Below are 60,948 nucleotides of genomic sequence, written 5' to 3'. Positions count from 1 at the left end.
ATTGATACCAAAATAAAAACGAAATAGGCCATAACAAAGGAAAATTTCCCTTCATGAATTGTTTGTTAGATTGATATTGACCGACAATGGGATTGGTATTGTGACTCGTCGAATAGCTACTGCCACTGCATTGTATTGAAACCACTGCTGTGCACTCAGTGCCAGTGACAAGTGACAAGGATTTTCCAGCACGTAGAGAATTTTTCTGCGCGCGGACGATGATTTTCGCGAGTTTCGCATGCGTCTAAAATTACCTGCTGGACGTGTGCTACGTTCTACTCACATTCTAGTTACGGGTTAGTTGCGTGGGTGTTGCCTGCGAAGTACTTCCGCTACGGCCCTTCTACTGGTGTTCTGCGTGAACACCTGCGGACAATCCCCGCGACTCACCCGGAACAAGTTTGAGCATGCTCAACTTGTGACTTGCGGGGCTACCTAGCACGTAGCCGCCCGTAGTTGCTCACGCAAGTCCGATTTACCAAGTTTTGAGCATGCTCAAGACTTTTTCTGGGTGACTCGCGGGGATTGCCAGCAGATGTCCACGCACGACACCAGCAGGAGACCCGTGGCTGCCGCAAGTCACAGGAAGTTAACCAGCGTGCATGTTGACGGGCAGTTACTACCTTTCTGCTGGTTAGTTAGTGAGTCAGCTGCGGCCAGGATGATGACTTTCTCGGTGACCTCTTCCAAATAAATATTTCTTCAGAGGAATTCCTTCACTGAGTTGTCAGCGCCCAAACGCCTGACACGCAGGTCACACAGAATACCCGCAAGTGGAACTTAAGTAGCACGCGTCCAGCAAATAAGACACATGCAAAACTCGCCCAAACCCTTGCTCATCCTCAGAAATTGTCCGATATGTTGGAAAATCCCCACACGCAACAAGCCCGCGTAGCTTGCACGGAGAGGTAAGACAGGGTCTAAACATAATGGCTGCGAGGAAAAAGGATTTGCGTGCGCGTTTCCGGTCGACTACGGGCGAGATACGTGCTGTACTGTCATTTACGGGCCATCTGCGGGGATCTCCGGGTAGCAATAATTGCTCTCCGCAAATCATACGCAAGGCCTTTGCCCGGAAAAGTGAGACAGGGCCTTCACGAACTGACCTCAAAGTTACAGTCCGCTGCGAAGATTAGAATAATGTCCCCTCATGTATACGCATGATAATGGTTAAACGTGTGTTTGTTTTGAGTCAAATTTGGATTTGAAAAAAACAAACAAACATGAAAACACTAAAAAACAAAATGTCAGTCAGTTGACGTCGGTATAACGGAGAATCCGAATAATCGATGGCCGGATAATCGAGGTCCCACTGTATTACTTAAAAAGAGGCAGGCCCCATATTAGAGGGAGGACCTCGTCAGTCGCAAGCGCCATCATGGACGTCATGTGGAAAACACGGAGGCAGAATATACCTTCTCAGACGCCATTCGTGAGGTAAGTATAAGAACCTATACAGACCAAAACTATACTAACTATAATATCTCTTTAAGATAAAGTTCCTCACCGACACGATATTAGACATACATCAGTTTGAAACGAAGATGAGCTTCCATCTCATGTAAAAGTGAATAATAATGATAGTAGTTGTAGTAATAATAATGATAATGATAACAATAATAATGATAATAATATTGTGCGCATTACATCTTGTTGGATTAGCATATCGTTTCCGGACTCAAACAAAACAAAACAAATTTTAGAAATGGAGGCTTCACACCGCATCTCTATGGTGCAGCCGAAAGGAACATTTGGGTATTTACCTAATTTTTCAATAATGACCGACCGATACGCAGTCAAGGCCTCTACGCAGGAGCATAGGCCCTGATTGCCGTTGACTCTATAATTACATGTATTCCAACTGGATGACAAGGTTTGGAGAACAATATTAGCCTACTTATCACGTGAAAGCAAAACGGACCTGGTAAAGCTCAAACAGATGTTCAAGTATACAAACATTAATTTCCGTGAACAACTTTAATCCCATTAGAATAACAATGTTCTCTCTCTTTCTCTCAAAGACGAGTTCAACCTCAACAAACAAGGAATTATCGCCAGTTGGAAAACCATAAGCGGATCCAGAGGGGGGGCCCGGGTGCGCTCCCCCCCCCCATTTTTTTAAACAAAAGAAATAAAAAGAGCTTGTCAGTCGACGAAACCCGGAATATTGCGGAATATAACGGAATATATAACGGAATATTTCGCGCTGTTCCGTTTTTTGGTTATCAGGCTATGAAACTCGGAATTGGCACCAGAAATATTTTTGGAGCCCCCACCCCCCTCCCTTTTCATAATTCCTGGATCCGCCCCTGAAAACTGAAAATATTCATCTGTTTACGAGGTTCGATATTTATCAAAATAAAACGTCACCCCATTTCAAGCGACTTTAAATTTTTAGACTTTAATGTAAAGTGAAGAGAACACCAGCGTGGAAGTTTCATTACAGTCGGGCATTCATTGTATAATATGAGAAAGTTGTAGAATTGAATACATTCCGACATGTTTCCACAAAGTATAGTAATATTGGTCACAGGAACGCAAAGTGAATGAGATAAGAATGTCAGCACGTCACCACTTTCTTCAAGATTTATTTGAAAAAAAAATGATATCCAAAATCATCATTTTGTTTGTGGACTACATAAGCCATTAAAATCTTCGTTAGCTTAAAACGATATCTTGAGTTGAGGTTGTCAGGTGATGACGCATTTATTACGTCATCTAATTTGAATATGTGGTTTCGATTATTACTATGGTTTCTTGACTAATTAAATTAAACAAAAAATTGATATAAATCAAATTAAAATGTTCACATTCTGCATCAAATCTTTACGAAACTTCTATCATTCTGTTTGCATGATTTCCTTTCATTATTTAAATGAAAATGAAACCCAAATATTGCATGCAGATTGAGTCGAGTGCAGTATTATTAGTAGAACACATCAGCAAAGTTTGAGGAAAACCGGACAATCAACTGAAAAGTTACGAAGTGTTGTTGTTGTTGCTGTTGTTCATTTTCCATCTGTGAAGATGGCTGGATAGCCCATATTCAGCTACACTACGCTGGTCTTCCATGGGGTCCAGTTGGTTGTGGGGTGGGACCACTTCACCGGGTTAGACACCCTGCTCTTTGCGATGAATGAATGAAGCGGGATCTTTTACGTGCATGAGCTGTGACTCTCTCATACACGGGACCTCCATTTTATGTCCTATCCAAGGGACAAGTGTTAAAGTTTCTGTGCAGCCATTGTTGGATGAGAAAACTGCTACAGCCCATGCCGATGACGTCACTTATGTACAACGAAAATATAACGAGAATGTCACAAAAATTCATTTTCTATGAAAAGCGCACATTCTCTCGACTTTTTACTGACATTATGTTCAGGGTAATATTATTCCTCCTGCTTTCTGGATGAGATAAGTCAAGTGCTCTTTTAATATGTGCCAGAAAAGGGAGAATGTGGTGAATTTCTATTGTCTTTACATCGTTTTGCTACGTGAGGTCATGATTTTATGAACTTTGGTAGTCTTCTCATCCAGCGATGGCAGCACGAAGACTTTAAAAAATTACAACTTTTCGACAAGTTTTCGGATTTTCCTCAAACTTTCACTAATACATGCTAGCAATATTGCTGATACATTTTTTCAGTTCACATACTGTATCTGGGTTTCCTTCTCCTTTATGATTAGCTCTTTATGGATGGGGCAGCATTGTAGTCTTGGTCGCCCTGATTTGTTTGCGTAGTTGTCAGTTTCCGGAACATTTGGAGATATCGTTACTCTTTATTATCAGACTCCACAGACAACGTGAATTCCAACTATTTACACCGTACATTTAACAGTCAATGACAACAACAGACCACAGCACAGCAGTATTTGCCTAGGTCAAGGATTTGATTGGATTTGTTGGTTACCGTGACTAATTTATCATTTATCCATTTGCTCTTTAATCTTTGCTGTTGGTCGGTTGCTGGGGAAGTTTCCCCCAGAACGATTATTATAGTACATGTATATTCAATTAATGCACCAAGATAATGGACATTCAGTTAATGTTTGAGGAAGAATTATTTCAAAAGTTGTTGTTGTTATTGTAATAAACCTTGTTGGAAGAAAACCAAAGCCCAGATGTATGAATGTGGATTGGGCGAAAGCAGCAATATCAGGAGAGCACATCGAGTCGTTGAAAGTATGAGGAAAATTGAACAATCGATTCAAAAGTTCTGAATTGTTAAAGTTTCGGCGCTGTCACCACCGAATGAGGCTAAAATTACACTTCATGACGTCCTTGTAAACAACGTAAAGAAAATATAAAGAAAATCAACATATTTTCATTTTTTCTAGCATAATGAAAGAGCACTTGATTATCTCTTTCGCAAAGCAGGTTGGAATAATATTGCCCTTGACATAATTATTATGAAACAAGTCGATGAGAGGTGTCCTTTTTATGAAAAATGAAATTTTATGGTATTCTCACTTTTTCCTTATATTATTGTCCAAAATGACGTCATGAAGTGTAAGTAGTCTCCTTATCCAGCGATGACGGCTCCGAAATTATAAAAATTCCTAACTTTTAAATCGATTGTCCGATTTCCTAAAACTTTCACTGATGTGTTTTACTGATATTGCTGCTTTCATTCCATCCACATGTATATTTGGGCTTCGTTTTCCTTTAATTTCATATGCTGTCGTCTCAAGATGATGGAAATTCGTCATGATTCCGTCACAGCGGCAAAAATAAATAATAAACAATTAAAAAAACAACAAATAGAAAGAAAAGACAGTTCGAAAGTCTTCAATTTTATTTTTTAAGAATACATGCACCCACCTCTTAGAGAGATATGCTAAAGCAAATATTACACCCCATGCTTTCTGAAGAAGCTAGTGCACGTGCTCATTAATGCCACAGAAAATGACGGTGTGTGAATGTCGATTGATATTCTCTTTACACGGTTCTAATACCGTGGCATCGCGAGTGACACTGACATCAAAATTCTACGAAAATTCATAATTTTTTGACAAATTGTCCAGTTTTTCCTAAAAACTTTCTCTGAATGTTTCCCTTTTCTTTCTCCACTACCTGATTCTACTTAATGTTTTAGGAAACACTTCCTTTAACGTTGACCTGCACATCCTTTTTGGCAGAATGTGTTGTCTGGGTCATGTCCAAAATCTGCGGTGCCTTGGCACGGTATGCTGTATGCCTGCATGAGACAAAATCAATACCATGTACTCGTGTATCAGGGAAAGTTTTTGAAAGGACACCGCTGTTTTTTTTGTTGTTGGTTTTTGTTGTTGTTTTTTTTTTGCTTTGTTGTTGTTGTTGTTGTTGTTTTTCTCTTTTCTCTCTCGGCTTCTTTGTTGTTTTCGCTGTCTGTATGTTGCAGTTCCTTCCTGGTACGAGTCGTCTTGGTTTTCTCTTTTTTTTTTCAAGCCAACATAACGTTATTAAGGAAATTGTGTGCATCATTCACCCTGTTACAAGTTAACTGCAGAACTGATTGCTTGGAAACAATGAATATTTTGTTAAACTAACAAGAAATAACAAATAAGTTTGGAAATGTTACCAAAAATGTACGCCTTTTATAGGAAGTTTGGTACATGCTTTCTGATACACTGTGTCATACATTCTTAACATTTTGTGCACATGCGTCTATATAAGGGGGTTTACAGAACAGTAATCCCAGAGACGATACAATCTGGATATGAATGGTATGCACTTTAAAAAAAAATATTCCTTTGATTTATGTTTCCATTTTCATAAAGCTATGAATATCTCATACACCAATCACAACACACCAACAGAATAAGAACATAAGACAAAAATGAGTACTAACAAGACATTCCAAGAACTTTGCTTTTGTATTTCATCAAACTTGGAGTGCTGGTTAGAATGAACAGGAAGATTTTAGAGGCAAAACGAACTATAACCAGCACAAAGCAAAACCAAGAGAACATAATATAATGCACAGTTACTGTGCATGTCTGAAATAAGCTCATCAGAGTACATTTTCAATCTTGCAGCTTGGAAACTGCAGCAAAAAACTTGTAACATCCAAAGCACAATGTTAGAACAACCAGTCTTAGACAGTACATGATACAATGACATGAAAAGACATAAAACCAAAGTCATACACTTTTTTCAACTCCAGAAACACTGCCACGAAGCAATGTCAGAACAAGCTTTTGAAGCACATTGAGGTAGCACATATAATATATTGAAAAATAAAATAAAATTAGTCCTTCCACTTCAAGTCTTTTTTGAATAACAAAAAAAAAAACAGATCATGATAACGTAGATGTTCAAACACCAAACACAGCAGTCTTGGACTCAAGCTATTACAGTTGCAGCCACACTGTGGCAAAAAAAAAAAAAAAAAAAAAAACTAGAAATGTCGCTACGGCGACTGATGCCTCCGCCATAATGCATGATTCTCCCAATAGGTGTATAGTACAATGTCTTCACAATGTGTGATGACAGTTTCACATAACTGGCAAAATATCGAAATAACAGGTTTATCAGAAATATCTTGAATGTTCACTTTCCACGAACTGGGTTTGCTATAATTGTCTATTAAAGAGTGCAGGTACACATATTTGGGGAATTGAAAATTTTTACTTGACTTCTGACCGACCTTATTATAAGTTTATGCATTGAGTATAATTTTCAAGGTATGAAGAAAGAGTGTAATTACAGCACAAAATATATCTTTTTTTTTCATTTAAACCTAACCTTTGACCCTTAACCTTTGACCTTTGACCTTCTGGCTGGAAATTTCCAAGAGAATCTCCATTAAGTAATACATGTACATATATTAAATTTTAAAACTAATAATGCAATCATTGCATATACTAGTATATGAGGGAAATAGTAACATTTTGAGGAGTTGACCTTGACCTTTGACCCCTGACTATTGACCCATGACCCCTAAATTCCCTAGATAATCCCTGCCAGTCAGTACATGCATATGTACCAAGTTCCATGAAGATACATTGAACCATTTGTGAGAAAAGTGATATTGCAACCTTTTTTACCTAACCTTTGACCTTTTGACCTTTGACCTTATGACATGAAACTCTCTCTGGAGAATCTTTATCCAGTAGTACATGTCTACACTAAGTTTCAAGAAAATAACTGCGGGCATTGCATAGATATGGGGGAAATAGCAACATTTTTAGCATTTGACCTTGACCTTTTGACCTTTGACCTCTTGTCAATGTCACTAAAATCTACTCAACTAATTGTCCCATCATACATCATCCTTGGACCAAGTTTGGTGAAAGCTGCTTCATCCAGTTTTGAGTTATCACGTAAACAGATAAATTTTAGGATTTGACCTTGATCTTTGACCTTTGACCTCTGTCCGATTTCACTGAAAAACTAATCAAGTAATTGTCCCATCATACATCATCCTCCAACAAAGTTTGGTGAAATTTGCTCCATACAGTCTTGAGTTATCGCGTAAACGGATAAATTTCATGATTTGACCTTGACCTTTGACCTTTGACCTTTTGCCGATTTCACCTAAAATCTAATCAAATCATTGCCCCATCATACTTCATACTTGGACCAAGTTTGGTAAAATTCCAGTAAATATTACTCAAGTTATCGCGTAAACGAAAGCGGACGGACATACGTACGGACGTACGGACGGACGGACGGACAACCCGAAAACATAATGCCTCCGGCACCACTACGTGGCGGAGGCATAAAAAAAAACCAGACCACGCATATGACACCACTCATTTCTACCAACTGAGGGCGGTCTTCACAAGTTTCTGTTCTTCTTGTTTAATGTTATATCTTTTTCAAACACTGCACGTGGTGTAGCAGCAGGGCTAAAGGCATCTGCAGTGGAGTGAAACAAGCTGACCACAGCTGACACTTCCATGGCAACACACTCTCTTGGTCATGTTGAGTTTATAAAAACATGCAAAATACAGCTGGTATGACCAAGAACCAAGCAAACTGCAGAAATGACAGTTTCTACCACCAGTGATGACAGCATTCCTGATTTAAAAGGAAGATGGGTTTTTCATTACACTTCATTACACAGTGGACTCCTGTTATAATGAAGTCCTCGGGACCGGACGTTTTCTTTTGTTATATCAGAAGTCATAACCGAACAAATGAAAAAAAAAATGCATAGAGTGAATAATGTTCCGGCCCTAATTTTTACTTCGCTGTAACCAGAACTTCATTATAACAGTGTTCGTTATAACGGGAGTGCACTGTATTTGGCAACATCTAACTACACTTCACATCTTTCAGTATACCGGAAAGAATATTTTCACTTGAGCATTTTTTTTTGCGCTCTGCTGAGTAAGATGTATTTTGTGTTTTTAATTCTGCTGAATTAGGATATTCCATAGCAGTAAATATAATAAGCAAATTAATTTGCATGCTTCTATTTTTGCACTAGTTTCTGGTCGCGCAAAATGCGCAAAAATTTCCACACTGCAGAAAATTTCCACTTTTACAGTACATAGATTCTGCTGCACATGTCTCAAAAGAGTTACTTAAAGGTACATGGACCCATGACTCAAGAGGGCGCTGTTGCATGGGAGTGAATAAAATTAAATCACACAATGGACTTAAAAAGGTTGAAATAGTCAATCTCTGTTTGTCTCTTTATTCTGCCTTTGTTCCAGGTTGGTTCAGCCTAATACGTACGGATTCTTCAAAGACGTAATTTGCGTGCTAGATAACCAAGGAAGATGGTGTAAATATATGCTCTACTTTAAACTGGTGTTAAATGGATTTACATCATTGATCTTCTTAACCTGTTGGGTACGAGTCCCGGGTATACTCGGGTGGGTGTCTATGGGAAATGTGTGTTGTAGCAAAATCAGTCCGTCCTCAACGGGTTCAAAGGTTGCGTCGATCATCATGCCATCCAACAATGCCCTCTTGAATCCTGGGTCTGTGTACCATTAAATGATTTATAAACCTGTACAAGTTGTTTAAGTACTGGTACTTGATAAAGAGAGTGATCACAGGGGGTTGGGGGCTGGCCGTAGGTGTACACCAGACAGCACTTCAGAAGCAAAATAACTATAACCATACAGTAGAGATCTGAAACCTATTTCCCCAATGGAAATATTTCGTTTTTGTGACTATCAGTACGGTCGAATGCAATTCCAAATTTGAGCTCTTGAATTTGAAAACCTTTGTTACATTTACTCTGTTATCCACTTTTCACTGGACTGTAATATCACACTTTGTTATAAATCCGGTAAAAATTGTAATTGCTGACAATGCTTTTAATATTACCTAAAAAATCAAAAGGATCTAGCTTTGAACGTCAGCTGTGCATAACATTCAAGTCACATTATTGTGTGAAGGAACCTTCAAACATAAATGCTTTTCATTTTAAAGTAGCTGTAGAAAAGGCCATAACTTTGAAAAACAAGTAGAGTAGAAGGTAGTACTTTCCCTCTAATCCTCTATGCAAAGTTTTGGTCTTCACACTAGATACACAGGTAAAATCTCGTTAGTTGTTACCAGCAACACGAATAAGAATGCCGGCCACTTCCTTGCCTATTAAACACTTAGCATATATACCTTAAAAAAAAAGAAAGAAAAGAAGCATGTTGGGCTATGTCAAGATTTCATCACTCTTCCACGCACATGAGAATTTGAACTGGGTTTTGTTTTGACAGGAGCGAGGTCGTGCTGTAGTCAAGCTCCCTTTGTTGCCATGGTAACACCTCACCATAATTGTTGCATGGTAAGGTATAGGTGTGCTCTGTCATGCATGCGCTCTGCGATCAACATTGCGAGGTCATGCCGAGGTCACAGGCATTTGCCCATCCTGTTGTCTGAAGTTTCAGTTTTAGACACAGACAACAGCAAAACAGAGCAAGGCTTGGAGACACTCCATTTGCACAATCTACACACTGTTGTTAATCATGTATCTGTCTTCTTCTACAACAAATTGCCAGTTTTCAGCAGTGTGTTAAACTTTTCTTTCTGTATTTTAAGGCAATATGGAAAGTTGAAAACTTTGGGTTTCTTTTCTATTTTTATTTCAAAGATTCTCCCATAGTACAATGAATATTATAAGCCAGCTGACATCACTGAGGTTTTTCCACTGCATTTCCCAACATACTGTTAAGAGGAAAAACAAGACTAAATGATAACTGCATTACACCGAATCTGCAGCTGGTAAAAAAATGAAGGAAGGGAGGATGTTTCTGGTGCAGCAGTTAATGGTCACCCTGCTTTGTGAATACCACAGGTATGTCGAAATATCACCTCTTCCCTATAGGCCCTACATTATTATGGGCAGGAAGTAAGCTGAAATGCAGTCAGCCAATCACAGTCACCCTTGACCTCTGCGCAGAGACTCTAGGAATGTCTCAGAGAATCTCCACTCGCTGGTTGATTGCTGTGAAACAATCTTGTGTCCACAGGCACAACTTGATTGCCTTTTAGTTTCTGTGTTTGTTTTTATGTTTTTTATTGATTTCTTTCCTTTCTTACATCACTATACAATACATACGCCACTGCAGCACAGGTTTCATATGGTAGCTGCTCTTGTGACGTGCGTGACCAAATTTTCAAATAGCATTTTACTGCACGAAGCATGACTGCTATAACATAAATATTGTTTTCAATTTCATGCAACAATAAACCAAGTCTGGAAAAAACAAACAAACAAAACATGACAGTAGCTTTGTGTCATTGGTGAAGAACAGAAAGGGCAAATCGAACGACATCACCACATAACAAATAAATACTTTCAAGCTGATTTATCAACGAAGCCTTCTGTACACATATATAATTTTTCATAACACTGCCATATTTTTCTCTGTATTTGCCAAATGACAATGTACAACGTGTACACTGACAATACACATATACACCAATCCATGATGAACTCTGACATGGTAAAGACAAAAATGAAACAAACAAAACAATATAATCATATCTATGTCCTCAATTTGAATACACTAGTATTGCCTTGCTCAACTTTTAAGTTGAATATCTCAATGAAAAGTAATGAAACCATTTAGTTACATTCACGACTTGGTCTTTGCACACCACACAAGCTGAAAAAGGCCAAAGTGGTTCCCATGGTTACGCAATTACTCAGCTCACCCTCCCACAACGAAGGTGTGAATTCTGGAACAAACAAACTCTCTGACATTACAATTTGTATGTGGACTTATACAATGTGTTAGGCATCATTTGAAAAGTGTTGTAGCAAGTCAACATAAGATTTTGTTGCTTGATAGTTCAGAGAGAGGGTGTGTGTGTGTGTGTGTATATGTCTGTGTGGGCAGCCCTACAACTGCAATGTGCAATGACTTTGACTGTAGTCCCATGTATGCTTATCTGTGGAGTGCTTCTCAGCTTGAGGAGTAAGTGGTCATGTAGAGAAGTTTACAAGGACAGACAATAATATAGCTATCTTGTGTCTTGATCTAAGCTCTTGATATATGTTCATTTTCATTCTTTGTGACTTAAAACTATATGAGCCATACATGTAGGCGTAATAAGATAGACCACTATGTCGGGTGGCACCTGCTGGGTGATTTGTCCAATTGGTGCCCAAGTGTTGGCATAAATACAACTTGTGAATCCATTACATTCAATAAGGAAGTAATCAAACAAACAGAAAGATATATATCTACACTATATATCATACAATAAGTACTGATTTCATCAATTGACTGAAATAATCGCAAGAGACTGACCCATAAAAACTACATGTGAGTGGTGTTCTCGTCGTTACCTAGTGATGTCTTTCTTTGTTTTTATAGTCTATCACAAAAAAATTTAAGGTATACATGTGGATGAGCATGATATGAGTAATGAACTTTCAAACTAAACTCACTCTTCAACCCAGATCGGGCCAGATAAAGGATACTCCATAGTTGCCACAAGCCCCTGCAGAGGCTAACATCCTCAAAATTCCATAGCTGGAAAAACAGCAACGCAGCCGTTATGTTTAAAACTTTGATGAATGCTACAATTGCTGAATAAATTGAATGCCAGTGACTCATACACATGGAAACAGAGACAATTTTCTCGTCTTCAAAATGACACATAACTTGCTGATGTTCCTCATTTTTGTCTGCCTATCAAAGGCAGTTGTTTTGAGAGCTGTCCGTCTGAGTGCACTTACAGGTATGTGGGTGTTGGCTGGCCTCCTTGGGTATTTGTGAGGGCACATGTGCTGGCCTGATTTGGGTTGAAGAATCTGTAAGTCTCTGTTATGGTAATACATGCATGAATAGAAAGACAAAAAGACTGACCAACATCATATTCTGCTGACCACTTACAGTGGACATGACACTTGTTTCTACAAATGACTGGACAGAGAGAACTCTTCCATTGGCCATGAATAGCCATGAACTTCAAAATCATGCAGATGAAGGCATAAAAGGCATTTGCATCACATAAATCATGAAAAGGTGATTTGCTTCTGTTTGGCATCCATATTTCCACAAAAATTGTGACCGTGTGCATTTTACATCTCAAACTCTGTTACTGTCCTACGTGCCTTAAAATTTCTTTGCTGGCTACAATGCATCACTGTCAAATGGATGACCGATGATTGAACTGAGCTCTTTCGTGACAGTGGATTCCTCTTACAACATTTGTCGTATAGTGCTCAGTTTCATCAGTTGGATACAGATACTTATAGTTATGAGCACTTTCAGCGTGAAGATATATCAGGTCCCAACTGCTCCACATTTAATTGTGCTTTCAATCACGCGAGAAAGTAACCAAACCTGAAGAAGTCAATTTCAGCTTCAAAAGTCCGATCCCCTCAGAAGAAGATGAAAGAGTTGAGGCTCTCATTTCGATAAAGATGCTATGACCAGCAATAAAAATTGTTGCTAGATTTGCAATGTCATGTAGCAACATCCAATCAGGAAGCAGAATTCTTGCCATTGCCATGACACCTGCCACTGCAGCAAGAGTTTGCTATCATCGCAACTTTTCATGAAATGGAGCTGAGGGGCATGTTTTACTAAGCTCTAAAATCAATCCAAAGTTCAAGTCAACTGACCCTATGGACAATTTTGGGATCAATCAATCCCCAAAGAGGTTAGGACATGTTTCACAAAGCAATTTGGGAACATTATATATCTTGTGCCCACCTTGCCACATGCTAGATTACATCTTGAATGCCTATGTATCTTTCCCAGCTAGATCAGGGCCTCATTTAATAAAACTTGTTATCAGTGACAAGTTGCCATAGTTGTTACAAGCTACTGAAATCCTTGCATCTGATTGGCTGAGAGCAAACTTGTCACAGAAATGGGGCAGTTGTCACTGATAACAAATTTTATGAAACGGGACCCTGATCTGAATCTGTCCCAAATTCGGGTTCCTTGTTTGGCTCGATAATAGTTTCCATGTTAGTGTAAGGGTCCCCTGGCTGCAGGGGTTGAGCCCCTGGGAAAGGCACTTCTCACCCTCATTGCCTATTCCTGTGGAGGGCAATCAAAGCTATTTGTCCCACAATTGTTTGCTTTATAAAAGCATCCAATGCTTCCTATATGCGGTCACATAAAACAAAAGCAATTCCAATCACATCAAATCTGACCTGCAGCAATATTGTCGATGCGCTTGTGTAACTATAATCAGTCAGTAAGTACTTCAACCTCCCAACCCATGCATGAAAAATCTTAAGGGCTCGATAAGTATAAATCTCATCCAGGTGAGGAATGACATTGTAAATCTGTGACTTGTATCCATGAAGTACATACGGGCCAATGTTTTTGGACCATGTGACAACACATCACCTCCTGTGAATTTTTTTACTTGTCAAGATCATAATGGTCAAGTCCTAATGCTTGTGTGCAAGGACTTTGTTGCATACAGCAGTTTTGACTACGGCATGCATTATACATGTAGCATCATGTACACTGCACCAAACATGCTCCCTACAAAGTGAAACATTGCCACGCACCAACTTTTTGCCACTGATCAGACATATATGTATGACACTGCAGGTTACAAGATTTTGTTGACACATCACACTTCCTAATGGCCCTCTTTGTTTAAACTCACTTATTTGTTCTTTTTTCTTCACAGCTGAGTAATGAAATGCAGTATGCATAACCATTATATTACTGAAAATGACTTCAAACAATTCATTTTGCCTACACATTCTCAAAAAGAACTATGTTCTAGAACGAATCCCCCCTCCCCTGAATCATTTGGAATTAACAGCCACCATAATTTCAGGGTTTACTCTACCTCATGATTTAGCACATTTGCTTTGGACAGACATCAATTCGTGAACTCCTACTATCCACAAAGGTCTGTGGAAGCAGTGCCACTCACAACTAGTCCACGTTGAACCTTGTCAGGCCTGGCAGCCGTCAACATCTTAAAACGAGGAAAACAACTCACGCATCACGAGCACATGTTAATCTTTTACTGTGCTTTTTGTGCCGAATAGCACGTATCATGTCAGGACTCGATATGCCACTGAAATGGAGATTCACCTCATCCCCTTTCATCCTTTTTCCGTCATCATTGCCATGCTATTGGATTGAGGCACATTGTTCTGCCCAAGTGGGCTGGCTGACATCATACAACTAGGTTAAGGTTTTGGGGGGATGTCCCGCAGAGGGTTAAATTCAAGCCAGGCTCAAGCTCTTGAAGGTCTACTTGCCCTCATTTCTGCCTCTGACTGACTTTTGACATTTTTCATGTACAACACCACAACACATCTTACTTTAAGATACATTTCCTTGTCACCTTAACTCCACGATCAATATTTCCTTTTATTTCATTTAAAGATTAGCTGTCGTGCACACCACTGACAGCATTCGAAAGTTTGAGGAATATATCCCTCCATTTAGTTTTCCACGAATAGTCCCAGGGGAGAATTCCAGGAAAAGGTAATAGTTTTATTGATACAAACCTTTACTACCCCAGAGGATAAATATATCCCTTCATTAGTTTTCCACTAATAGTCCATGGGGTGAATTTCAGGAAAGGTGATAGTTCCAATGATATAAACCTTTACTACCCCAGTAGAGGATAAAACACACAAATTGGAAAGACATCCAGATCCACACAACATCCGGACAGAACCAGTTCTATCCGGATTTGACAGCTCCTTGATGCATCCCTCCAGTTACCACCACAACGTCGGTCCACCAGGATCCCACCTCTACCCGATTAAAGTCTTCAAGGCAGATTAGATAACAAAGTCTGCCTCCACACAGCACGGAAAGCATAGGTCAGAGGTCAAAGGATCCAACCTGGGATGCCTTAAAAGAGTCACGCTGTCCATGCCATGTCTTTGTTTCTTTAAACGGGGGCGATAGACGGTTACAGTTCTCACTCTAGCTGCATGCGGATCTCGCGATGATCGATGATGGGGCCAACATTGGCCACGGGGTCCTCCATCATGATGGCCATGTTGCCCAGGTTGCCGTGGTCGCCCGTGGGCGTCACGGCGGGCGTGTCCTCGTTGGACTGGTAGAGCACCTCCCGGTCGCTCTTGTGGTGGTGGTGGTGGTGGTGGTGATAAAATAGATCTATACACAATATACCTTTGGTGAATTACAGTCATCATCGTACTGAATATACAAGCTGCCTATTAGTGCAGTGTAGTCATGTACAAAACTAGATATTCTAGTAAGGTAGTAGTAGCATGCCAATTATATCGGCATCGCCATGCGCAGTGCAGGCATCCTTAATCTACATTACAAGGTTTTCATGTAACTGGTGGGTGGTGGTAGGTTTTGAGGTTACAATGCTGTTCACCTGCAGATTGGTTGTAGGGTCTGCTGCATCGAAACTTAAAGCAGAAATTAATAGAGAATCTAGAAATATGAAAGTTTGATATCTACGGAAAGCTAAGAAGCTAGTTAACAAAACTGGATATCTTTTAGACGATGTAACTTTACCCCCAAACTGTTTTTGAGATTGAAAAAACACCCAATTTCCGTGACCACGTAGCTCCGTTCGCTACAAGAAACATCGGATTTGAGCGACGTCACCTAATGTGTATGAGCTGATTTGCAGTACGGCTATATGAGACTCACTCTGGCAAAACCCGAAACTTCTCGGCAAATGTGATTTCGCGCTACAGCCCGAAGAAGGTCCAAAAATGACCTACCTCAGGGACCAAATTGACATTTTGGTATCACGTTGTAGGGGAAATTTTCTAGTTTCTGATTGATATCAACAACATTTCGAAATACAGCCTAGAAAACGTGGAATTTTGAATAGAAAAGTAGGATGTCAATCTCAAATGTTGGCCAAAATCTTACGTCTAAAGACCAAATCGCCTTCGCTTACGGCGAAAATGACTATTCTTTTGGCGATCGTGTCTTAGATATTCTGCGTTGAACCCTGACACATTTGGTACCTACAGAAAGCTCTACCTCTGCTTATTCCAAATATGGTCATGGCATGATGTCATGCTACTCACTTTCATTCATAAATTCGTTTGAAACATGCGTAAGTTTATGCAAATCGTCTCCCAGACGCGTAAACAGCCTTGTTGCTTACCAAGACACGTGATCGAAATACGTGTTCACGATTGGTCAACTGCGCCGAGGACCTCCTTGTTTACAAGCAGCCTACGTGTTATACTATGGGGATCGCTGCAGCAGCGGTGCATGCTTGCATGCAACACGTGTATATCGTGACTGCTGCTCAGCACGGAAATGTTGCAGTTTCCCGCTTTGTTAGACTGTTTTTTTTAGCAAGTTGAGGTAGAAATTAGAATTTAAACCAACACATAAGAGAAAAAGAAGGTCATATTCATCTAACAAACCTTCATCATGCCATTTCGAAGAAGAATCAAGCTGAAATCACGGCATCAAGGAATACCTCTTCAGTGCCCATTCTGCTGGTACTGTTGTGCGTACACCTGATCACGGCAATCGCGAATCTTGAGCTGATTACGGTAGGTTTTGTGCTTTTCAAACGTCGTATTTCCGTAAATTTATGGGTGTAAAAATGATTTCCAATCAATTACAGCTCTTCGACTTAGTTATCATCCTTCATGAGTATGGATTACTGAGTACCTCAGCTATACGCAATTCTCCCACAATGATCGATTTGTTGTGTCAATAATAACAGCAAATTGTGGCTGTACGAAGGAATACAGCTAATCACGGCAATCGTGAATCTTGAGGTGACAATAGGTTTTGTGCTTTTAAAACTGTGTTTTTCCGTAAATTTATGGGTGTAAAATATGATTCCAATGAACACAAGCAAACAAACAATTTCACGACGTGAATATATAGTTTTGGCGGACGATTTATTCTAGATTGACAACAAATTACACACCAATTTTCTGAAAAGTGCACACAGTTTGCCTATAGATACGTAAATCCCACTGGGTTGCATACACACGTGGTGACGTCACAGATTTGGCACTTTTCGTAGCCGCATCGAACTTTTTCCAGTGCTCAAATTTGGTAAAAATAAAGATTCTTATATTCAAAGCAGAGACAACTTTATTGCATGATTTATGACAAAAATTAATCAAAATAACATTAAAGAACCTCAGGGGACTTGCTTAGGCCACTGCTTAGAAATTTGGAAGTCAACAGTTATCTAAAATTTGAATAATGCACAAAACTCAACTACTCAGTCCGAGTTCTGTGTGTCAGCCACACTTAAGCCTTTTTGTTGCATTCTTCTGTATTTGTGATCTATACACACAAATCTAAAAGTACAAGAGCTGATGTAATAACATATAGAGTGTGTGGTAAGAATGTATATAGAAATGTTTGTAAGTGTTGATGAACTTTCTTCACAAAATATACATGATGGACACACATGCAGTACATGGGTCTGCAAAGGTAGCCTAGTAATGTACTGGAATTTACGGTGAGCCCCGAAAACAATTCAATTCAAAATCTAACCGTCAAAAAAATGTACTAAATGTTGCCTTCCACTTTCAATACTTTATGGGATTTTCTAAAATGATTTTCTCTTCAACATACCACTGTATTTATACAACTCTTCATTTAAGGCGTGCAAATGGGATTCCCTACCTGATGGAAAACAGTCAATTTATATGATTTTATTTCCTATAAATTTCTTCTTTAAACCTATAACAGCTATAAAATAAAATCAGCAATTATACAGAGACAGTTCTATATTGTTTCAAATTTCTGTATTTTAATTGCAAGTTTCTTTTTTTGTTTGTTTCCTCAGGTTGGAGGTGCTTGAAGACATCGTTGTCTTTACTGCAAATTAAGTACCGGTATGTTGTTTGTTACTACATGTATGCTGCGCAGAACTGCATCCTACTATACTTCCAGGGAGTATTCCTGGTGTGAAATCTCCTGATGTTAACGCTTCTTCCTACCTGTGACACCAAGGCAAAGGTGAGCCTTCTCTGCAGGCCAGGAAAATTCACATTTGCTCCCTTTGATAAAAAAAAACCCAACTACGATATTTCTTATCAATATGTAGTGTTTGCCAATGCAGAAGCAATTACATGTACATGTATCTATTCGAGTTGGAACGATCAAATGGTTAATCTTGTAAAATTCATTGCAGTATGCCATGCAGAGTTTTTTGTATAGCATCTAATTCTTCCTGGCACAGCTCTACATTACTGTTGTTTATTACTTGCATTATCAAAAATAATAACATCTGTGTTCTGTTTGCTCATGTACTTTATAGATTTGACGCATTAATTGCAACACTGCAACGCCAAGGAAGAAAGAAACCTTGCCAACGTTTTGCAAACTCTGGAAAGGACTGCTGCCCGATATTGCTGTCACCAAACCTGCAACTCACCTGTGCTGGAGCTGCCAAAGAACAACATGTGATCATCGAGAGAGGGTGAATGTTTTTTAGTACATTGTATTTAGCTTTGCTTCACTTATTCACATTCAGTCAGCCAGGTCGGAGTTCCACTGTGAGCATGAGCAGAACAAGGTCATTTGTACAAATGGGGCTGGTTGGTAATGATTATTAATGTAAACATGGTGCTTGCAAGCACATCCACTAGACCAAAAAAAAAAAAAAAATGTACATTGTATTTAGCAATATCAATAGAAATAAGATTGTGTATACATTCAATGCACAATAATAAAATGGATCCTTTCCAAAGTATTGAGTGATGGGCCATTTTTGTCACCTGGGGGGTGTTTCATCCATTTAGTCAGCGCTGACAAGTTGTCAGTCTCTGACAATTTCAGCAAAATCCTTGGTTTTGATTGGCTGAGATGCTCTGGTCACTGACTGTTACCATGGTGATTGTCAGAGACTGACAACTTGACAGCGCTGACAACTTTCATGAAACGGTACCCTGGTCTACACAAATTCTTTGTTTTAACACAACTGAGGAATTTTCATGAATTGTTACATCTGGCAAGCTTATGCATTTTGTCACTTTGAAAACAAGTGAAGTACCAAACCAAGTGAGAAAAATAAAAAGTCATTTGTACTCAAATGCACATGAGCTAACCCCAAACTGGCTTAATAATGTCATAGCTCTTTTTGTGTAAAGATGAGACAAAGGACTTTGTCTGCCTTCGTCCAGATGACAGAGCATTTTCAAATTTTCAATGTAGAGTGTATGCTCTAAGTTCTAGAATTACGTTGTACATGTAGTACAGTATTGTTTTGTGATGTGTTACTTTACAATCAAATTTAAGCTTTAAACTGAGAGGTTGTGTAAATGGTGTTGTACATGGGATTTGTCAGGAAAGTGCAACCAGTAGAAATGTATAGTTTCATGTTTTTCCTCAACTCCCAGAAATAGTCTTCTATATATGATACATTGTATCACTATACAGAGGAAGGTGTAACACTTTTGTTGTTGTTCTTTCCCAGGTATTCTACATGATCGAGGTACCTTCTTCAGCTGTCTTCGTGGAATGAATCACTACAGCATCGCTCAGTTCTACAGATGCATCCATGATGAAACTTTTCTCCAGGGCAATCAACTACAGTCTGAAACAATCTTCATAGAATCAGCGTAGAATACTGGCTGATAATACTGTGAGAACACTCATCAAATGATTTTAAAGAAATCACTGCTGATTACTTGTATTATGATGAGTTAATACTTGTATCTGTTTCATATTTTGTGTATCATCCTCTGCCTAAATGACCAACTGTACTTAATTTGTGCAGCACATTTACAATGTAAAAATAACAAGCTGACTTTTTATCATCATCTCTGTTATGCATCTAAATGTTTAAAAAAATACACTGAAGAATGTACTGTATGCTGAAACTTTGAACTATCATCCTCGAGGTTGTTGTAGAAATCCTTGTGGCTATTGTAATTTGTTTTTCTTGTCATTCTTGCTTGAGAATATGTAAGTTGCATTCTGATGTTTAGGATGGCAAATGAATTTTAGCCTTGCTGAGAATCACACTGTATTACAGTGGCATCACTCAGGCTTTCTTTATGAAGCTGGACAATTCCTGTACCTTCCTGTTATATGCCTGTCCCATCCTGCCTATACTATCCTACGTATTTCTGAACGTTCCTACATGTGTACAGTTCCTCTCTCTTCTATCATATCTAGCAATTCTAGCCAATCTCTGAAGGTCCTCCTACCAGCTAGGTAGTTTCTCCCCATTCTGTTAACAAGATTACAAGGTGTCGCTTTCCAGGAAAAAGAGACTTCACTTACATTGATGTGGGGCACTGTAAACCATGCCATCCCTATGTCGACGGAATAGACATATCCCCATATTTTGGTTCTGGTGCTGGTTGGGGGGGGGGGTCCATTTTTTCTTTCTTTTTCTCCTTGTCACAGTTTATGTTTGTGTGTGTGTGTGTGTGTGTATTTATGGTGTATCAGTATTTACTTTATTGCAGTTTCAGCAAACTTGGTATCCCTCTTTTCCTATTGGTATGTAACAGGTGAGGATACTAACTTTTATGTATGCATGTAATAGCCATTTAAAGATATGTTCATGGAATCCTACATGTTCTAATATTTGTGAACTGTGCTTTAATTTGCAAATGATCTTTATATATCTTGTTTGAAGTTTGTAGATGATATTGAATTTGTAACATTTTTCAAGTGTTTGTGACGAAATATTTTCATTCATGTTTTATCTATTTGCATAGAGCTGGAAAGTATTGTGGACGGTTTTCTTTTTCTTCCATTATGTGGAAACTAAGCATGAAGCTTTTGTTATGTATATATACATTTTATTCTACTGTTTGATTACTAGTAGATTGTTTTACCTGTTTTCATTGTGTTGTACCTACGTGTACATGCAACATTTGGCATTAACAAGTCTGCTTTCTTCAGATGATAAAAGTGTACTTTTTGCACAGAGCACATGGATTGCCAATGTTACATAATGTTTTTCTGCTGGGAGAGACTTTTTTGGGGTCAAAAAACAATTCTTTTAATGAAATACAATGATGTACTGATGTAACGACAGGCCAATGATAAATTGTATTTTGCTTCAAAGAATATTGCTTTCCTTTATTTACAAAATTTTAAGATATTCAGTAACTGTATGAGTATATTCTATGTACATGTATTTAACTGTCTTAATTGCACATGTATTACATTATAATATAAAAACTTGATTTGATTCAACTCTTTGATTTGAACGATGATAACAACTTCGCCTAGAGCATAGATACACATTTATTTGTGTATGTGCAGAAATGTATCAATCTTGACAAATAAAAATGACATGTTTGTAACAAATGATGAACTATGCTTTGATAATGTACGAAAATGAGGAATTTCTCTTTATTTTTTTTTAATCATCCAATAACTTTATTAAACAAACATGAAATGTATGATCTGTGGTACGGAGATGTTTTAATTTCTCTGCAAAGAGTGTGTGCCAAAAACGAAGTATGAGTAGCATGTATTGGTGATGACATTGCCAAGGAGTATGTTTGATTGAAAAAGCTCTGAACACTGTGCTGTACTTTAAGTGTGAATATATCCATTATTTCAGCAGGATGATTTATATGTATATATACGTATATGTATATACATATATATACATACATATATACACACACACACACACACACACACACACACACACACACATATATATATATATATATATATATATATATATATATATATACATGTATATATATACATATTTATATATCCCGTTGGGGTGGAGAAATGAAAGCCAGGGAGCATAGATGAACCCCAAAGGGTTCAATTTTGAATCTGACCAGTTGAAGAATTAACCCTTTTGGGTGGAATAATGAACCTCAAAGGTGCAAAAAAAATGAACCCTTTTGAACACCTTGAGGTGCGGTTTTGAACTCGGAGGGTTCATTTTCATGGGGTTCAAAATTGAACCCTAGATAGGGATTCAATTTTCGAGGGAAAAGGGGTGCTGCTATTGCATCACGCCTGGAGGTTCAATTTTGAACCCTAATTTCTTAGTGTGTACCACAGTTTGTGACATCACTGTAGGACATCGATATAAAGACAATATGAACAGAATTCAACACATTTTCATACTTCCAGCAAAATGAAAGCGCACTTGACTTGGCAGGGGGAACAATATTACCCTTAACATGTCCCAGTAACAAGTCAAGTCGATGTGTACTTTTCATAAAATATGAAATTTTGTGGATTTCTTTTTAGATTTTAATGAAACCGCTGCCATCTGCCACTGTTTAATTGATGTTAATCTATTAGTTTAAGCCACATTGAATGTGATGTGGTGCCACACTTCAAGAGGGTCATTAAGTTTTAGATCAAACACTCGATGGGGCTAGAGGAAGGGGGAGGGGGACCACACCCATACCTTGTAAGTGGTCCTCTGGGTCTAGGGTGACACGCTCCAAGTCAAAGTCATCCGTCTCGCGGAACTGATGGTACCTGACATCTGCGATATCGTCGTCGCTATTGTAAGATAGCTACAGGGTCAGGGACACAGACTGTAAACATGAGGCCTGCACGCTTCAAGTCCTGAGGAGCACACTGCTTTATTGTCAGGCTGACCTGCCCTCAGTAAAACTCAAAATCATGAACATGATCTGCATAAACTGTATTTACATATTTACATATTTAAATGAACTAAGAGGACCAATAGGAATAACAGAAATGGAAGAGACCAACTAAAATGAAAGAACCCAATTCATGAGACAACCAATGGAAACACACCGGATGACTGTGGCTAGAAGCTGGGGTGAGAACTGCAGACATGGAAGGATAAACAAAAGGATCAGATGTGACAAGTTGAGGTGATAACTGTAAACATGAATGGGAAAGGAATAACATGGATGGGGAAGGAATGAGAGTGGTGGGACAGAAATAGAATACAGGTTAATGAGATGTGGGACAGCCTAAGAACCTAACCAAACTGAGATACATGTACATAACAAACTAAGAAACTGGAAGGAGATAGGCTTTGCTGTCTTACACTATCATAGTCCTCGGGAGACGAGAGGGTGATGTTGGTCAGCTTCATCATGGGAATCCTTTCAATGTTCGAGTGGAAAGAGAAAAAAGTCGTGAAGTGATATATGGCACTAGTAATGCTGGAATGTTCCAGGTGTCTTCTCTTAGACCTTAGTCATTATTTGTACATGCAAACATTTCATTGTATCCCTATCAATTTGTTGGAGATGAAATAAATCAACTTGAAATCAACAACTTGAATAGCTTATTAGACCTTAGTCGAAGAATATCTGGTGCTGAGCTATACATTGCATCAGAAAAAGTACCTAAACATCTGCCACGTAAATGACTGGCAGAGTTATCGTCTCAGTGAGTTATTGCTCCTTGTGATAATGTAAATCATTAACCCGTTCAGGACGATCTGATTTTGCTACAACACATATATCCCGCAGACGCTTTCCCGAGCATACTGGGAACTCATCCTCAACGGATTAAAGAACAGGGATTAAGACTGTGCAAGTGATGGCGGCCAAAGAATTTGAATTTTAGAGCTAAACTGATGATTCTGTTTTGTATGAGTTCCCAACAAAAGCTACAAGCTATTCCTGTCATTACATGAGCATAAATTAAATTTTCATTGAATAAATGTGGAGTTTAAAGTGACAACCATTCCTGATATTTACTTCATATACTTCCCGCATTCATTCACAAACTCCAGCATGCAGTTGCACAATCGATTAACGTCATTCATTGCTCTGACTGTCTTGACTTTCTGCGCCAGACAACAACTATGACGGCTATGATGGCTGCCAAGACCAGGACCCCGAACAAGATGCCCACGATCAATCCCACGCTGCCGCCTTTCCGTTTGTGGACTCCCTCTTTGCCGGTAACAGCCTTGCCTGTCGTCGTCTCCGTGGGGATGGGCTTGGTTGTCCAGGCGACGCTGGCTGATGGCTGGGTGGCAATGGTAGCTGTGGGCAGTCACCAATCAGGAAAACATGATTCTATCCTTCAAACATGAAGATCTAGACCTGATGATTTTTATTCAATTTCAATTTCAATCTCATTTTTGTATTTCTGGATGGAAAATACAGAGAATATAACAAAATATGATAATACTTCATGCCCAGCTTGGATATATATAAAAAAAATAACTAAGTACATAACGGTCGATGTATCAGTTTCAATCAAAGTATGATATATCATATATCAAAGCATGATATAACATTCATATGACATATGGAAATATATCATTAGAATCAAACCTTGTTCAGTTAATGGAGGGCTAGCTTAAGTCTCTTCTTTGCTCTTCTATTTCCCACAATTTGCATCAAATGGGTGCAGACATGAGTAGATGATATCATATCTTAAATAATCATATGTATTTATTTTCTACATATTTTTTCACCAACTACCATGAAGTAAGCCTCTAGTCATGAAAGAGCTATAGATACATAGATAGATCGATAGATAGATGAACTGATATACATATAGATAGATGGATAGATAGATTGATAGATGGACAGATGAATAGATTGATAGATAGATGGATAGATAGATAGAGATGGGGGAGAGATAAAGCAAGAAAATGAAGAGACAGTTTGTAATAGCATGTATTTCTGAAGGAGCGACGCTAGCTTAAGTGAGGTGTTATATACTTTTTTTGTGCATCATACTAGGCATATTGATGAAAGATGTGATTAATACAGGAAATGTGATTATTATTACAAATTTAGAATCATAAATTAACCAGTTATTGCTTCATGGAAGCATTTTGGATGAGTTTCTCTGACAATTAAGTACTTGGCGTGTAAGACACATGTTCATGTCACATATTTAACACATTGATACCACTTCTTTATGTGTGAAATAGTGATATCACAAAGTACTGAAATAAAGGAGAATTCTGAAGAAAAAAAATTGGCCACATAGTACCATAATTCTAAAAAATAAAATTTATTTTAGAGAAATTAAATGTATTATTTATTGCAGTGAAGTATTTTATGAAAGTAAGGTGCGAAATTGATATTGAAGCATCACATCAAATTTTCTCTTGGTAACTGCAACTGAATTGTGGTTGGGCTTTAGATGAATACAAGAAGTGAATATTCAACCTTAAAAAAAAAACGAACAACTATAGCAATTTAGGGAAGCTGAATGGATGTTTTATTGCAGTGAAGCATTCTAGGGAAACATCGTATGATATTAATTGTGGCATCACATCAAACTTTGTCTTCGTGACTGCGACTGAACCGTGGCTGAGCTTCAGATGAATGTTGCCCTCCTCATATCCCCACTTTGTTCCTGTATGACTGCATGCTTAATTTACTGTGACTGATACAATGTAAGTGTTATTCTATGTAGATATTTTGACATAGTTGATGGGGTGTGGGGAGAAGACCTGCAGGTCATGGTAATTAGGTTAACCTTTTCTTGCTCCTGGTAGCCCTGTTTTCCATGTCACAATCTAGGATTGTTTTTTTTCTTTCATTTGTACTTTGTCTCTGTGTTATAATTTATCTTATCTGTGTTATGCTCAATCAAATGTGTTTTGTGTTTACCCATGTACATGTGCAATGTCTGAAATGCCGAATAAGATGATAACAATAAGAAGAATGTAAGCAGGAAGTGAACTTTAACCTCTGCAGTAGAGCTGTGGACCAGACCACGTTCCGTCCTTCTCACAGGTGAGCTCCTTGTGGCCGCTGCTCCACGTGAAACCCTCCTCGCAATCGTGGACGCAGGTGGAGTTCTGGATCGGGGGAACTGGGCACGACACGACATAGGCATTCTCTGTGATGTTGAGTTCTGGACACTCCACGACTGTATTAAGAAAAAGGAAAAGGTAAAAACACACACAAATGCTATGGTGTGATATGGTTTCGAAATGTTGATTGTTCAAGTTACAGCTGGGTGTGTATTGTTATGATGGATGAATATGCAAAATCCTACGCATTTTCAATTGTGTGGGATTATTATGAAGTTCTTGTGTATCATAAAAAAGAAGTAATTACATAGATGCACATATAGGAATATATCAATCTGTGCCAGAGAGGATGCAAAAGTGATAAATTACCAGCGTAAATACTGGCATGTGGCAACAGGATGATTATCTACAGTGTTGGAAACAGTTTAGCAATAATGTGATTATCAAAATGGTCTTCCCTGGGCTATAAAGTAACATTTTAGTCCAATCCTACCTTGTATGCCAGTACCGGTATTATGCAAGGACGCAAATGTATAATTATCACCAAAAGGTGCTATATCGATCCACACCATCTTCAGGTTAAATTTCATGAACAGAGAAAAACTAGAAAACTAGAAGGCCAGAAGTTTCATAATTGATGAAATAGGATAAAGAATAAGAAAGTTCAGGAATTTTGGGTTTGGTGTTTTTCATTGACCAGTTGTACTGGTCACAACCTCATTATGTAAATTAGCTTGGGTGATGATGTTGTCTACTCAAAGAAATTTTTCTCTGGGGAAAATCTCTTTGCGTCTACTCAAAACTTTTCTGTTAATTTGCAATGAAAACGATCATAAAATCAATGTCTTTGGTTGATAAATCAATGGAAACTACAACTACACTGTATTTCCTTATCAAAGATATTATTGCCAGTTTGTTTGTTTGTTTGTTTGTTTTTTGTGGCTCAACAAAGATTTGGTGCAAAGAACATTTTCTCTCATTTCAAGCTAACAAGGGGGACATTAAAATTTGTGTGTCCCATTTGCAGTCCTGAAAATTAGACTCCCTTCATAAGCTGGCATATTGTACTTCTGAGGTGATGGGATGATCACCTCGTCAAATTTGTGCCACTAAGGCATCTGTATTGTGAAAACATGAGATGTTTTAATTCAATAAAGTTGCGTTTTTTATCTCTATTCTTATGAGACGTTTACCATTCACTTTGAGTCTACCCTATTCATGAAAGCCAATTTGCACATTATGTTGCAGATATGCATTTTGAAAAACAGCTTCTCTCAGTTTAGTTAATCTACAGTCACCAATCCAGTTTTACGACATGAAGATGACCCTGTTTTGTTTTGTTTTGTTGTTTTTGTTTTTGCTGTTTGTAATGGGTACAGGAGGGGGACGGGTGGGGTGGGACAAGTGTGTATTGCACACACACACACACACACACACACACACACACACACAAAATCATCACCTGTGCAAAACTGATCCATGTCATTCTCCCACTGTCCATCAGCAAGACAGAGGAGGTCGTAGACTTTGCTCTCTGACCAGTAGCCCGGGTCACACTCCAAGGTGCAACGCCGCCCCGGCTCAAACGTGCAGTCCTCCAAGAATCGGCCGAACGAGACACTGCTCGGGCAGGTGGTGTCTTATTTTTTTTTAACATGCATCGGGGAGAAAAAAATATGCCCAGTGGGGAAAAGTGTGACATGGCAGAGTACATGCTTTGAAAGTGAAAGTATGTTGACATCACCAAAACTTTAAAAATTCATAACTTTTGAATCAATTGTCCAATTTTAATATTTAAAGGGGCACAGTCCCGGTAGTGTAGATGGCGCTGTTGATGCTACTGCCGATCACCGGCGTTAGCATTGATACGAAGATTGCCGAAATTAAGCTGTCATCAAGAGTAAAGCGCGTAGGTGTTGCTACGTAACACTGCCTTCGTTGTCTTCACCTACGCACTTTACTCTTGATGACAGCTCAACTTCAGTAATCTTCGTATCAATGCTAACGGTGATCGGCAGTATCATCAACAGCGCCCTCTACACTACCGGGACTATGCCCCTTTAACTGATGTGTTCTGCTCATAGAGACATTAGTATATATCTCTATGGTTCTGCTAATACTGTTGATTTTACTCAATCGATATTTATATTTGGGTTTTGGTTACTTTTAAGTTTTAACAGGTGTTATTACTGATTGAGGCAAGTAACATTACTTACAACGCACTTTACATTGTAAGCATAGCCTTGGCATGACACACCTACTAGGAATACGATAATGCTACTGCTACTAGTGCTAGGTGTAGAACCCAGGGCTGCCAACATTGGAAACTAGTTGAGAGTGAGACTTCCATAGGCCAATGCTATAATTTAGGAGTCAAAATGAGTGAGATCAATAGAAGTGCATGCAAATAAAATAAAGTTTTAGAGTGAGAAAGGACCAAAGTGAGTGTGTCTCACTCTCAATTAGTGAGATTTGGCAGCCCTGAGAACCTACGTATCTCATTGTTTCCTGGAAGAAACTGATTCTCCTAGAATCTCTTCATAAATTTTAGACAAGATGCTACCACGTTGGTACTAGTTCAAGACAAGAAGCAGTCAGTGGATAGAGCAAATTCATATAAAGTAAAGTTGTGCTTTATACCATAGTCGCAACCCTTGGCCTTACTGTGCGAGTGTGTGCTTCAATGTGCCAATTAGTGCATCTGCCTGACTGCTTTTCTCACACTGAGTATTGGCATAGAATGTAACTTGTTAAACATATAAAACTTGGCTAACCATTTTTTTTCTGAATTGACAAGGATGAATTACTTGAGACAGTCATAACTTTCTTAATTACGTTTACTCTCTTAGGTTTAGATTGTTTATCATTTGTTTGAGATCCCCTACACTGGTTTGTGCTCTTACTATTTTAACATCAGGCTTTGTTAGTTTAGACTAGCCTATATTTGGATCTGCTTTTTGAGATCCAAATTTTTCAATGTAAGGCCTAAACGTTAGATCTAACGTCAATATCAATTAGGCCTACCATTAAGTCGCCACTGCCGTAAAGTCGCGGGGGGGGGGGTGTTTCACAAAGCTGTTCTTAAAGTTACGAAGGACTTAAGAATGACTTATGATCAGTTCTTGTGTGCTATACTTATCGGAATCTCAATAAATCAGCACATGAACTAATCACCAGTCGTTCTTAAGTCCTTCGTAACTTTAAGAACAGCTTTGTGAAACACCCCCCCCCCCCCCCATCGCATGTAACGCGCGCCGCGATCGGAGATCAGCTTGGGCGACGGATTTTCATCACTCTCAAAATGCATTCGTAATTCACCTTTTTCCTCCGTAGAAACACAAATAATTGTAATCAAAATAAATTTTACCATATGTAACAGGTGATAAAACCATTTTTAATGCGAGGATGTTTTTGATTTAGAATTGATTTCAGGAGGCAGATTAACAGGTTTTCAAACGCGGTGACGGACAATGCATCCTACATTGAAGTGTGTGTATAATATGTGGCAGGCTATATAGGCGGCGAACTAATTCAGTGCCTATCGTTAGTTCGCCAACACGGAAGTGCATAGGAATTACACACAAGTGGCGACTATACGGTTAGAAAATTGAAACTCTCCTTTTAAGTGTGACAGGCCTGTGAGGGAGGGATGTGGAAAAGGGCACTGACCTAACACTAACAGAAAAGAAGTAAAATAGGCCTATTGTATGCTTTGGAGTAGTAGGCCCTGGACCTATCTTTTTTTTTTTTTTAACAAGTATTGTCTAACGTTTGTTAGAAGTAGATGTACCAAGCCTGGTGAAGTATTATGCACACGTTTAATACAAATTGCACTCATGGAAACTGACATCATCGTCAGATGTGTTTAAGTATTTTGGACTAATCTAGGTTTTCCTGTAACGTTAAAAGAGCCTCCAGAAGTACCGGTACACAGCATGTGGCAATCCAAAAGCAAAGCAGTCAGCACAAGTTAGTTAAGATTTACACAGAAAAGACCTCCTTTCCTACACAAAACTAGTTCTTAGACGCGACGTGCTAAGCCCGACCAGAAGCCGTGCTTACAGCGGCTTGGCTATATGGGCTGTATATAGTTAGACGTGTGCTATTAAACGGTTAGACTTATTTCTGTTATCAGAGCAAGATGTGAACTTACTGCTGGGAGACTTCTTGAGCAGATTTTGTAATTCTTCTGTCTTCACTACAACTAACGTTAGATCTTAGTTGTTTGTGTGGTAAAAAGAGAAAAAGACATACTTTACTTGAAGAGACGAATTTAATCACTTAGAGAACACAGAACTTCAGAGACGGACATCGTCCATGGCCATAACAAAAGCTGAGTACTGTACTCAGCGTTGCCAGTACCCAACAGAGCAAAATCACCAAAAAGCACGTGAAAAATCACCAAAAGCCATAAAAAATCACCAAATTTTGAAAAGCGTAGGTAAGGCTTCAATTTCAAGACAAAATGATGTCAATAAACCTTTATCAAACACTCTGCGCGCGTCTCGGTGCAATTTACGGCGCGCCGTAGTCACACACACTTAATGCAAAATGTGTACGATATGTGTATGGATATATGAGTGTTTGTGTGTGGTCAGTGGTGGTGAGTAACAAAAAGGGGCACATATTATCTTTCTACAGGAAATAAGGGGAAAACTTTGGGCAAAATGCATTTTTGTTTTCAATTAGTGTGATTATTTTTCTTTGGTCTCAAAATCACCAAAAAATTACCTAAAATCACCAAATTTGGTTACCTGGCTAAAATTTTGTCACCAAACAACTTAAAAAATCACAAAATTTCACCCTTTTTGGTTATCGAAATCACCATCTCGCAACACTGAGTACAGTCTGTACTACCGGTACTTGTTTTTAGCCAGTGTTTTTAGCCAACTGAGGGCGCACTCACTTGAGACAAGACAGGTGGTATTGGTTTCCCCATCCAGAGAGATGCCGTCAGAGCAGGCACACGTCCTACCCACTGACTGCAGCCCCCGTTGTTGGTGGTGCAGGTATTTGTACCTTAAAAGAAGGAATAAGGAAAAAAAAAACAAACCATACATGGCATGTTTGTCATGATGCAAATTTTAGCCTTTGTCAGCAATACTTAATAGCACTCCCGCTGCAGTGATCATACAGAATCATTAATGGCAATGCACTTCACGCGGACTGGTCAAGTCGAGCCACCATGTACCAGTGAGAATACTCAACCAAGACCCGGCGACAGGTGCGCGTGGTGTCGGCTATCTACCTCTTCTACAGGGCTGTCAGTGCTAACAGCCTAACGTGTCAGCCTTTGCAAAAGGACCCGATCCTCGTGGTTTGACCAGCAGAAGCTGTACAGTCACGTAACTATGCATATCATCCTTGTTGACTACAGCAAGACACCAATACAGGTACAATACAAGGCCAGGGGCCCAACAACGACGGCCCCACGGAGGTAGGTTGCTCAAGCTCTAAAACCAGACAGAACCCACTTAACATTGAATTTCTCCGTCTTTTATAGCAAAATTGATTGTGGTGCGTACGTTCTTTAATATCAGCTCAACAACATACCAGCAGTAGAAAAATGACAAACAACTTATTTTGCTGCTACATTATCGTAAACGTATACACATGTACCAGCCAATTCTTGCGTCGAGTTGTGGATGTGAATCTCGCTGATCCGCGTGAAGATCTGAGGCCCCACACTCTCGGCATTCTCGCCGGTATCTTTGTCGGCGCGCATCAGGCCGTATTTCTTCCAGTCGCTCCAGAAGACCTGAGAGCCCAAGACTGCAACACCGTAAGGATGGCCTCGCGGGGCAAGGTTGACAATCATCTCTCGGCCGCTGCCGTCCAGGTTGATGCGTTCGATGCGATCGATTTTAGCGTCGCCCCAGTAGAGTTTATTCCCTGTAAAGTATAAGATATGTATCTCCCTTAGGACTGTTTCAGAATTCTCAATTTATGATTTAGCAAAAATTAATATCAACGGCACGGCCATTGCCTCTGCGATGTTTTAGTTGGTATGAACACTATTTTCCGAGTTCCGGTTACTGATAACTTAGTTTGCAAACCTATTTATACATCACGTAAAAGATTTCCAAATCGCCCTTTCTAACACATTTTCAATTCAGAGCTAGTTTGATTGAAGAAAATCAAGTCAAAACTTATTACCCTTCGAGGAAAATTGGACACTAGTCCTATAAGTAGTCTGTCATTGTCACGTAAAACAGCATTCGAGGCTTAAAAGGGAAATGAAACCTAAAATATGTAAGTGGATTAAGTTAATGCAGAAAAATTTATAGGCTTAGTAAAACATAGGAGTGAAGTTTGCGGAAAATCAGACAATATCTTCAAAAGTGATTTTTTTTTCTTCTTGGTCATGTCACAGCTGATCTAACAACGATATAAAGAAAAATCCTACAAAGTTGCTTTATTTGTAATGAAAAGTATACATTCCTTCAAGTTGTTACTAAAATAAGCTATGTTAAGGTTAACAATATTCCCGGGGGCGGCTTCTGAAAAACGTAATTGAGCCACATGATCTTTCATTATGCAAGAAAAATGAAGATATGTTGAATTATCAACATATTTTCTTTATTAGGCCTATCATCACCATGGCAGTGTGACGAGATTCAGTGTAGCACAAAACATTTTGTTACTTCTTCATGGGAAAATAATGCAGAATTCAGTTGTATGCCACAACAGGATAATTTATGCGCAATGAAACGTAATATTGGTAGAAATTGAATAAATGTGATATTTAAGGAGATCTTCCAGACACTTAATGGTCAGTCCATGCACTTGACCATTTTTTCGCACATTTCTCCTCCAGTTTCAAGTAGGCCTACCACGTTTTTTTAAATCTATTTCTTCAATGCTATGGTATGTATTGAATAATGACTTCCCCTACAGACAGATTTCAGATTTAAATGTGACACTCGAATTGCTTCATTGCGTGCAACAATTGGCATTTTATAGGCAACCAAAGTGCAAATCAACAAAATTAAAGTTTATTTATCTACAACGTACATCGGTAAAGATTTTATGATTTTCAGTGCTATTGTCACAAGAGACAGTATATTGAAAGAAGGAGACAGAGAGTTTAAGGAAGTTTGCCGGGGTTTGACCGTACCTGTCAGGTCCAGAGACAGGCCATTGGGCCAGGTGACTTCAGTGTCGACCAGAATCTCTCGGTTAGTACCATCCATGTGGGCCTTCTCGATTTTGGGCACCTTCCCCCAGTCTGTATAGTACATATACCTAGAAGGCATGCGTGTGGAATCAATATAACAAGGAATAATAATATTGTATTTGTGTTCCTTATATTCAAACACGAGTCAATAGACGTATATATGCGTGTCTTTATTCATAAATTTACAATCTCATTAATTTTTTGAAACATACAATGTATGTTGAGACATTTTCAATTTCATTTTTGTCAAAACCTACAAATAACGAAGCGCTAGTGGCCACCTGCTATGTGCAGCCATGACAGAGTCCCCGAGGAGAAAATGTGTATGCTATTGACTGGACTACCTGCCTTGAGCAGCCATAAACAAAATCCGCCAGACAGAAAACCAATGTCTTCAAACCTTTACACTGAATACAGTGCCATAATCAAAGACTCGATAGAGCCCCATATAATTATTATTATGACAGCACAGCGATTACTATTCCTTCTGCTGGAGTGTCTGCATCTCTCACAATAACCTGCGTTAGGGTCAACCAACTTACAAACCGAGAACAGCAGACCTAAATTTGAGATACTGCTTGTGACTAACTTTGTACTAGAGAATGTGTATTAAACAATTGGTAATGAAGTAGGCTTTTGGAAATGGAGGGAATTACTATTAAAAGGATTAGCTTGAATATTACAATCCCGTCGGGAAAAAAAGAGCCAAATGTTAAATGTTGATGGTACAACCGGTCTAGAAACATACCAGTCAAGAATGCTTTCCTTGAGCGGTCGCTACACGCAAGTTTGACTGTATAGTTAGTAGCACGATTACGGCCTATCCGTATTATACTCACCCACCAACAGGGTCCAGGACTATGCCCCTGGGCTGGTCCAGGTCTGTGTCTATGAGAGTCTTAATCACAGTCCCGTCTAGACTGGCAGCTGTGACGGTGTTCCGGGTTACATCTGTCCAGTACAGCAGACGACTTATTGGATCAATCGTCAAACCATCGGGACCTTGGAGATCATATCAAAGTTTGTGCTTATAGATGGATATAATGCAACCGTTGTTGTGTAAATTTGACAACTTCCATTACTTCTTCATTAGCCGTTGGTGTCAAAGTGATAAAAATACATTTCATGCATACAGTACTAACTCATTTATTCACAACGTGCAAATGGCTTACTGCAGTTTTGCGAGGTACAAGAATGATCTGGGCCAATATTGATAATCAGACATACATACCCAACAAGCTTGATACCCAAACAGCTCCTACTACTACAGACACAAACACTCACACAGACATATTATGTATACATTAATTTTGTAATCAATCATGGCATGACTTCATCTTTTTCTTCAAATCTTCAAATAGGGCCTATAGGTCTATATTCCTTGTTTCGTTAATGAAGCGTTGATCTCAGGAAATCAGTTGGCACCTATTATTGCTTTATTGCTAGTCACTGGAGTAAATCTTGAACGAGGAGTAGAATTTTTTGCTTATATATATATATATATATATATATATATATATTATATATATACATACATACTTATATAACTGTATAATATAAGGGAAGAGCGAAGTAAAGGTGAATTAAGTGCTGCAACATGTGACATTGTGAAATGCGTGAAGTGCTGTACCTGGCACTGGGCTTTTTGACTTTCAACTTCGAAACAGGTGAAACGCACTTTTCAATCAGTGTTATATACAGTGTGTACGTATGATGTCAAAGGACAAAATACTAACGGTAAATGTCTATAGGACAGTAGGCAAAGTTCCAAGTCTGAATATTGTTCGTTCGTTTGTTTGTTTGCTTGCTTGCATTTCTTCTTTTTTCTTTTTTTCTTTTTTACTGGAATGCCTTATTTTCCTGGAGTATCCTCCTGTTATATTTTAAACTGTTGGCATTTTTATCTTCACTGATATTATCTTCGATGACATCTATATCTCAGAAAATAGCTCCGACAATTTAAAGAACGATATTTTCACTTCTGTTGTAATGTGTTTGACCATCGCAGTTTTGTACCGGACATTTCATATCTATCTGACTGCCGAGGCAAAAGAAAATTAAGATACGTAACATTTCTCACGTGAAGTGTTACACCTGACACTGGGCTTGTTGACTTTCAACTTCGAAACAGGTGAAGCGCACTTTCAATCAGTGTTATACGTATAATGTCAAAGGACAAAATATTAACGGTAAATGTCTATAGGACATTAGGCAAAGTTCTAAGTCTGAATATTGTTTGTTTGTTTGTTTTCTTGCTTGCTTGCTTGTATTTCTTTCTTTTTTTGAACTGGAATGCCGTATTTTCCTGGAGTATCTGCCTGTCATATTTTAAACTGTTGGCATTTTTATTTTCTCTTCACTGATATTATCTCCGATGACATTTATATCTCAGAAAGTATTAGCTCCGACAATTTAAAGAACGGTATCTTCACTTCTGTATAATGTGTTTGACCATGGCAGTTTTGTACCGGACATTTGAAATCTATCTGACCGCCGATGCAAAAGAAGATTAAGATACGTAAAATTTCACTTAGATTGTATCCCGCACATAGATCGAGAGTGTCGCTACGTTTGTTTTTGTTTGTGTTCTACACAGAATTGTAGCTTTCTTGTTCGATTCCTATTTGATTGGTTAAACGTGCATGTCAGTGCACTTTGTGGAGCGAACAGAGTTAATGCAATTCCATAATCCTATTCTGCATACTCTAACAGGAAGAATGATGATTTTTCCACTCGAAAGAACAGACTGGGTTTGAACATAGTACAATGCCTTTTTTTTCTGCACACGAGGATATTGTTCTGATAGCATTATGAGACGTGCACCAAGAGTGGTGTGACAAAGGCTTGTAAGAGCAAACGTAAAAACACCACAAAAGTGCGCAGCGAAGGCTTCATGGTAGCCTTTACATATCATGGGCGTCACAAGGGGGGGGGGGGTGCGTTGGGTGCGAACGCACCCCCTTCAGACTAAAAAAACAAAAAAACAAAAAACTTCAGTCTGCGAGCGACCTCAACGCCGGACACTAAATGATTATTATTTCTTATCTATTTTTTTTTTTGAAATTTTGCATCGGGGACAAAAACAAAAACAAAAAAAAAAATCGTGGGCAAAAGCAATTCGCACCCCTGGTTCTGGCAGCACTGATTTTATACATAATTATGTACTAGTACGCGTGTATTCTATACAGTGTTGACTATATACATAGATTTTGGACATCCTTCCCATACTTGGTCACTTCGACGCCACCTCGCTGGTCATACCTCCCCGAGTCATGAACATAAACCGACACCCTTGACTACCAGTGGCGGATACAGGGGGAGGGGCGCACCGGGCGTCCCCCCCCCCCCCGCCCCCTTTTAATTTCCAAAGCGAAAAAGTATAGCTACAAACGGCAGTTTTTGGACTGTAAAATGTCAAAATTTTCAATCTCGCTCGCTGGCATTTAGTCGTAATGCCATTATCCTGAAGTTGCTGCCAGTAATTGCCGGCAGTTCCACCCGGTGCGCCCCCCCCCCCTTACTGCAAAAAATATAGCTACAAACGGCAGTTTTGAGACTGTAAAATGTCACAATTTTCAAGCTCGCTCGCTCCGCTCGCTCGCAATTAAATTCTCCTAATATTGCTGCCAGTAATTGCCAGTAGTTGCGCCCGGTGCGCCCCCTCAATTTCGAAAGCAAAAAAAGATATAGCATCAAACGGCAGTTTTGGGACTGTAAAATGTCAAAATTTTCAAGCTCGCACGCATTTAATCTTTATGCAATTCCCCTGATGTTACTGCCAGTAATTGTCTGCAGTTGCGCCCGGTGCGCCCCCCCCCCCCCTCTTAATTTCCAAAGCGAAAAAATATAGCTACAAACGGCAGTTTTTCAACTGTAAAATGTCAAAATTTTCAAGCTCGCTCTCTTCGCTCGCTCGCATTTGAATCGTTATGCAGTTCACCTGATGTTGCTGCCAGTAATTGCCAGCAGTTGCGCCCGGTGGCATGCGCTCAACCCCCCCCCCCTTAATTTCCAAAGCGAAAAAATATGGCTAAGAACGGCAGTTTTTAGACTGTAAAATGTAAAATGTTCACGCTCGCTCGCATTTAATCGTTATGCAATTCACCTGATGTTGTTGCCAGTAATTGCCTGCAGTTCCGCCCGGTGCGCCCCCTCCCTTTATTTCTTATTTCCAAAACGAAAAAATGTGGCGAAGAACGGCAGTTTTTGGACTGTAAAATGTAAAATTTTGAAGCTCGCTCTCTTCGCTCGCTCGCATTTAATCTTTATGAAATTCCCCCGATGTTGCTGCCAGTAATTGTCTGCAGTTCCGCCCGGCGCACCCCCCCCCCCCTTAATTTCCAAAGCGAAAAAATATGGTTACAAACGGCAGTTTTTCTACTGTAAAATGTCAAAATTTTCAAGCTCGCTCTCTTCGCTCGCTCGCATTGAATCGTTATGCAATTCACCTGATGTTGCTGCCAGTAATTGCCAGCAGTTGCGCCCGGTGGCATGCGCTCCACCCCCCCCCCCCCTCCTTAATTTCCAAAGCGAAAAAATATGGCTAAGAATGGCAGTTTTTGGACTGTAAAATGTAAAATTTTCAAGCTCGCTCGCATTTAATCGTTATGCAATTCACCTGATGTTGCTGCCAGTAATTGCCAGCAGTTCCGCGCGGTGCGCCCCCCTCCCTTAATTTCCAAAGCGAAAAAATATGGCTAAAAAAAAAGAACGGCAGTTTTTGGACTGTAAAATGTAAAATTTTCAAGCTCGCTCTCTTCGCTCGCTCGCATTTAATCGTTATGCAATTCACCTGATGTTGCTGCCAGTAATTGCCAGCAGTTCCCTCCCTTGATTTCCAAAGCGAAAAAATATGGCTAAGAACGGCAGCTTTTGGACTGTAAAATGTAAAATTTTCAAGCTCGCTCACCTGATGTTACTGCCAGTAATTGCCAGCAGTTCCGCCCGGTGCGCCCCCTACCTTTATTTCCAAAGCGAAATAATATAGAAACAAACGGCAGGTTTGTTTTTTTTTTTCCGTAAAATGTCAAAATATTCAAGCTCGCACGCTCCGCTCGCTCGCATTTAATTGTTATACCTTTCTCCTAATGTTGCTGCCAGTAATTGCCGGCAGTTGCGCCCGGTGCGCCCTTCCCCCCCCCCTTTATTTCCAAAGTGAAAAAATATAGCTCCAAGTGGTAGTTTTTTTACTGTAAAAGATGAAATCCTAGCTACGCCGGTGCCCTTTCCCCGCTTGGTTTCCATCAACAACAGTAAAAGTCTAGGGATTGAGAGCTTCCTATATTTCAAATGTCGGTCCAAAAAAAAAAAAAAAATCTCGTTACATTAGGGTCAAAACGCACCCCCCTTGAAAAAAAGCTGGTGACGCCCCTGCATATACAATAACTATGGTTACCAAAAAAAGGAAAACAATTCTATGGTTATTCTTTTCTCTGACATTCGGTAAGTCAGGTTTCTTCAATAATAATAATATGTGAATAGCGATTGTGTTTGTGCTTTCGTGGCTCTTCACTGCTTTCCTACTTGTGGGACCAAAGCACATTCAAGTTGATATCAGTTGGTGAAACCATGCAGGACTAGTGTGAACAGCTGTGAGACATCCATGACAGCAAATGATGTTAGTATTGAGTGAGGCCAAGGTGCATGAATGCGTTTGTGAAAGGAGCACGGTAGAAGCTAGAAGGTTAGTTCTGGTCACACACCACAGTTTGACTCGGGACCTGTCACACCAATCATTTATTCTTAATTCGTTGCACCTTATTGCAAGTGACACAACAACTGTCACAAATCCTGAATGTCGGGAAGGTCTTTATTGCCGCCACAGTTTCCCGCTTACTACATGTACTTGCATTTAATGCAACAGGGTCATGTGGCGAGAAATCGCATCAAAGACTCAAACGTTTGGTATAGTGTACAACCTTAAGGACGTTCCTCAGTTGAGTTTGTGCGCATCCTTCAGTTGAGTTTGTGCGTAGCTATGTATTTAAAAGAAAACATTGTTTTTAAAGTAAGAACTGATTTAGAAGAGAAAGAACTTGAAATGATTGTTGTTGAGATTTTTTTGCCAAATGCTAAGCCATTGTTTGTAGTAGTATGGTACAGACCACCAAATACGACCTCGGCAGTTTTTCAACTTTTCGAGAAAGTTTTACAGAAATTAGATGATACTGGTACTGATTATTTGATATTAGGTGATATGAATTGCGATATGCTTAGTCCTCAGTCATGGCAAACGCGAAGACTTTGTGACATAACAGAAAATTTTGGTTTGGTACAATGTGTAAAATCACCGACAAGAGTAACTTCAGTGACAAGTACGTTGGTGGATGTGATATTAACAAGTAATGAAGATAAGATAAGAAATGTTAAAGTGTTACCAATCGCTTTGAGTGATCATTATTTTATATATTGTGCATGGGGCAATACAAAGCAAGGTGAAGACGGTCTGCACAGGTATAAGTATAGCAGAAATATAAAGAAAATAGATATATTGCTGTATAAATATGATATAAATTCACTGATATGGACAGATGTTTTTGAAGAGCAAGATGCTGAGAAGGCATACATATTATTTGAGAACAAGTTCAAGGGAATATTAGATAAACATGCACCTCTACGGAAGAAGAGAGTAAAAAAGAAAGAATCACCATGGATAAATGAATGTATTATTGAACTTATTCAAAATAGAAATAAACAAAAGAAAAAAGCTCAAGAGACGCAATCACCTGATGACTGGGATCGATACAGAGTATTAAGAAATAAAGTCACTGCTCAAATACGTTTGGCGAAGAAAGAATATATTTCAGCATCTATTTCCTCTTGCCAGGGTCAGTCAGGTGATATCTGGAAAGCACTGCAGTATGTACTCCCACAGAAAAACAAAACTTGTGCCATTAATCAGATTGGGGAAAATGGAATAGAAATTGATGACAAAAATGTGATAGCAGAAAAGATGAATTTATATTTTACAAACATAGGCAAACAAATACAGGAAACTATCTCAACCGATGATGATTTTCACAGCAGACATGAAGGAGAAGAAGATTGTTACAATAATGATGATGATAATGAAGAAGGTGATGAAGAAGAAAACGAGAGTAATACTGAATTTGATTTCAAAGAAATAACTGAACAAGAAGTGTTGGATATGTTGAATGGTTTACAGGAAAATAAATCAAGTGGTTTAGACACAATCCCAGCATCCCTAATAAAGCCTGTAGCAAGTTACATTGTCAGACCTCTTACCCACATTTTCAATGTGTCCATAATGCATGGTTCATTTCCCAGAGAATGGAAATTGTCACGGGTAACCCCGATCCACAAAGGAGGGGATAAGAGTGACATGGGGAATTATAGACCTATATCTGTTTTACCCATTTTTGCTAAAATTATGGAGAAATTAGTATGTAACCAGTTTTACAGATATTTGATTGAAGAATCTATATTGAGTGAAAGTCAGTTTGGCTTTAGACCGAAACATTCGACTGAAACAGCTCTATTGAATGTGACGGCAAACTGGTCAGATTCTATAGACGAGGGCAGATTGGTAGGAATGGTGGCCTTAGATTTGAAAAAAGCCTTCGATACTGTCCACCATGGTATTTTATTGTATAAACTCAGAAGAACGGGACAGAGTGAAAGAGCTCTTACATGGTTTCGGAGTTACTTACAAGATAGGTATCAGTGCACTGTTGTCAATGGTGTTACGTCATCGATGCAGAAAGTAGATTGTGGTATCCCACAGGGAAGTAATCTTGGCCCTCTATTGTTCACATTATACATCAACGACCTAGCAAAGTGCATAAAGAAGTGTAAAGTCTCCCTCTACGCTGATGATACGTGTATTTATTTTTCGCACAAAAACCCTTCCACCGTCATTGACACTTTAAATGAAGAATTAGAATTGGTAAATCGATGGCTGACCCGACATAAACTGGTTTTGAATGTAAAGAAATGTGAGTTTATGCTGGTAGGATCCAGGAAGAGAATTAGAGATGTTGTTGTACGTGATGTTGTTATTGGAGGCAAGACAATACAACGTGTAAAGCATGTAAAATATCTAGGAATTATGATTGATGAACACCTTGACTGGTCAGTTCAAGTGGAAACGTTAAGAAAAAAGATTGTAAAAGATGTATATTTGTTGAGGCGGATTAAGTATTTTATAGGTCAAAAAACCGCACTTATGTTTTATAAATGTATTATCCAATCTAAATTTGATTATTGTAGTATTGTGTGGGGAAATGTGGGAAAGGGTTTTGAACGAAAGCTACAGGTTGTACAAAATAGGGCAGTGCGAACAGTTATGGGAGTAGATTGGGCAGTTTCTTCTGATACGGTTTATGATATGCTTAAATTAGATAGATTACAAGATCGAAAGATTAAACGTGTTTTTTGTTTTATGTATAAAGTAGTTCATGATTTAGTGCCTTTATGTTTGCGACGTCATTTTGTTTTTAAGAGTTATAATTACAGTCTAAGACAAACGATAAAGAATTTTATATTACCGCCGATTCGCACGGAGTTGAAACGAAGGAGTATTTCTTATTATGGGACAAAACTGTGGAATAATTTGAGAGATGATATTAAGGTAGCAAATTGGGGTGAGTTCAAAAGGCGAGTAAATGAGGATGAAAGTGTTTTAATTAGAGCAAAGGAATTTTTAATGTCCAGATAATATTTGTGATTATATGTTTTATTTTATTAAAGAGTTTGTTTTGAATTTATGTGCAGGGGCGGGTGGGTTGCAGTTGTGTGTGTGTGTGTGTGTGTGTACGCGTAGGTTAGGGTAGTTAGAGGGGATGTGCAGTGTTCGTTTTACAGCAATCTGTTATCAATAGTCTTAAATGTGTTTTTCGTGTGTGTTAGATATTATTTCGGCAATTTTGTGTTTTATCTTATTCTATTGTTTTATTAATCAAGTAATTATTTAATCAATTATTTTAAGATATCTATGATTTTAATGAAATGTTATTTTGTTTTGTAATTTGATAGTCTTGCCTGTTTTGTGTCTTGCCTACGATGTTATGTTAATGGATTTGTGTAGTTTTATGTAGTTTTTATTTGCTTTGTATCTATGATGATGATGAATCACGTTATGTATACTTGTTTTTATTGCACGGACTGACTGAAAAACAGCCGTGGCTGATGTTAGTACCGTGGTTAAATAAAATGAATGAATGAATGAATGAATCCTAGCTGCGCAGGTGTCAGTGACGTAACAAAGAGCGTAGAAGCGCACGCACGAGTGATGAGCTGATCTAGCTGAGTTGAGCAGCTGCTAGTAGATCGAGCTAGAGTGTGGTATGTGTACGTACGGATACTCGACAGCTCCCCACCGCGGCCGCGCCGGGCAGCCGCTCGGCTCGCGTGCCGACTGTACGCGTTACAATCTGTACATACCACGCAAAGTTCAGCGGTCCGAGCCGCATATACATGGTCATTGTAGCACAACACTGATTGACGGAATCGCGAAGCTTGGAAGTGGAACAGAGCTGTTTCCATTTTCAATCCATAGATCTGTTTTGTGACATGAAGTTCATTATCCGGTCATCAACATGGTAAAGTCGAGTGCTAAGGTACCAAGGGCCTATAGGCCCTAGTCGGGGTCTCAGGCTCACTAGTCTATTGGACTAGGTGTTAAAACAACAACAACAACAACAATAACAACAACAACAACAAAACAAGCATATGACACACATTTTATCTTTAGGTCTAGCAGCTAAAACAATCTGAGTGTCTCTGGTAAAATCTAAATTAAAACTAAACTTGTCATTACTTTTATTTATTCTTCTTCCTCCATTATCACTTTTTGTACATGTTTACAGCAAGTGGGTAAAACAAACAAACAAGCGTGCATATCAATAATATGGAGTTTTCCACGCTTGCATCCACATGGCTGTTGAAGGGAAATGATAACAAAAACGCACATGGACCTTTCTTTCTGAATATTTTTCACCATATCACTGTAATTGTGACATGTTTTTTTGTTTGTTTGTGTGTGTTTTTTTTTTAAAGAAAATGGGGTTTCGAGTGAACCGCATGAGATTCATGCATCCTAGCAGGGTATATCCCTGCATTGGTTCCTGACCAGATTTGGGGATCTTACGATGATTTCCGTCGCAAGGAGGCTCTGCTAGCACTAAAACGAGCACATGAACCCCCCATTTTTACAATTCTTCTGCATTAAGTAACCCTTCTTCTACAATTTGATAAAGTTTCGTAAAATTGACATGGGTTTTGAATGTACAGCATGACATTCACGAACCCCACCTATAATCAGGACACCCACGAGAGGTTTATAACCAGATTTTGGGTTAAGGTGAGGTGATTTCTATCATCTGGGGATGCTGCCAGCACAAAAATTAGGACATGAACCCCCACTTTTTATTGTTTTTCTGGAATTAGTAAGCCTTGTTCTATAATTTGGCAAAGTTTCGTGAAAATGACATGGGTTTTGAATGAACAGCTAGCATAAGTTTTATGAACCCACTTGTCAGGGTATCCCTGCATAGGTTCTTGACCAGATTTTGGGGACTTACGATAATATATGTCGCATGGGGGCGCTGCTACCACAAAAACGAGCACATGAACCCCAACTTTCAATTATTTTTCTGGAATTAGTAAGCCTTCGTCTACAATTTGGTCAAGTTTGGTGAAATTGACATGGGTTTTGAATGAACAGCATAAGCCTAATGAACTCATCTTGTCAGGGCATGCCTGCATAGGTTCCTGACCAGATTTTGGGGACTTACGATGATATATGTCGCATGAGGGCGCTGCTAGCACAAAAACGAGCACATGAACCCCCACTTTTAATTATTTTTCTGGAATAAGTAAGCCTTCTTCTATGATTTGGCCAAGTTTCGTGAAAATGACATGGGTTTTGAATGTACAGCATGAGATTTATGAACCCACCCTGTTAGGGCGACTTTGGATAGGTTCCTGACCAGATTTTGGGGTCGTACTATAGTATATGTCGCATGAGGGCGCTGCTAGCACAAAAACGAGCACATGAACCCCCACTTTTCATGTTTTTTCTGGAATGATTAAGCCTTTTTCTACAATTTGCTGCAGTTTCGTGAAAATGACATGGGTTTTGAACGTACAGCATGAGATTTATGAACCCACCCTGCCAGGGCGTCCATGCGTAGGTTCCTGACCAGATTTTGGGGTCGTACTATAGTATATGTCGCATGGGGGCACTGCTAGCACAAAAACGAGCACATGAACCCCCACTTTTGATTGTTTTCCTGGTATCAGTGAGCCTTTTTCTACAATTTGGTCAATTTTCATGAATTTGACATGGGTTTTGAATGTACAGCATGAGATTTATGAACCCACCCTGTCAGGGCGACCCTTATGTTCCTGACCAGATTTGGGGGTCTTACGTTGGTATATGTCGCATGGGGGCGCTGCTAGCACAAAAAAGAGCACGTGAACCCCCACTTTTCATGTTTTTTCTGGAATAATTAAGCCTTTTTCTACAATTTGGTGCAGTTTCGTGAAAATAACATGGGTTTTGAATGTACAGCATGAGATTTATGAACCCACCCTGCCAGGGCGTCCATGCGTAGGTTCCTGACCAGATTTTGGGGTCGTACTATAGTATATGTCGCATGGGGGCGCTGCTAGCACAAAAACGAGCACATGAACCCCCACTTTTGACTGTTTTTTCTGGAATAAGTAAGCCTCTGTCTACAATTTGGTAAAGTTTCGTGAAATTGACATGGGTTTTGAATGTACATCATAAGTTTTATGAACGTTGTCCTTTTGCTCACCCCTAACAGAAAACGTCGATGAGAAGGATTTGAAAGATTTCGGTGTTTTCTGCCGCGTGAGGGCGCTGCTTGCTGAAGAATGAGAGTGTAAACCCTAACTTTAAAACCTTTTCCTCGTTTTGGGTACCCTTTTCTGCAATTCTTGCAAATTTGGAGAAAATAACGTGGATTTTGAAAGAATTATGGGGACTTACGTTTGTCATTGCAGATTTTGTTGCCAATCATGGTCTTGATCATGTAACGCTATCATTTTGGTACAGGACGGCAGATTAGTCATATTCTTCAAAGTCCCGTAGAAGAAAAACAAGCACATGAACCTATGGTTTTATTTACATATTTGGGCTTCGGATGGGTCAAAGTTACGGTGTGGAAAGTTTCAAGAAAATGACATGGATTTCACTTTAACTGAGGAACGTCCTTAAATGCATAAACATTCATTGTTTGGCAGTCAAACAAATACAGCATATTCAAAAGATAGCACTCAATATAACGATATGTCTTAAATGCCAGATATTTTCTTTTGAATGAACTGGATTATGCAAATGCATAAACTCCATTAGTTATTCGAGAATTTACAATTCATGTTAAGATATGTAAACACACTTAATTGAAATTAATAATTATGATCTTATAGAACAGCTAAACCAACAACAGGAAAGCACAATGAGAATCGAAGGTGAGAAACTTTTTGTTTTGCTTTGTATGGGTTTCCATAATGCCCTGAAATAAATGAATTTCACGAGTTTGTTGTGTGATTTGTGTATTTGTGTGATGGGGTGGCGAAATGATGACAAATGTGTTTGAAAGTGCGAACAAACAACAGGGGTATGATGGACGTTAGATGACGGATGAGTGCTAAATAATGTGATGATGCTTGTGATGATACTTGAGTCCTGCAAACAAATACATTTTCTCTATTCACACCAAGGGAAGCGATTGATTGCTTACAAGCTGCAGCAACGTTTTGAACGGCTTGAAGTCCCACTCCACAGGCTCGGCAAATGAGGACAAAGTTTGTCTTGCCTTGCTTTGGAAAGATCGAACATCATCTCCCCCCAACAAGTAAATGTCAGTTATTACAGTCAAAAGGTTATCAGATTGTTATGAACTCTTGATCTCTGACACCGAATGCTGTCGTGCAGATCAAATCAAAATGAATGCGGGTGAAAGCATACAGGCATTCCTAGGCTACGGTCACAACCCCCAAAATCAGCCTGCTCGGCGACCGGTCGGCGAGTTTTTAGCCAAAACCGGTCGAACAACGATCGGTGACCGACCGGTGACCGACCAGGCGCCACTGATTTTTGGGGCATCGGTCGGTCGCCGCTGAAGTTTTAGCGCGGAGTTAAAATTTCAGCGGCGACCGACCAGTTTTCACTCGCTGCCCAAAATACGCTCGGTGTCCGAGCGGGAACCGCCCAGGCACTGACCTGATCGAGCGGTCGCTGCCGAGCGATTTAGGGAACAAAAATAATGGAGACAAAAATGACAACAGCAAAGAAGAAAACCATGAGAATAGATCGAGCGGTCGCCATCGAGTTATTTAGGGACTAAAAATGTTAAGATAAAAATGACAGAAGCACTGAAGGAAACCAGGGACTAGATGGAGAAGATAATCTAACGCTATGTGGAAGAAGCAGGGGGAGGAATAAAAGGCAAGGAAACCCCACCAACATCTCAGCAACCAACATGTGGGACATGGAAGTCAGAGGCAACCACTTTGGGGCAAAAGAACTGAAAGCTAAAAGTTAGTGTTGATATGTTGACGTTGTAAAATATGGTTTGGTTACCTTATCATTCATTTAAGGAATATTGATTGAAGAAGAAATGAATGACAAGAGATGGGGAAAATTAAGAAATAAGATTGAATAGGAATAGAAAAATACTGTAGAATATAGAATATATTTTGGAAATTTTTTGAAGATATTTTGGAAAAATCTAATCTATTCTAATCTTTGTTCCATCTTGGGTGTTCCTCCCTTTTGTTTTCTTTCCTAATTTCTAGTTATCTGTGGTATCACATAGCTGAGGTTTGTTAGTTGAGAATTTAACTCTTAGATCTTTTGCCTCGAGTTTTATCTTAATTGATTAATTAATTAACACATCACAAATCACACAGGTACATTAATAAACACAGGTAGCTCGTGACAAATTTCCGGCAGAGACCGGCGGGTGGCCGTCGGTACGCATACGGGTCACCGGTAGATGACCTATCGATCACCCGTCGGTCGCTGAGCGATTTCGTAAAAATCGGCCGGTGACCGGTGGGAGATCATCCAGTTGCCAATGGGGCATCGCTCGGTGACTGCTCGGACTCTGCGTGATGCAGATCCCCATATTTCGCCAAAATTTTACTGAAAATCGATCGGTGACCGACGGGAAATCGACAGGGCACTGCTCGGCCATCGCTAGGTTTTTACAGCCTGCTCAGCATCTCCAAAAACTGCTGGGCGGTGCCAAAATTTCAGCAGCGACCGAGCAGGCTACAAATCGGTCGGTCGCCGCTCTGAGTTGTGACCGTAGCCGTACTGGCAGTGAAAACCTTAAATTTAGCCTCGCATCCTTGATCCTTGTGGGAAGTATATAGTGTTGCTAAACCCCTATACTCTTCGTGGACATACTAAAGGAAAATACCAAACCCCATCATTGAAATGACCCTTAAAAGACAACAACAACAACTAAAATCCATTATAAGTTTCTTGCCAGACTTTGCCACTGCAAAGACCAGATCTCATTGCAAGATAGTAAAAGCTACATTTTCATGGTCATGACTCTCGTCACGTTGCGCGCATGCACAAGTGTTCGTTGATACGTTTTCGACAATTTGCTCCTGTTTAGATATCGCACGTTAACAAGAGTAAAAACATATTGCAATAATATAAGTGGCTCGCAATGGTAAGTGACTCGTGGGAACTGATTGCGAACATCACCAAAGGCTTTTGCCCTTTTTTCTGGCCACTGTTTAACGTGTATAATAGTGTACGCCTCTTTTCCTCTACAAAGCAAAGACATTGGACACATGTTGGAATAATAAATTGGTACTCTCTAGTTCATTTTTCACGTAGGCCTGTACGTGTCACGGCTCGTTGATAATTTTACATTGCACATTCGCGTGAGTATGTACATATACGAAGCGGAAGCTTTTGTCTTTGCCGTTATAAAGGGTGTATATATATTTTGGTGCCTTGTGGTGAGGATATAATAGCCGTGGCTGAGCAGATAACGCAAGATCGGTATATCGAACTCACCGTATTTGAACACGATACCATTTGTTTTGCCGCACCTATAATACCACTGTGCAGTGTGCGCGGGATCCAGCACTCTCTTTTCCTATCTCTCGCTGGAATTAAACAATAATTATTGGAGAGTTTGGAATTTGCCATAAGTCCTAAGTCACTCTTTGCTTGCATTAGGACAGAACTTGTTTTGAGTGTGTTCTAACTTTAACATTCCTGCCCGTGTATAAGAGTCACAGATATGCATTTTCGGTGGACTTGTTTCTTGTATGTGCATGCTGTACGTGATGTATTCGTGTAGACATAAACTTCCAAAAAATGAATTGTATGATGAAAATCGATTTGTTAGCTCTTGTTCGGAGGTGACGTAACATTCTCTCTCAAAACGCACATTACACATCCAAGATGCAATGTGCTCATTGAGTGCAACTTATAGCTAACATTTGACCATGGATTCATACAAGTAGTCATGAACTATTTGAATGTTGTGATGTACAAAGTAAACAAAGAATACACGAATGAGAAAACGTTGATGTTCATGCTACTCCAAAACTTCAGAGAACACAACTCATTAGTATCCATTGCACATGACACTCGTCTGGCGGTCTTGCCTGGAAAATCATGGAAATAAGGTGGGGGATGATGATGAATGGTATTGTACAACGGTGGGGATGTCCCGAAATCTGTTGCGATAGATGAACAACAACCTGAAAAGATGCACATGGTAGCGGAGACGTATTTATTCCAGATGATGAAATGACAAATGTGACAGAATGATCGCTGAAAATTAGTCAGTGATGGAACTTCCACTTAATTCACTTCACCACTTAATTCACTTCACATGCGTTGAAAAGATGATCGGATGGATCAATGAATCAAACAAGATATTTCCACTGAAATATCGTTAATTTTTGCTTGCTGGACGAGAATTTATATCAACTTTCGAATATGATTGTCCTGTGCTTTTTATGAAAAAACAACAACAAACAAACTAACATGCAAAACAAAACAAAGAGTTTGCATTTTTACTGCTAGGTCTCTGACTTAATGATTCTCCCCTACGCTCAAACAGTTTCTCGTCAGTTCAAAACGGGTGTAAGTCAACCTGCTTATGTACAGTGCTAAAAACGCCTTTCAATAACTGAACTGATGTTGTGATGTCAGCTACTGCAAGGGGAAAAAACAGGAGTTCTTGTCTTTTCCTGACAGCTACGACTCCTTTAAAAAAATAAATAAAAATCTCGAAGATGAGGTAAATTTTAATTTGAACTGAACAAAATGTTCATTTTCATTTTCATAATGACATGCAAAAACAATCTATCCCCAAACAATTAGAACATATCTGGTTCAAATTCAGGTGAATTTTGCATTGCACGTTATAACATTATTTGAGATACACGTAATTATTTTTTTATGCTTTTATTAGGTGATACGCTATCAGCGTATCACCTATTGTGATTGCCAAAATTTCTCTTTTTAGGTGATACGCTATCAGCGTATCACCTATTGTGATTGCCAAAATTTCTCTTTTTAGGTGATACGCTTTTAGCGTATCACCTATTGTGTTTGTCAAAATCTTCCTTTCTTTCTTTTTATTAGGTGATACGCTATCAGCGTATCACCTATTGTGATTGCCAAAATTTCTCTTTTTTTTTATTCTTCTTTCTTTCTGCCACATTTTGTGTCGTCAATATCTCAACAATGACATTACGGAATAACATGACATTTTCAGTCAACATGTCTCATAACAATATCTAGCCACAATAAGGTTTTCATGACAGTAACATATCTATGACGTCATCTAGGCGCTATTTTGTGATTTTCGGACCTTGTCACATGATCGATCATAACTTCATAACTAGATATCATTTCTGTATCATTTTCGGTGGACACAAAGTTCAGGTCACGCTCTATCTTACATTTTAACGCTAGTTACCCAGGTCATCATTACGCGCGCGTTTGCGCGCGTCAAAATTTTAAAAGGCTCAAAACGACTTCCCAATGGGAAATCTCGAAGTTTCAGACAATTTTAAGCGTTTCAAACATTTTCTCGCGTGCGCGTCCGTCCGCGCAATTTCGCGCGCAGAGGGCGTAACTAACATGAAAATGCAATTTTTATGACTGATTTGGATTTCTGATACTTTGAGTAACAATATCCATTGATTTCCGATCGATTTTGACCTATAACAAAGGAATGCACTGGCGTCAAAGTTGAAATTCCGCGTGCGCGTCTTTCTGCAAATATAGTGAAAAAACATGTTTTTGTTTATGTCGCCATAGCTCTTTAAATCGTCCATTGACCCTATATTTCTATTGCATATTACAAAAGCATATGAATTGGAAATAACGTTTCAAGTACCAATATTGCCAGGAAAACTCATGACGTCATCATATCATCATCTGAAATCAAAAAAGTGGAAATAATTTTTTTGAGGTACTCTTTCTGACATTCATTTACTCGTATCTCTATTGTTTAAGCTTAATATCACCCCAAATTCAGATATGTTTTACTTTGAACATTTGCCTTTCAAGTCCATGTCATGGTTTTGAAATTTGATGACGTCATCATACTTTAAATTGTGATTAAAGGTAAAGACGCAAAATCGGACAAGTTTACGTGTTATGTCTATGGGAGGTGATTTTTTTAAAAACCATACATTGACTTGACAACGTTTAAGCACCTTTATCTCAGATGATTTTGCTTCATTTCCTCTGAAAATTAAGTATGTTGTAGCTGTGACAATAAGCTGCAGTAATCATGCATTTTATTCTTTGAAATCTCCTCATCAGGTTGACAATTTTGCAATTCAAAACTGAAAATGAGAATGGAATGCGGACGAAACGATTCCTGATTCATCTTTCACGTACATAAGTTTACGTTCCTCTAATTTTCTCGTCGAGACGTATGGCCGAGTGGTTAGAGGTGTCGTCACAGAAACGTGAGGTTGCACACGTACGGGTTCGAACCTCACAAGAGCACGAAAGAAAATAATATTTTTTTTTTTACTTTTTTTCTTCAATGGAGTACTACACCTTTGTCCATGTAGAAGTCACGTTCGCATGTAAACACACCTATACGCACACACTCACACAGTATCTCTTTGTTTATCGTTGGAGACTGCATTGCTTCGACTGCTGCAAAATATTGCAGGCTGGGCTTTTCAAGCTGATCATGGTATATTGTAACAAAATGAAATTTGTTCATATCAATTCAGTAACACAATGTAGTCGTGGTTACTTTGTGCTGATTTTATACATGTAAGAAGCTATACATTGTAAAAAAAGGTATTTGAATTGTTCCTTTAAGTCAGTCTTCTGTATTGATGATTATTTGTCAATTAGTGGTTTTTGTGGAGTTTCAGATAATGATAAAAAGTATGTATGATAAGTGCAGCGATACTTTCTACAGTTAGTTCAAAGTTGTGTTACAGAGGTTTGATACATACATTTAGCATTGTGTTTGTGTGTCCACGTGTGTATACAGGTTGGCCATATGGCACATTCTAGACAATAAATCTTAATTAATTAGCAAACGCGATCAGCTATGGAACTGAATATGGTACTAATGTATGATGTTCATGATTCTCATTAAACTGTGACGAGTTTAAAGAGATAGCTTAACTGTGTGTAAAAATAAAGCAATAATAAGGAAATTTTAAGGGAATTTGATAACCATGCCTATAATAATTTCATACAGGTACTAATAGCTGCCTCATATTCGTGTGATTCATCGTCATGTCAATAGCAAACTCACAACGTACGATTAATATATTATACATTAAACAACTGTCATTCAAATCCATATCGATATTTTCTAGTTTGATGACGTCATCATACTTTAAATTGTGATAAAAGTAAAGACACAAAATCGGACAAGTTTACGTGTTATGTCTATGGGAGGTGATTTTTTTTAAAACCATGCATTGACTTGACAACGTTTAAGCACCTCTATCTCAGCTGATTTTGCTTCATTTCCTCTGAAACTTTAGTATGTTGTAGCTGAGACAATAAGCTGCAGTAATCATGCATTTTATTCTTTGAAATCTCCTCATCAGATTGACAATTTTGCAGTTTAAAACTGAAAATGAAAATGGAATGTGGACAAAACGATTCCTCATGTATCTTTCACATACATAAGTTTACGTTCCCCATATTTTCTCGTCGAGACGTATGGCCGAGTGGCTAAAGGCGACGTCTCAGAGACGTAAGATTGCGGGTTGGAACCCCACAAGATCACGAAACAAAATACTTAGCTATTTTACTTTTTTTTTCTTCAATTTTGTATTACATATTCGTCCATGTAGAAATCACGTACGTATATAAACGCACCTATACACACACACAGACACACACACACACGCCATATCCCTCTTTTTTGTGTGTTGGAGACCACATTGCTTCGACTGCAGCACAATTTTGCAGGTTGACTTTGTCAAACCGATCATAGTATGTAATGACGACGACTGAGGTGTTGTACTTTGAACAATTGTCTTTCAAGACGATGTCATTGTTTTGTAATTTGATGACGTCATTACACTGAAAATTGTGATTAAAGGCAAGGTATCAAAACCAGCCGATTATAGGTTTGATGTCTGCGGGACGTATTTTTCCCAAGTTGCCAGAAATGGCATAGCGACCTCAGTCGTTACAAGGCCGCTTTTCCGTCTAGCAATGCAATAGATGTTCACACGGCCACGTTGGTTGAGTGGGCATTGACTTTCCCCCTGTTATATCTATACATTGTTTTTTTTTTGTCTTACCATTTCCGTGGATGACCCGTGGCCGAGTGGTTACAGAAACGGTTTCGCATGTACGCTCAATATAACTTCAAGGTGCCTATATCACATTCTTTTCTTTGTCGATCACAGATGACTGTCATCTGATGACCACAAGCGTATCACCTAACTCGTCCTCAATGTGACGAGTTTTCATGTCTCGTTTGTTTTCTTATTATGTTGTTGTGTTGTTGTGGTATAGATAGACCTTTGTACATAGCAGTCATCAGTATCACACAACTTTGAATGACTGTGTTATTTTAATGTATTTCTTTGTTTGGCTACCACTGGAAGAGGTCAAAATTCATAAAGTTAGTCTGTTTGACAGAACAAAGTCTTTTCAAGTATTTTGTAGGCAATAATGTGATGATGACACCCCCATAATCAAAGATTACTGCCTGCTTCTAGGTATTCATCTTATGAAGAACTGATCAACACTACATTTTTATTTCTTTAAAAAACCTCAAAGGGTGTGAGTTTCAAAAGTGTCCCTTTGAGAAGCTTTATAACCCTAGAATGTGTAATTTCCCATATGATGTAGGTGCAAATATCATCAAAAACGCATTTATGATGTTTAAAAGTCAAATGAGAAATATGACCTTCACTATAGGGCTCACACCCGTAAATACAATGGAATGTCCGAAACCCCTTCACAAATTCGTACCAAAGATACCAAAATAAATGAAGAAAAAAATTAATTAAAAATCAATGATGCAGTTTGGCAAAAAACTGAATAGCTGTAGATATTGAGTATGAATTCCTCTACAAATTGCATTTTGGTTAGAAGATGAAAGCTTTTCTGGTGGAATTTGAGGGGACTATATTTCATTGGGTACGTGCACGGAAAATGGGTGACTTTTTGAGTGACAAGAACTCGTAGTCTGGCTTTTCGTACCCCTGAACAGAATTTGAACTGAATTATCCACCCAGAGAATTTGATGGATGAAAGGGTACATCTAACTTATCCAGGTTAGTGAAGCTGAAACACCTCATTTCTCCCAGCTATTTTACAGAATTTTTTGAAATTTGATTTTTAACACACGTCCCTATGGGGAAATATTTATGGGTGTGAGCCCTATAGAGGATGCATGCAATGCACACAAGTCTATGGGAAGTATTCATCCCATACAAATTCTGCTGGTTTATGTTGTTGTATTGTGTCAGATCTCTTCCTCCCTCCCCCCTTCCCCTTCCTACCCCCCCCCCCCCTTCTCCTCTACCCCCCCCCCCAACTCTGTTTGGCTATAATTTGTTTTCTTATTATGTTGTTGTGTTGTTGTGGTATAGATAGACCTTTGTACATAGCAGTCATCAGTATCACACAACTTTGAATGACTGTGTTATTTTAATGTATTTCTTTGTTTGGCTACCACTGGAAGAGGTCAAAATTCATAAAGTTAGTCTGTTTGACAGAACAAAGTCTTTTCAAGTATTTTGTAGGCAATAATGTGATGATGACACCCCCATAATCAAAGATTACTGCCTGCTTCTAGGTATTCATCTTATGAAGAACTGATCAACACTACATTTTTATTTCTTTAAAAAACCTCAAAGGGTGTGAGTTTCAAAAGTGTCCCTTTGAGAAGCTTTATAACCCTAGAATGTGTAATTTCCCATATGATGTAGGTGCAAATATCATCAAAAACGCATTTATGATGTTTAAAAGTCAAATGAGAAATATGACCTTCACTATAGGGCTCACACCCGTAAATACAATGGAATGTCCGAAACCCCTTCACAAATTCGTACCAAAGATACCAAAATAAATGAAGAAAAAAATTAATTAAAAATCAATGATGCAGTTTGGCAAAAAACTGAATAGCTGTAGATATTGAGTATGAATTCCTCTACAAATTGCATTTTGGTTAGAAGATGAAAGCTTTTCTGGTGGAATTTGAGGGGACTATATTTCATTGGGTACGTGCACGGAAAATGGGTGACTTTTTGAGTGACAAGAACTCGTAGTCTGGCTTTTCGTACCCCTGAACAGAATTTGAACTGAATTATCCACCCAGAGAATTTGATGGATGAAAGGGTACATCTAACTTATCCAGGTTAGTGAAGCTGAAACACCTCATTTCTCCCAGCTATTTTACAGAATTTTTTGAAATTTGATTTTTAACACACGTCCCTATGGGGAAATATTTATGGGTGTGAGCCCTATAGAGGATGCATGCAATGCACACAAGTCTATGGGAAGTATTCATCCCATACAAATTCTGCTGGTTTATGTTGTTGTATTGTGTCAGATCTCTTCCTCCCTCCCCCCTTCCCCTTCCTACCCCCCCCCCCCCCCCTTCTCCTCTACCCCCCCCCCCCCAACTCTGTTTGGCTATAATTTGTTTTCTTATTATGTTGTTGTGTTGTTGTGGTATAGATAGACCTTTGTACATAGCAGTCATCAGTATCACACAACTTTGAATGACTGTGTTATTTTAATGTATTTCTTTGTTTGGCTACCACTGGAAGAGGTCAAAATTCATAAAGTTAGTCTGTTTGACAGAACAAAGTCTTTTCAAGTATTTTGTAGGCAATAATGTGATGATGACACCCCCATAATCAAAGATTACTGCCTGCTTCTAGGTATTCATCTTATGAAGAACTGATCAACACTACATTTTTATTTCTTTAAAAAACCTCAAAGGGTGTGAGTTTCAAAAGTGTCCCTTTGAGAAGCTTTATAACCCTAGAATGTGTAATTTCCCATATGATGTAGGTGCAAATATCATCAAAAACGCATTTATGATGTTTAAAAGTCAAATGAGAAATATGACCTTCACTATAGGGCTCACACCCGTAAATACAATGGAATGTCCGAAACCCCTTCACAAATTCGTACCAAAGATACCAAAATAAATGAAGAAAAAAATTAATTAAAAATCAATGATGCAGTTTGGCAAAAAACTGAATAGCTGTAGATATTGAGTATGAATTCCTCTACAAATTGCATTTTGGTTAGAAGATGAAAGCTTTTCTGGTGGAATTTGAGGGGACTATATTTCATTGGGTACGTGCACGGAAAATGGGTGACTTTTTGAGTGACAAGAACTCGTAGTCTGGCTTTTCGTACCCCTGAACAGAATTTGAACTGAATTATCCACCCAGAGAATTTGATGGATGAAAGGGTACATCTAACTTATCCAGGTTAGTGAAGCTGAAACACCTCATTTCTCCCAGCTATTTTACAGAATTTTTTGAAATTTGATTTTTAACACACGTCCCTATGGGGAAATATTTATGGGTGTGAGCCCTATAGAGGATGCATGCAATGCACACAAGTCTATGGGAAGTATTCATCCCATACAAATTCTGCTGGTTTATGTTGTTGTATTGTGTCAGATCTCTTCCTCCCTCCCCCCTTCCCCTTCCTACCCCCCCCCCTTCTCCTCTACCCCCCCCCCCAACTCTGTTTGGCTATAATTTGTTTTCTTATTATGTTGTTGTGTTGTTGTGGTATAGATAGACCTTTGTACATAGCAGTCATCAGTATCACACAACTTTGAATGACTGTGTTATTTTAATGTATTTCTTTGTTTGGCTACCACTGGAAGAGGTCAAAATTCATAAAGTTAGTCTGTTTGACAGAACAAAGTCTTTTCAAGTATTTTGTAGGCAATAATGTGATGATGACACCCCCATAATCAAAGATTACTGCCTGCTTCTAGGTATTCATCTTATGAAGAACTGATCAACACTACATTTTTATTTCTTTAAAAAACCTCAAAGGGTGTGAGTTTCAAAAGTGTCCCTTTGAGAAGCTTTATAACCCTAGAATGTGTAATTTCCCATATGATGTAGGTGCAAATATCATCAAAAACGCATTTATGATGTTTAAAAGTCAAATGAGAAATATGACCTTCACTATAGAGGATGCATGCAATGCACACAAGTCTATGGGAAGTATTCATCCCATACAAATTCTGCTGGTTTATGTTGTTGTATTGTGTCAGATCTCTTCCTCCCTCCCCCCTTCCCCTTCCTACCCCCCCCCCCCCCTTCTCCTCTACCCCCCCCCCCCCCAACTCTGTTTGGCTATAATTTGTTTTCTTATTATGTTGTTGTGTTGTTGTGGTATAGATAGACCTTTGTACATAGCAGTCATCAGTATCACACAACTTTGAATGACTGTGTTATTTTAATGTATTTCTTTGTTTGGCTACCACTGGAAGAGGTCAAAATTCATAAAGTTAGTCTGTTTGACAGAACAAAGTCTTTTCAAGTATTTTGTAGGCAATAATGTGATGATGACACCCCCATAATCAAAGATTACTGCCTGCTTCTAGGTATTCATCTTATGAAGAACTGATCAACACTACATTTTTATTTCTTTAAAAAACCTCAAAGGGTGTGAGTTTCAAAAGTGTCCCTTTGAGAAGCTTTATAACCCTAGAATGTGTAATTTCCCATATGATGTAGGTGCAAATATCATCAAAAACGCATTTATGATGTTTAAAAGTCAAATGAGAAATATGACCTTCACTATAGAGGATGCATGCAATGCACACAAGTCTATGGGAAGTATTCATCCCATACAAATTCTGCTGGTTTATGTTGTTGTATTGTGTCAGATCTCTTCCTCCCTCCCCCCTTCCCCTTCCTACCCCCCCCCCCTTCTCCTCTACCCCCCCCCCCCAACTCTGTTTGGCTATAATTTGTTTTCTTATTATGTTGTTGTGTTGTTGTGGTATAGATAGACCTTTGTACATAGCAGTCATCAGTATCACACAACTTTGAATGACTGTGTTATTTTAATGTATTTCTTTGTTTGGCTACCACTGGAAGAGGTCAAAATTCATAAAGTTAGTCTGTTTGACAGAACAAAGTCTTTTCAAGTATTTTGTAGGCAATAATGTGATGATGACACCCCCATAATCAAAGATTACTGCCTGCTTCTAGGTATTCATCTTATGAAGAACTGATCAACACTACATTTTTATTTCTTTAAAAAACCTCAAAGGGTGTGAGTTTCAAAAGTGTCCCTTTGAGAAGCTTTATAACCCTAGAATGTGTAATTTCCCATATGATGTAGGTGCAAATATCATCAAAAACGCATTTATGATGTTTAAAAGTCAAATGAGAAATATGACCTTCACTATAGGGCTCACACCCGTAAATACAATGGAATGTCCGAAACCCCTTCACAAATTCGTACCAAAGATACCAAAATAAATGAAGAAAAAAATTAATTAAAAATCAATGATGCAGTTTGGCAAAAAACTGAATAGCTGTAGATATTGAGTATGAATTCCTCTACAAATTGCATTTTGGTTAGAAGATGAAAGCTTTTCTGGTGGAATTTGAGGGGACTATATTTCATTGGGTACGTGCACGGAAAATGGGTGACTTTTTGAGTGACAAGAACTCGTAGTCTGGCTTTTCGTACCCCTGAACAGAATTTGAACTGAATTATCCACCCAGAGAATTTGATGGATGAAAGGGTACATCTAACTTATCCAGGTTAGTGAAGCTGAAACACCTCATTTCTCCCAGCTATTTTACAGAATTTTTTGAAATTTGATTTTTAACACACGTCCCTATGGGGAAATATTTATGGGTGTGAGCCCTATAGAGGATGCATGCAATGCACACAAGTCTATGGGAAGTATTCATCCCATACAAATTCTGCTGGTTTATGTTGTTGTATTGTGTCAGATCTCTTCCTCCCTCCCCCCTTCCCCTTCCTACCCCCCCCCTTCTCCTCTACCCCCCCCCCCCCAACTCTGTTTGGCTATAATTTGTTTTTAGGTGATACGCTATCAGCGTATCACCTATTGTGATTGTCAAAATCTCTCTTTATTAGGTGATACGCTTTTAGCGTATCACCTATTGTGTTTGTCAAAATCTTCCTTTCTTTCTTTTTATTCTTCTTTCTTTCTGGCACATTTTGTGTCGTGAATATCTCAACATTGACATGACGGAATAACATGACATTTTCAGTCAACATGTCTCATGACAATATCTAGCCACAATAAGGTTTTCATGACAGTAACATATCTATGACGTCATCTAGGCGCCATTTTGTGATTTTCGGACCATGTTACATGATCGATCATAACTTCATAACTAAAGGTCATTTCTGTATCATTTTCGTTGGACGTAAAGTTCAGGTCACGCTCTATCTTACATTTTAATGCTAATTACCTAGGACATCATTACGCGCGCATTAGCGCGCGTCAAAGTTTTTAAATGCTTAAAACGACTTCCCAATGGGAAATCTCGAAGTTTCAGACAATTTTAAGCGTTCCGCGCGTTCGCGTCCGTCCGCGCATTTCCGCGCGCAGTGCGCGTAAGCAACATGAAAATGCACATTTTTTGACAGATTTGGATTCCTGATACATTAAGTATCAATATCCATTGATTTCCGATCAATTTCGACCTATAACAAAGGAATGCGCTGGCGTCAAAGTTGAAATTTCGTGTGCGCGTCTATGTGGAAATATAGCGAAAAACATGTCTTTGTTTATTTCGCCATAGCTCTTTAAAACGTCAGGTGACCCTATGTTTTTATTGCATATTACAAAAGCATAGGAATTGAAAATAACGTTTCAAGTATCAATATTTCCCTAAATACATTATGACGTCATCATATCATCATCTGAAATCAAAAAAGTGGAATTAATTTTTTGAGGTACTGTTTCTGACATTCATTTGCTCGTATCTCTGTTGTTTAAGCTCAATATTATCCCAAATTCAGATACGTTGTACTTTGAACATTTGCCTTTTAAGTCCAAGTCATGGTTTTGAAATTTGATGACGTCATAATACCTTAAATTGTGATTAAAGGTAAAGATGCAAAATCGGACAAGTTTACGTGTTATGTCTATGGGAGGTGATTTTTTTTAAAACCATGCATTGACTTGACAACGTTTAAGCACCTTTATCTCAGCTGATTTTGCTTCATTTCCTCTGAAACTTAAGTATGTTGTAGCTGAGACAATAAGCTTCAGTAATCATGCATTTTATTTTTTGAAATCTCATCATCAGGTTGACAATTTTGCAGTTTAAAACTGAAAATGAGAATGGAATGTGGACAAAACGATTCCCGATTCATCTTTCACATACATAAGTTTACGTTCCTCATATTTTCTCGCCGAGACGTATGGCCGAGTGGTTAAAGGCGACGTCTCAGAGACGTGAGGTTGCGGGTTCGAACCCCACAAGATCACGAAACAAAATATTTAGCTATTTTACTTTTTTTCTTCAATTTTGTATTACATATTCGTCCATGTAGAAATCACGTTCGTATATAAACGCACCTATACACACACACAGACACACAGACACACACCATATCCCTCTTTTTTTGTGTTGGAGACCACATTGCTTCGACTGCTGCAAAATTTTGCAGGCTGACTTTGTCAAACCGATCATAGTATGTAATGACGACGACGGAGGTGTTGTACTTTGAACAATTGTCTTTCAAGACCATGTCATTGTTTTGTACTTTGATGACGTCATCACACTGAAAATTGTGATTAAAGGCAAGGTATCAAAACCAGCCGATTATAGGCTTTGTGTCTACGGCGCGTATTTTTCCCAAGTTGCCAGAAATGGCATAGCGACATCAGTCGTTACAAGGCCGCATTTCCGTCTAGCAATGCAATACATGCTCACGCGGCCACGATTGTTGAGTGGGCATTGACTTTTTCCCCCTGTAAATAATACATTTCTTTTTTGCCTTACCATTTCCGGGGATGTCCCGTGGCCGAGTGGTTAGAGAAACGGTTTTGCATGCACGCTCAATATAACTTCAAGGTGCCTATATCACATTCTTTTCTTTGTCGATCACAGATGACCGACACCTGATGACCCCAAGCGTATCACCTAACTCGTCAGCGTGACGAGTTTCATATCTCGTTTCTTTTTATTCTTCTTTCTTTCTGGACAATTTTGTGTCATCAATATCTCAAGAATGACATTACGGAATAACATGACATTTTCAGGGAACATGTCTCATGAC

General features: G+C 38.9%; 1 protein-coding gene across 1 annotated transcript; it reads right to left on the bottom strand.

The window, feature by feature from the left end:
* Positions 1-22,686: 22,686 nt before the first annotated feature.
* Positions 22,687-31,838, bottom strand: LOC139709550 (sushi, von Willebrand factor type A, EGF and pentraxin domain-containing protein 1-like). The gene is made up of 5 exons (XM_071621507.1): positions 31,654-31,838; positions 30,927-31,039; positions 27,483-27,659; positions 25,954-26,136; positions 22,687-24,284 (listed from the first exon to the last, which is right to left on the bottom strand). The coding sequence occupies exons 1-5, from the start codon at positions 31,836-31,838 to the stop codon at positions 24,058-24,060; spliced, it is 885 nt and encodes a 294-aa protein (XP_071477608.1). The 3' UTR covers positions 22,687-24,057.
* Between the last annotated feature and the right edge of the window lie 29,110 nt (positions 31,839-60,948).

Source organism: Diadema antillarum, unplaced genomic scaffold (genome assembly GCF_040938485.1).
Source record: "Diadema antillarum isolate AM-2024a unplaced genomic scaffold, OU_Dant_1.0 seq00001449_RagTag, whole genome shotgun sequence".
Taxonomy (NCBI): domain Eukaryota; kingdom Metazoa; phylum Echinodermata; class Echinoidea; order Diadematoida; family Diadematidae; genus Diadema; species Diadema antillarum.
The sequence above is the reverse complement of the archived record's forward strand: the minus strand, read 5'-3'. Positions and strand labels throughout refer to the sequence as shown.

Excerpts from the sequence above, each read along its gene's own strand:
- LOC139709550 (XM_071621507.1), bottom strand. The coding sequence starts at position 31,838 with ATGATTGTCAACCTTGCCCCGCGAGGCCATCCTTACGGTGTTGCAGTC. Across the intron at positions 27,660-30,926 it reads TACCACCTGTCTTGTCTCAA|ACACCACCTGCCCGAGCAGT; the intron begins GTGAGTGCGCCC and ends AAAAAAAATAAG. Across the intron at positions 26,137-27,482 it reads CATGGATCAGTTTTGCACAG|TCGTGGAGTGTCCAGAACTC; the intron begins GTGATGATTTTG and ends TTCTTAATACAG.